The 60,948-nt window shown below is 52.0% G+C and overlaps 2 protein-coding genes and 1 long non-coding RNA gene across 3 annotated transcripts in view; all 3 read right to left on the bottom strand.

Moving 5' to 3' along the window:
- Positions 1-3,037: 3,037 nt before the first annotated feature.
- On the bottom strand, positions 3,038-10,400 carry LOC125626173 (interferon-inducible GTPase 5). The gene is given in 3 exon segments (XM_048828884.2): positions 3,038-7,316; positions 7,318-7,871; positions 9,989-10,400. Coding segments are annotated over 2 exon segments (915 nt in total). The 5' UTR covers positions 7,844-7,871; positions 9,989-10,400; the 3' UTR covers positions 3,038-6,927.
- Positions 10,401-40,534: 30,134 nt separating this feature from the next.
- LOC125626157 (interferon-inducible GTPase 5) lies at positions 40,535-42,613 on the bottom strand. Its single transcript, XM_048828854.2, has one exon. The coding sequence runs from the start codon at positions 42,611-42,613 to the stop codon at positions 41,411-41,413; it is 1,203 nt and encodes a 400-aa protein (XP_048684811.2). The 3' UTR covers positions 40,535-41,410.
- Positions 42,614-58,891: 16,278 nt separating this feature from the next.
- LOC142069979 (uncharacterized) overlaps positions 58,892-60,948 on the bottom strand; it is a 5,985-nt gene continuing 3,928 nt past the window's right edge. The window contains exon 3 of the long non-coding RNA XR_012665938.1: positions 58,892-60,948. This exon is cut by the window's right edge and continues 754 nt beyond it. This is a non-coding gene — a long non-coding RNA (uncharacterized LOC142069979).

The raw sequence follows: 60,948 nt of genomic DNA, 5'->3' as shown, positions 1-60,948 counted from the left end.
GAGTCCTGCACTTAGGACGGAAGAATCCCATGCACTGCTACAGACTAGGGACCGAATGGCTAGGCAGCAGTTCTGCAGAAAAGGACCTAGGGGTGACAGTGGACGAGAAGCTGGATAGGAGTCAGCAGTGTGCCCTTGTTGCCAAGAAGTCCAATGGCATTTTGGAATGTATAAGTAGGGGCATAGCGAGCAGATTGAGGGACGTGATCGTTCCCCTCCATTCGACATTGGTGAGGCCTCATCTGGAGAGTACTGTGTCCAGTTTTGGGCCCCACACTCCAAGAAGGATGTGGAAAAATTGGAGAGAATCCAGCAGAGGGCAGCAAAAAATGATTAGGGGACTGGAACACATGACTTATGAGGAGAGGCTGAGGGAACTGGGGATGTTTAGTCTGCGGAAGAGAAGAATGAGGGCGGATTTGATAGCTGCTTTCAACTACCTGAAAGGTGGTTCCAAAGAGGATGGCTCTAGACTATTCTCAGTGGTAGTGGATGACAGGACAAGGAGTAATGGTCTCAAGTTGCAGTGGGGGAGATTTAGGTTGGATATTAGGAAAAACTTTTTCACTAGGAGGGTGGTGAAACACTGGAATGCGTTACCTAGGGAGGTGGTAGAATCTCCTTCCTTAGAAGTTTTTAAGGTCAGGCTTGACAAAGCCCTGGCTGGGATGATTTAATTGGGGATCGGTCCTGCTTCGAGCAGGGGGTTGGACTAGAACCTCCTGAGGTCCCTTCCAACCCTGATCTTCTATGATTCTAGGTGTGGCCTCACCAGTGCCAAATAAAGGGGAAAAATCACTTCCGTTGATCTGCTGGCAACATTCCTATAAATACAGCCCAATATGCTGTTGCCCTTCTTGGCAACAAGGGCACACCTCTGACTCATATCCAGCTTCTCATCACTGTAATCCCCAGGTCCTTTTCTGCAGAACTGCTGCTTAGCCAGTCGGACCCCAGCCTTTAGTGGTGCATGGGATTTTTCCTTCCTAAGTGCAGGACTCTGCACTTGTCCTTGTTGAACCTCAACAGATGTCTTTTGGCCCAATCCTCCAATTTGTCTAAGTCACTCTGGACCCTATCCCTACCCTCCAGCCTATCTACCTCTCCCCCGAGCTTAGCTTGATCCGCGAACTTACTGAGGGTGCAATTCATCCCATCATCCAGATCATTAAGAAAGATGTTGAACAAAACCGGCCCCAGGACTGACCCCGGGTACCGGCTGCCAACTAGACACTACCCATTGAGCTGACGATCTAGCCAGCTTTCTATCCACCTTTGTAGTCCATTCATCCAGCCCATACTTCTTTAACTTGCTGGCAAGAATACTGTGGGAGACCGTATCAAAAGCTTTGCTAAAGTCAAGATATATCACGGCCACTGCTTTCACCATATCCACAGAGCCAGTTATCTCACCTTCCTCTCCTCCAAGCGCTTCAAAATGGATTCCTTGAGGGCCCACTCCATGATTTTGCCAGGGACTGAAGTGAGGCTGACCAGTCTGTAGTTCCCTGAGTTCTCTTTCTTCCCTTTTTTCTTCCAGACAGAGCTGTGTGCCAATGTGATCAACTTTGGCTGGTGTTGGGTTACAAATCATGTCAGTGCAGGGGTCATGAAATGTTGTTATCCTTATTGTGTGAGCAAAGGGCAGCAGATCTGTGCTTCGCCTGTCCGGACTGAGCGGGTCACCCTCAGCTGAACTGAACTCGCTAAGCAGCGGGTTGGGATGCCAGCGCCCAGTGCAGAGAGAGAGAGGGTGGGGAAGGTGGAGACAGGCGTATTGCCTGGTGCTGCGGGCTCTGCTGACGAGTCCCATGTGCTATTAACCTGCCCCTCTCCACCGTTTAAAGATAGAACTACTAAGCTCCATTGAAAGTCTTTTGTTCTGTTAAATGAGCAATCGTCAGGTCTAAGTGCTGCTTAGGTCTGCTGTGGAAGAGACTGCTCGCCTGTATGAGCAGGGAGGTTCCCCCTGTGATGGGTTGGATCACAGAAAGCCCCTTGGGGTCACCAATTGATGTGCCACGACTACTTCTGCCCCTGCTTTCCTGCCCTGCCAGCTTGGGACTCCAGAGCCCTGCCTGGTTTGAGTCAGACTCGCTAGCCTGCTGCAAACCCAGACCCAGGTCTGAACCATGTCCCCTAACAGCTGTAGGCTTACCTGGAAGAGGTTTAGGAAGTGTTCCTGTCTTTAACACTCAGATGCTCAACTTCCAATGGGGTCCAAACCCCAAATAAATGTGTTTTACCCTGTATAAAGCTTATACTGGGTAAAATCATAGATTGTTCACCCTCTATAACACTGATCGAGAGATATGCACAGCTATCCTCCCTCCCCCCGGTACTAATACATACTGCGGGTTAATTAATAAGTAAAAAGTGATTTTATTAAGTACAGAAAGTAGGATTTAAGTGGTTCCAAGTAGTAACAGACAGAACAAAGTGAATTACCAAGTAAAATAAAATAAAACACGCAAATCTACGTCTACTGCAGTAGTAAAACTGAATACAGGTAAAACTCACCCTCAGTGATGTTCCAGTGCTTCCTTTTACAGACTAGTCTCCCTCTAGTCTGGGTCCAGCAATCACTCCCTCCTCCCCTCCTCCCCCTGTAGTTACTGTCCTTTGTTCCAGTTTCTTTCAGGTATCCTTGGGGGTGGAGACGCTATCTCTTGAGCCAGCTGAAGACAAAATGAAGGGGTCTCCCAGGGATTTTTATAGACTTTCTCTTCTGGGTGGACACCCCTCCCTCCCCCTGTGTAGAATCCTGTTACAAAATGGAGTTTTGGAGCCACATGGGCAAGTCACATGTCCCTGCAAGACTCAATTCCTTACCAGCCAAGCCACATTCCTGGGAAAGCTCAGGTGTGGATTGGCGTCTCCAAATTCATTGTTGGCTCAAGTGGTTCTTGATTGGGCACTTACTGAGAATAGTCTTTTCTCAGAAAGCTGACCAAATACTTTTACTAAGGCTACTTAGAAATCAAGCAAGTATACAGCCAATATTCATAACTTTGAACACAAAAATGATACATGCATACAAATTGGAGGCATATATTCAGTAGATCATAAGCTTTACAGAGATATGTTACATGGCATATGTAGCATAAAACATATTCCAGTTATGTCATATATATACATTTGTAAGCACATTTCCCTAAAGCCTTATGGGGTCCACCGTCACACCCCCACTCACAGCTGAAGTCACTGACGCCTGGGTGGAACCTCAAGAGACTGAAGTGGCAGCAGAAGATGGTGGAGTGGCAACTGTGATCAGCAGTGAAAGTGTTGCTTGATGTTTCTCCCCTCTGAGTGGGAGGTGATCTCATGAGAATGCACCTCGGGACTCTGGGTCTCCACTGACCAAGGACTGCCCCTGTGAGGGGGAGGGAGAGGGGAGTAGCTGCTTTCCACCTTCAGATTCTCAACCAGTTCCTCCCTGTTTGTCAGAATCAAACCTAGAACAGCCTCTCCCCTAGTCACTTTCTCCACCTCCCGTAATAAAAAACTCGTCTCCAGCAGAGCAGGTCCCATGGGAACCTGAGCTTCTGTAACCAGTCACGTCTCACTTGCCCTTTCCTCTGCAGACACAGAGTCAGCTCAGCCCAGAGAAGTTGGGCTCTGCACGATGAAGCTCCTCCAGCAACGGCTCCCAGATGGGCCAAGACTCCCAAAGGGACAAAGCCCAGCCTTGTCCTCATTCACATCTCCTGTCCTTGGGGATCTTGTGAGGGCTGTAGGACAAGAACCCTGTTCCTGCTGGCTTTAGGAGAGAGGTGGCTGGAGGCATCTGGACATCAGGAAACCTGGAGGAAGAGCAGGGGCATATTCCCACCAGTCACTGCTGCTCCATGGGAAATACGCTCTGTGCATCCCCCCAACTAGCCACCAGGTGTCACTGCTGCTCCCATGGTTGGGTGGGGTTTAAAGTTTAAGGTCCAATGGACGTGTCCCCGCACACGTGCCCCCACTTCTGACAGCATCAGAGCAGGACGGGGGTTGAGCCCCAGGGACCCTGATTCTCCTGCAGCCACAGACTGTGAGCGAGGGGCTGGGAGGCAGAACAAACTGGATCAGCCGCTCAGGGGCCCATTGGTCGGGGCTGTGACAGATGCGCCCTGAGACAGTAGCTGGGGAAGGTGTTGAACTGTAAACGTCTGTCCCAGCTCACCCCGTCCTTCCTCTTCCCTCTGCCAGCAAAGTTCTTCTGTTTAACCCTCTGTTGACTGTGTTGGTGAGTGGTTGCCGCTTTGCCCAGCAAAGGTGCCCAGAGGGGATACAGGTTCCTAGGTTACTGGGTGGGGGCTCGAGTCACAGTGAAGAAACTGCAGAGAATCTCCCAAGGTAAAGACCTGACCCTTGTTGCTGGCGATGCTGCTGGTTCAGGGTTTCGCTTCTTCTCCTCACAAACACCCTACGGATGCATTCCTCACCCCTCGTTAAACCCCCAGTTAGTGACACTCGGAGGGAAGAGCTCCTTTCTAGTCAGAGCAATGCCCTTAAACCATGGGCCTTTAGCAACGGCAAAATTCAGAGACATGGGCTCTTAGTCCAGATTAAACGCAAGTCTATTATAATTGAAATATTAAATCATTTCTACAAGACAAGAGCGGCCTGCTCTGGGGGTGTGAAAGGGGAGCAGAACCGGACCGTGAATCATTATGAGAACAAAAGCAACAAATCAATGGGTCATTGAGGGAAGGCAGAGGCTGATGCACTGGCTATACAAGTGGCCAACCCAGCGGCAATGTATCGGAGTCTCCAGTTGCTCAAATGAATTGTTCAGTCATCGGCTCTTATAATAAACTACATAATCGTCTCACACTGAGAATAGCAAATCAAGGGTGTCCATAAACGCAGCATCAAACACAAAAGCCTCTCTCCTCACAAACTCCCCAGCCGTGAATGGGAGCACAGCACAGAGTATAAGTGACAGCTGCCACTCAGCTAGGTAATTATCAAGCATCCAACATGGGTTTATCAGCCAGACACATCTTGACCCTTCTCCATTTAAATCCAGGGCCATTCACAGGATTACTAGCACAGCCAGACCCAGGTGCTTCCCTGGACAAATCTACCTTTGCATAAGGGGCTGGTTAAATCTATGAGCATAGGGACAGAATTACAAGGATCAGTCTAAGCATTTCTTAATCTATTCTTGTCTCAAAGGAGAACCTAGGACCCCTGTCAGGAGATGGCCCTGTTGCGCTAGGTGCTGTACAGACAGAGAACAAAAGGATGGGCCCTGCCCCCGGGAGCTGACAATCTAAGACTAGACCCAGCAGGCGGTGCTCCTGGCTGACAGGGGAGCAGGGAGAGGGTTGGGATAATGCAATGGGCAGCGCTCCCAGAGCTCCAGCCGCGGGCCATTGTCGAGTTATCCGGAGGCTCCATGGCAGGGGTGACGCTGAAGGAAGCGTTTGCAGGAGGTCAGTCCAGGGGCTCTGTGGGAGGTTACAGAGTAACAGCAGTTAGTCTGTATTCGCAAAAAGAAAAGGAGGACTTGTGGCACCTTAGAAACTAACCAATTTACGGACACACACACACAAACTCACTCCGCGGACACACACACACAAACTCACTCTCCGAGAGTGAGTTTGTGTGTGTGTGTCCGTCCCCGGAAAAAAAAAAAAGGGGGGTGGGGTGGGGGGGGTGAGAAAGCCTGGATTTGTGCTGGACATGGCCCACCTTGATTATCATGCACATTGTAGGGAGAGTGGTCACTTTGGATGAGCTATTACCAGCAGGAGAGTGAGTTTGTGTGTGTGGTTTTTGGGAGGGGGGTGAGGGGGTGAGAGAACCTGGATTTGTGCTGGAAATGGCCCACCTTGATTATCATGCACATTGTGTAGAGAGTTGTCACTTTGGATGGGCTATTACCAGCAGGAGAGTGAGTTTGTGTGTGGGGGGGGTGGAGGGTGAGAAAACCTGGATTTGTGCTGGAAATGGCCCAACTTGATGATCACTTTAGATAAGGTATTACCAGCAGGTCAGTGGGGTGGGAGGAGGTATTGTTTTATGATCTCTGTGTGTATATAAAGTCTGCTGCAGTTTCCACGGTATGCATCCGATGAAGTGAGCTGTAGCTCACGAAAGCTCATGCTCAAATAAATTGGTTAGTCTCTAAGGTGCCACAAGTCCTCCTTTTCTTCTTTGTGGGAGGTTACAGGCAGCTCCTCCCCGGACAGGGGCAGCCTGGGGGAAAGTGTGAAAGCATCTGTGCTAAAAAGCCTGTTTCATTTGTCTTGGGCCCTGCAGTGACGAGGGAGGAGTTGGCACCGGGGGGTCAGCACCCAAGCCTTGGCTGGGATGATTTAATTGGGGATTAGTCCTGCTTTCAGCAGGGGGTTGGACGAGATGACCTCCTGAGGTCCCTTCCAACCCTGATATTCTATGATTCTGTCATTTCAAAATTTAGAGTTTTTACGATTGTCTCTGAGTGAATTTACCCACATGCCCAATGTGGCGCCTGCCAAGGCTGCAATTTCAGGGCAACGGGAACCAAGAAGTGGAAAATCTGTGGCTAGAACGAGTAATTGCTGGTGTCGCTCCCTGTCGTTTCCTCGTGAAGAGTTAGATGGGCTCTGCCCTGGCCCTGCTATCGGCTGGGGCCTGAAATAACCATTCCTTGAGCTCCCCTGCAGAGAGCGTAAGGCACTGGGGACCCTGGGGAGCTTTATCACAACTTGGCCTCATTCGCTGGTGAAATAAAGAAAACACAAAGAACAGTGTCAGTCAGGATCCCCCGCCCACCCCTTTTATGGCTGAATTAAATTCAATATGATGTCATTTTTAGGGTGGGTGGGGGAGCTCAGTGGAAATGGGGCTCAGAGCTCAGTTATGGTGAAGTTTCCTCCCGATGGAGAAAGGCAGCATTTTCATGAGACTTCCCAGAGCGTTGAGCTCCGAGCTCCGGCGGGGACAGGGTCTTTACTTGGATCCTTTCAGCCACGTCCTGACGTTTCTTCCTTTCAGGGGCTGCGGGTTTTTATCTGGGTTTGAAATGGCTCCCTCCGTAACCACCTCCAGCACTCGTAGAGCGTCAGCAGCAACATCCTCCAGGAAATTCTGCAGCATGAGGTATGTGGTAGGGAGCGAAACTGCTGCCGATACCACGGAACCTACCACAGGTATAAATTTTAAAAAAGTTTTTGAATATTGAACGGCCCCAGCTGCGCACTTGGTCAGTATCTTTATTACAAGATCTTGTGTTATTGCCTCACTCAGTGGGGACTGTATAACGGCCTTCAGCTCTGCAATGGGCTTGTTATTGTGTCTAGCGAGTGCAGCGAGAGACTTTTCATCAAGGCCGAAGTCCCTCGTCATACAGATGTTTCTCATTTGCCAAATCCTGGTCCACCTTGGAGCGCACAAAGTAAAATTTCTTCCCCTGTCTCTGGATCTCCTGGGTGAGGCTAATGTCGTGGTATTTGAAGCGGGGGCTGGAGATGATGATGAAAAAGTCGTAGCGGCTGAACTTCACCTGCTTGAGGTACGTGTCTGGTTTAAATGTTGGGGTATCGATCCCTGGCAGATCCCAGACTCTTACATTTGGGTATGTAGGATGTGGGTAAGCAGTGGGCTCCTTTGTCGTTTCAATGACCCCTGTCGCAGCAGCACCTTCATCTCTATCCCCCAGACCCCGGATGGCGTTGACAAAGGATGATTTTCCAGAGCCCGCCTCCCCCGTGACAGCGATGTCCAGAGTGATTTCATCAGCCATATCCAGAGTCTCTTTCGCTTTAACAGCTGCTTCGATGAGGTTTCCTGTCCCAAGAGCAGCCTTCAGTGCTTCCACATCCTCTTCAAGTATCTTGGGAAGCTCTTTAGCATCTAACCCAGCCATGGCAACTCCAGTGCACTGCTCAGTCTGCCTGCGAAAAGACAGGGAGATATTCCACGTACGGTTAGTTTAGACAGAAGACAGACGTCAGCTCACATGAGTGAGTCCAGTGGAAGTTTGGGCAGGAAATGGGAAAGGTGAAGTTAAGGTGACACTTTCCACTCAGCTCAAGCACATAACCTTAATTCTGCCCCCATAGGAATGCCAGGAGAGACACCCCCTCTGGTTTTCTGGGGATGGAAGAGCCCACACAACATGTGACACATGAAATCCCAGAAAAGGATTAGTATTTTCCCAACAGGAAGCCAAAGAATTTCCTTAGAGAAAGAAGAAGATTCCCATGAAGTGCTTGGAATGGGTAATGGCTCCCAATCAGCCTGCTGGGGCTTTCCCCACCCTGCAGAGCTCAGCGAGTCCACAGGGAAGGGAGGAAGAACTCCAGACCCCTCAAGCCTTCTGCTCACTACAGAATCGCTAGCCCTTCTTCCCACCTTTGATCTAGAGCAGGAATCTCTTCCTAGAGCTTCCAGGAGAGCCAGAGTGGGTGGGAGAGGGGACTGGGTGACTATCAGAGGCTTGGAAGAAGGCAGGGCCATTTTTCTCCCTTCCTGAGATCCTGTGTGCATGATGGGAGAACCCCCACGGGGCCTCAGGCTCATTAGTTCTAGCAGTGTGTACCCTGGAGCTTTGGTTGGCTGGATGTGAAATTTTTCACAGCCCTGAGCGATGTAATTAGGTCGACCTAACTCTGCAGTGTAGACCATCTCTTAGAGGAAGCAGAGGGACAGAGTTTCTTGGGCACAGAGCCCACTGGAGGGCAGGCACGGGGATTTTGGAGCGAGGAAACTGCCTGTGACTGTTTCTGCTATGTTCAGAAACCACAACTGTGTGTGCGCTCTGTGCAAATAAACAGGATCACACCAAGAACAGACCTGACTTGTGTCTTCGATTTCTCCTCCCAATGCAAATAGCCCTGCAAATAATGGTGAACCCCATGGCCCCAAGAGACAACAGTATTAAGTGGGACTTTCGTTTTCACAATCTCCCTCATTCATTCCCTGTCTTTTATGGAGAAACCCCTGCTTGCCAGTCTGTAGGATGGCGTCGGAGATGGTATGAATTGTCCTTTTGGGGGAAAGTGGGACAGTTAGTTTAGACGAGCTGGACCGGCTGCTGCTGTTGATGCTGTCACAGGCTGACCCTGCTTAGTTTTAGGCAAATCCCAATGCCCTGCTACTGACCCAACCTGCTCAATTCTGTACGGAAACGATGCAGACTGGAACCTCCAGGGGCCGTGGGCACCTCGTTCCTTTGATCAGCCTCCTGGGGGAATCAGACCCAGATCTCCTCAGATCACAATCACAGTTCTCCTAATCGGCTCCTGCTTATTCTTCCCTCATTCAGGAGAACTACAGTGACTGCAGCTGGAGTTCACACGGACAAGTCCCAGTGGCTATTGGCAGCACTGAGGGGTGGGGGCAGAGCTAAGATAAAGCATTTACCTTAACTCTGCATTTCATGGTCTTCAGACATATGAGTGAAGGGCCCAAGGTATCGCTGGGCACCTTTTCTCTGTGTTAATGAAGGTTTTTGCTGCTTAATCTATCCCTGCCCACCTCCCTGCACCACAGCGCCCCCTCCTGACCGTCCCAAACTTCTTCTGAGCCCTGCCCCCCTGCAGCATGGCACCCGTACTGAGCACCCCGCCCCACAGCAGGCACCCCAGACTGAGGCCCCCGCCCAGCTCCTTGCAGAACAGCGCCCCCTACTGAGGCCTCATCTCACTCCATGCAACATGATGCCCGTAACTGATGCCCACCACCCTTCTCCCTGCAGCTCAGCTCCCCTGATTAACATGCCAGCCGGCTACCTGCAGACCAGTGCTCCCAGCTGAGCCTCCTGCCACGTTCCCTGGGGCACTGCGCCCCCTGTGAGTCCACCAACCTCTCCTTGCAGCACAGCACCCCCTACTGAGACCCAACCCCACTCCCAGAAACACAGCACCGCCCAATTAGCCCCTGACCTGCTCCTTGCAGCACAGTGCCCCCTACTAAACTGTGGAAGGCATGTCACCCCCCACTACACCCTCCTCCCCTCCTGGTTGCACCTATGGATTAACAAGCCGCAACCCAGAAAAGAATCTCTCACCGTTAGTCCCGAAGCACTTCAGTTCTTCTGAGCTTTATTGAAGTAGAACAGATGGGCCAGTCTCCAGCTGTGATATCTTGGCACACAGACACACACACACACATCTCCTGCTTATATACTGAGCAGAGACATTGTTCTGATTAATATCGAAAGTGAAGGTAACAAGTCACAGATCGGCTGCAAAGCTCCTCCCTGGCCCCGCAAGACAGACTGCCTAAGCTGGCCTGTTTGCTTCCTCTTCAGAGACGGTAAACAGTGTAATTGCCACAGTTATGTTACCACACAGCTCTTTCTCAGCAGGCGCATTTATTCTTAAGCTAAATACAATACAGATAAACCATATTAAAAACAATAAAAATCCTACACACATGCCAATAAGCCCATCAGAGATCCTCCCAACTCCAACAAGAGCTGAGCTCTGGCTGGTGAGCAGCCCTTCAAACCCCACCCACGGGTTTTTCTGGGGTCACAAATTCATAACAGCTTTTGCTCAGAATAAGCACTGTGTCTTATGGGCCTCAGAAGGCCCAGTCCTTGCAGCCCTTCCCTAAGGATTGGGGAACCCTTGGCATGGAGGTCTTGTCCATTTGCTGGATCCGGAAGAAGGCCCAGAGTCAGATAAAACTCAGGTTATTTATTCCAAAATTCTTTCTTTGTCTTTTAGTCCCTGGAGAATCCACTTTGAGCCAATGAATGCCAACTTCTGCAGGTAGTGGTGCTGCTCTGGAGACGTTACAACCTGACTGGCTTTGCCAAAACATCCCCACTGTTCTCAGGCACTGTAGTTGTCACGGAGTGTGGGGGAGTCCGGTTAGTAAATGGGGACACACTCAGGAGGATCCAGAGTGCCGAGGAAGGCCGACGCCTGCCGAAAGAAACGCACCCGGTCCAGGCCCTTGTTCGGGGCATAGACGTTGACCAAGTTCAACGCCAGTTCCTCTACGTGATCCGGACGTGCAGCAGGCGGCCTGGCCTGAGCTTGGCGACCCCCAGCACCTCGGGTCGTAGCTCGGGGGAGAACAGGGTGGCCACCCCAGCCGAATGGGCTCTGAGGTGGCTGAAATAAACCCCGTCCCCTCGCTCCAGCCTCCAGCTAGCCTCGATGGCTGGGGCTGTGTGGGTCTCTTGCAGGAAGATCACAGAGTACCGCCCTTCCCAAAGGAAGGAGAGCACCTGGCTCCTGCGGAGACCCACCCTACAGCCCCGGGTGTTTAATGTAGCAAAGATGTTAAATTTCCTAGGGAGGGCTGGGGCGAATCCTCATGGGCAGGATGATCAACAGCCTCCAGCGGGCCCTGCAACAACCCGCTTTCGACCCCAAAGGTCAATAGGGAGTTGCGGAACTTGTGGGCCCGCTGGTAGGCCGCGATGTTCTGCCTCCCGGTCCCTCTCCCCTCCCGCAAAAGGGCCTTCACGGCCCGGAGGACGCGATGGAAGTCCCCCCAGCGCTGGAGGGCGAGCTGCACCTTGCCCTTCGAGCCACGGGTGTCTGTTAGGAAGCAGCGCAGCTCATCCCTCAGTGCAGAGGGGGACGTGGCAGCCACCCACTGCCGTCCTCCGGAGGGGCCCCTGAGAGAACCTCGTGGCCTGCAGAGACGGGCAAACAAGGGGCCAAGCCCCAGTGCGGCTGCTCCGTGCAGCCCGTCCCCATCCCCGGCAAGGGAGGGGTCGGCGGAGGGAATAGTGCAGCCCCCACAATGTCGGGAAGGAGAGACACGAAAACTGCCCCCTGAGGGTTGTCCGTGGGCAGTGGAAACGAGACAACCTCGGCGATGGCAGCAGCATGGGAAGTGGAGAGGAGAGGGGCTGTCAATGCATTGGGGGCAGGAGTGGGGCCAGCCGTGGGCAGCTTGGTCTGCGGCTTGGCTTGTGCCAATGTAGCCCACACACCTCCTGGGCGTGGTGCTCTGTTCCGTCTAGTGGCACCGAGACCACTTAGAGAGAGAGAGAGAAAATGAGCCCAGAGGTCCCAGGTTCAATCTCGCCTGCTGACAACTGGGGTCTGTCGGCGTTACACCAACTCTGACTTTCTCTCCTAACGGAAGCTTTAGAAGCAGAGAGCCAAGCAACGTCCACTCCTTCGCCCTGCCAGGACAGCAGACACGCTCCATTTCCAAGGGGCTGCCTCTCAGTTCCATTGCACGCTCCCTTCTCCTTGTACTGGGGATCCAGGTGGGGAACCGCTTTCACCCCCTCACCCGCGCTCTCTGCTTTGTTTCCCAGCCCCGCGATGCTCTCCCTGTTCTTCGGCACAGAGAGCGAAAGGGAGAGGCTAGTGCGCGCTGGCCAGCCCCTGCTGGACTCCCTGCAAGGATGCATCTCGGCCACCCACACGCTGCTCCGCATCCTCACCCAGCACCTTGACACCAGCGTGCCCCTCGACCCGGTGGGGGGCGACATCAGTGTGGGGGAGAACCTGGAGCACCTGCTGCGGGCGGCGCAGGAGATGCACGCCACGGCGGAGCAGACGGACAGACGTGCGGAAGAACACCAGCCGGGACCTGTACGCCCGCATGGCCTCCCCCCACACCTCGCTGCAGGAGAAGGGGGCCATCGTCCGGGGCTTCCACCAGGCCACCCTGGGGATCTTCGGCAGCGTGGGTGGCCCCGTGGTGGCCGTGCTGCTGCGGAACGCCGGCCTCCCCGAGCGGCTGGAGGCGGCTCTGCGGGAGGCGGAGGCCTCCCCGGTGCTGCGCCTGCCGATGGACGCCCTGCGCCGGAGCAGTGAGGAGATCGCCAGGAATGTGTCTGCTTGTGCCGCCCCTGGGGGCCCAGCTGGGGAAACGGCTGCAGGGCCCCCCGAGAACGGCCCCTTCTCCGGGACCGGCGTGATGCAGAGCCTGGGCGACTACCTGCCTGACGCCCTCACGGGGCACCGGGCTAGGAAGTCTTAGTCTGAGTCTCAGTGGTTTGTCCCGGCTGGCGTGCTGGCCCAACAGCCTTCGAACCAGACTCTCCTCCCGGCCCCTGGTGTAAATCAGGAGTGACTCGGGGGGAGGTCCCCTCTCTGATGTAAATCAGGAGTAACTCCATGGGTGTCAAGGGGCTGATTTCCCCCTCCCTCTGGTGTAAAGCAGGAATAACTCCCTTGGACTCAATGGGGCTGATTCCATCTCACTCACCCTGGTGTAAATCTGGAGTAACTCCAGGGAGTCAATAGGGCCAATTCCCCCTCTGTGATGTAAATCCAGAGTCACTCCGTGTGTGTCAAGATGCCATTCCTCCCCCCGGTGTAAATCAGGAGTAACTCCACTGGAGTCAATGGGCCCGATTCTCCCTCACTCACCCTGGTGTAAATCAGGAGTAATGCAAAAAATGCAATTTTCGAAAACGATTTTTGGGTTCAACTAAAACAAAAACATTCGAGGTTTGGGTTAGAAACAGGGAAGAAAGGCAGCGAATATTCTCCTGCCATGTTCAAAATACTGAACCCTGCTGGGTTTTAACCGGAAAACAAAAAGCTGAGTCACAAATGGTCCGGTTCCCGCTTTTCCTGCCTTTTTTTTTTGGGGGGGGGGGGGGGGGGAGAGGCATTGAAAAAAGAAAAAAACCAAAATTTTCCAAACCTGTTTTTGGGAATAGAAAAACCAGTGTGGAGGTTCCCTTTTTTGAAAACCGTCACCTGACTTTTCTTTTTTACATCGAAAAGGACCCCTTGGTCCCAGCTTTGGGTCCCGTTTTCTCCCAGGTTTTCCAAACCGCCTCGGTTCCCGTGCAAACGGGGAGCCTGGACGTCCGGACATCAGGGGCTTGGGCCCTCCAATGGGGGTTACACAGACCTCTCCCGCCCCCTGACTTGACCCACAATGACTCTTCCCCACCAACGCAGCCCCCAACCCTGCCGTGCGCTCCATGCGCTGGCAGCTCCCCCTGCTGGGCCCGTTCTGTGGTTTCAGCCCCAGGCCAGGCGTTTACATGGCATCCGCTTCAAGCAGCTCCTGGTTCGGGTGCCCATTGCCCTCGCTCCGGGCTCCAGCCTTCTGCCCCCACTTCTGCCAGCATTTCCTCCCCAAATCTCCCTCGCTGCCCACATCCCGCTCCCCAAATCTCCCGCGCTGCCCCCCGTCCCTCTCCCCAAATCTCCTCCTCTCCCCCATCCCGCTCCCCAAATCTCCCAGGCTGCCCCCCTCCCCACACACCCCGTCCTGCTCTCCTTCTGCATAGTGGGTCAACCCCCCCATCATTTTTGTGTTTGGCCAATGGCGGTGGGGGGCGGGGTGGGGGGGAAGGATAAAGAAGATCCTGGCCCACCCGCCATTTATTTAAGTTTTTGGAAACTAATATTTTTAATGGAACACCCACCATTTGAACCCAAAATGTCACCGTTGCCAAATGGTTGAAGCCATCATTTAAATATCTATGTATCTATCTATCCGCATACACTCCCTCCCTCCCTCTATCTATCTATCTATCTATCTATCTATCTAAAGTTTGACCCACAAGTGTTCTTGGTCCAGTTTTTCGCTCTGTGTGCCGGGGGGCGACCTGTGGCCTATTCTGGGACCTCCTACCCCCCAGGCTGGGCAGACTCAGGAGTCCAGCCCCACAGGGCAGCCAGGGGCTGTGTGAGTCTGAGCTCATTCCCCAGCGGGGGATGGTCAGGTCTGGACATTGACCCAGCCCGTGGCGCTTTGCCTGGGCTGGACCAGAACCCACCCGCCCTACAGCGGGCCAGCCCCCATTACGGTCTCACTGTGTCACCGGGGAAGCCACGCGGCTTCACCGTCTCCTGGGACCGAATCTCAGCACCTCCAGCCCCCTCCCTCCAGCAACTCCACTTGAGATGGGCACCTGAGGGAGATGTGTACCCCCAAAGGGGGCACTGCCCCCCCCAGCATCAGCTGGGGCTCTCAGCCGGCGGGGGAAGGGCAGGCGAGTTTCTCAGGTGGCTACACCCAGCATGGCCAGTCCTCGGTCAGCCCAGAGAGCCGGAAGCTACAGCCTGGGCCATGGGCAGCTCCGAGCCCCAGCCAAGCATGTCCGCCCTTGGCTCCCGCTCTTCCAGCTGGCTTCCTGCAAGGGGGGGTCACCCTGGGCGTTAGTTGCTAGGTCAGAAATGTCCCGGCAGGTTGGCTTTGCCATTGTCTTCATGGACTCGCCAGCGACACTGGCCCCAAGTCGAGACAGCCAGGGATCTGCCACCCCTGGGTGGCAGCCTGCCTGAGAGAAAACAGCCCCTAGGGGCCAGCGAAGCACATATGGGAAACTGAGGCACACATGGTCTTCATACAAAGTAGTGCAGACACTTTCCACTGCGCTACTCCATGCAGGTACAACCTAAGACTCACAGGAAATATGCGTGAGCAGAGCTCCCACGACTGCTGGCTAGCATGGACACAACCATGGGACTGAGTAACTCCCCCACCCCCATGTGTCTTGGGTGTGACGGAACACACACACACACACACACACACACACACAGAGCAACTCTATGTCCAAAGGGTTCCTATGTCACTGTGCATCAGATAAGCGCCTCCAACCCCAGAGATTCCCCTCATGTGACTGGGGTATGTGCCCCAGCCTGCCGGGTGAAGTGGTGTCCAATGAATCACAGACTATGAGGGTTGGAAGGGACCTCAGGAGGTCATCTAGTCCAACCCCCTGCTCAAGCAGGACCAATCCCCAACTAAATCATCCCAGCCAGGGCTTTGTCAAGCCTGACCTTAAAAACTTCTAAGGAAGGAGATTCCACCACCTCCCTAGGTAACGCATTCCAGTGTTTCACCACCCTCCTAGTGAAAAAGTTTTTCCTAATATTCAACCTAAACCTCCCCCACTGCAACTTGAGACCATTACTCCTTGTTCTGTCATCAGCTACCACTGAGAACAGTCTAGATCCATCCTCTTTGGAACCCCCTTTCAGGTAGTTGAAAGCAGCTATCAAATCCCCCCTCATTCTTCTCTTCTGCAGACTAAACAATCCGAGTTCCCTCAGCCTCTCCTCATAAGTCATGTGTTCCAGTCCCCTCATAATTTTTGTTGCCCTCCGCTGGACTCTTTCCAATTTTTCCACATCCTTCTTGGAGTGTGGGGCCAAAACTGGACACAGTACTCCAGATGAGGCCTCACCAATGTCGAATAGAGGGAAACGATCACGTCCCTCGATCTGCTGGCAATGCCCCTACTTACACACCCCAAAATGCCATTGGCCTTCTTGGCAACAAGGGCAAACTGTTGACTCATATCCAGCTTCTCGTCCACTGTAACCCCTAGGTCCTTTTCCGCAGAACTGCTGCCTAGCCATTCGGTCCCTAGTCTGTAGCGGTGCATTGGGTTGGGTTCTTCCGTCCTAAGTGCAGGACTCTGCACTTGTCCTTAGAATCATATAATATCAGGGTTGGAAGGGACCTCAGGAGGTCATCTAGTCCAACCCCCTGCTCAAAGCAGGACCAATTCCGAATTTTTGCCCCAGATCCCTAAATGGCCCCCTCAAGGATTGAATTCACAACCCTGGGTTTAGCAGACCAATGCTCAAACCCCTGAGCTATCCCTCCCTTGTTGAACCTCATCAGATTTTTTTTGGCCCAATCCTCTAATTTGTCTAGGGCCCTCTGTATCCTATCCAATGGTTACAGCAGGGGGGCTGGGAGCCAGGAAAACTGGGTTCTGTCCCGGCTCTGGGAGGAGAGGTGTCTTGTGGTTAGAATAGGAGACTAGGTGAGAGGTTTATCGCAGGAGTGGGTGGGTGAGATTCGGTGGCCTGCGTTGTGCAAGATGTCAGACTAGATGATCATAATGGCCCCTTCTGACCTTAATATCTATGAATCTATGAAACTCCTACTGACATGAATCGTCTCCCCCTGTTAGCCAGGGCACTGCACACTCATGGTGCGTTGATTCTTGAAAATCCAGTGATTTGTCCCATGTCACAAGAGGAGTCGGTGGTGGATTCGAACCCAGATCTCCTGGATCTCTAAACGCGAGGCTGGCTGTTATCAAGAGTCTGTAGCGCAACTAGGGATGTTATTGACTTACGTTCATGGGCAGTGCCAGGGCCGTCCTTAGGATTTATGGGGCCTTACGTAGAATTATTAAACTGGTGCCCCTATGCCCGATGGCAGCCTGGGCTCGCAGCCTGGGTGGGGGACAAGGCAGTAAAGGATACCGAGCCGCCCGGCCCGCCTCACGGCAGCAGAGAGTCACAGTTCCCTGCCGTTTCATCCGTTTCTCCCATCAGTTCCCATCCACCCCACAGCTCCTCGTCCACCCCTTTCCTGCCATATAGATGGATGAGTTTCCATTTGTTTACTTCTGACTATTTGATGAACTAGTTTTAAGAGAACCCTCTAGCAAAATCAGTACCTTCATAAGATATCAAATCCTTTGGTATGCCTAAAATCTTTGGAAACATATTTTTTAAAGTTGTTGAAATTTCATAAACATGTCTATTGTTCTGGAGATCACACAAAGTAAATTAGGGTTCCCTTTTTCTAAAAGCAATGAACGTTGTTATGAACACCTGAAACCTGAACTTGAGGGAACAACCAAGGGTTGCTGAACTTGAGGGAAAAGGACACCGGCCAACCCACTTGGGGGTGGGTCCTTTGCTCATGGTTTATGTGCATGAACTCTGTTTGTGGTGTTTTCCCAAATTAATGCCAAGTTACTTCCCTCCTTTTATTTAAAAGTTTCTTTGCTACACTCAGACTCTGTGCTTGCGAGTGGGGAAGTATTGCCTCTTAAAGGCGCCCAGGGGGTGGTGTGTAATTGTCCCAGGTCACTGGGTGGGGACTCGAGCCAGTTTTGTGTTGTATTGTTGAAAAGGAACCCCTCGATACTGAGCCCAGCCTTTTTTGCTGCCAACTCTGACTGGCAGGAGGGTTACATCTATCCACAGCAGCAGAGTGAATCATTCTGTCCTCAGCAATTGGAGGTCCTCTTCTCTTCTCCCCAGGGTAGCCTGGTAACCCCTTTCTCAGCCTTCTTCCAAGTAGAGCATAGACCTGAAACCCTGAACGCCCCCACCCCAGGTCCGGTGCTCAAAGAGAAACATGGGGAATTGGTCCCCTGGCAATCTATCTCCTGCTTTGGAAGACCTGAGGCAATCAGGCCCTGGGCTGATTCTCAGCCATAGAATCATAGAATCGTAGGACTGGAGGGACCTCAAGGGGTCATCTAGTCCAGTCCCCTGCACCCATGGCAGGACTAAGTATTATCTAGACCATCCCTGGCAGGGGTTTGTCTAATCTGATCTTGAAAACCTACAATGCTCCTCTGCCATGTACATTGGCCAGACCGGACAATCTCTAGGCAAAAGAATAAATGGACACAAATCTGACGTCAAGAATTATAACATTCAAAACCCAGTTGGAGAACACTTCAACCTCCCTGGACACTCAATAACAGACTTAAAAGTGGCAATTCTTCAACAAACAAACTTCAGAAACAGAATCCAACAAGAATGAACTGGAGTTCATTTGCAAACTGGACACCATGAAATTAGGCCTGAAAAAAGACTGGGAGTGGATCATAGAATATCAGGGTTGGAAGGGACCTCAGGAGGTCATCTAGACCAATCCCCTACTCAAAGCAGGACTAATTCCGAAATGGCCACCTCAAGGATTGAACTCACAACCCTGGGTTTAGTAAGCCAATGCACAAACCACTGAGTTATCCCTCCCCCTACTGGATGGGTCGCTACAAAAACTAAATTTCCCCATGCTAATTTCCCCCTACTGTTACTCACACCTTCTTGTCAACTGTTTGAAATGGGCCACCCTGAATACCACTACAAAAGTGATTTTTTCTCCTGTTGATAATATCCCACTTTAATTGAATTGTCTCGTTAGAACTGACCCCACACTTGGTAAGGCAACTCCCGTCTTTTCATGCACTATGTATATATATCTTCCTACTATATTTTCCACTCCATGCATCTGATGAAGTGGGTTTTAGCACACAAAAGCTTATGCCCAACTAAATTTCTTAGTCTCTAAGGTGCCACAAGTCCTTCTCGTTGTTTTTTCCAGTGCTGGAGATTCCACAGCCTCCCTGAGCAAATTATTCCAGTGATTAACCACCCTGACAGGAAGGGTTTCCTAATGTTCAGTCTAAACCGCCCTTGCTGCAATTTAAGCCCATTTCTCCTTGTTCTATCCTCAGAGGTTCAGAAGAACAATTTTTCTCCCTCCTCTTTGTAACAACCTTTTATGTACTTGAAAACTGTTATCATGTCCCCTCTCAGTCTTCTCTTCTCCAGACTGAACAATCCCAGTGTTTTCAATCTTCCCTCAGAGCTCATGTTTTCTTTTCTTGCTCTTCTCTGGACTTGCTCCAATTTCTCCACATCTTTCCTGAAATGTGGGGCCCAGAACTGGACACAATACTCTATTTGCGGCCTAATCAGTGCAGAGTAGAGCGGAAGAATTACTTCTCAGGTCTTGCTTACAACACGCCTGCTAACAGATCCCAGAATGACGTTTGCTTGTTTTGCAACACTGTTAACTCATCTTTAACTTGTGATCCACTAGAACCCCCAGATCCCTTTCCGCAGTACTCCTTCCTAGGCAGTCATTTCTCATTTTGTATGTGTGCAACTGATTGTTCTTTCCTAAGTGGAGCACTTTGCATTTGTCCTTATTGAATTTCATCCTGTTTACTTCAGACCGTTTCTCCAGTTTCTCCAGATCATTTTGAATTTTAATTCTATCCTCCAAAGCACTTGCAACCCCTCTCAACTTGGTATCACACAGAATACACAAACTGTATAAATGTACTCTCCATGCAATTATCTAAATCATTGTTGAAGATATTGAACAGAGGGAACAGAACCAGGTTGTGTCGTCATTTGCACCAGCACAAAAAGGGTCTGGAGCTGCTATTCTGGCTCAGTCGAGCTGTACGCTTTGCATTGGTGTGAATGAGTTTGCCATGTGCAGGCAATGGAGAATCTTTCCTCCTTCAGACAGTCCCATCTGATTGACAGGGAGCTTGTGACTGTCTCAGGAGCCAGTTTGGAGCCTGCATTTCCATCTGACTCTGATGGAAACAGAAAGCAAGAGGCTGAGCTTCCCCTTTCCCAGAAATGGGAGAAAGCCAGGAAATGGGCCTGGCTCTCAGTCAGTAAACAAAACTCTGGATGACCTTAATTCTTGCATAGAAACACAGGCGAGGGACTGGCATTTGAAGCTGTTTAGCTTGGCGTCCATCCAACAGCCGCGCGAAAGCTTCTCTCCCTCCGCAACAGAAGATGGTTCCCTACAAGATATTACGGTGATGAGGTCCCCGGTGTGCAACATGAAGTGTGGGGCTGCTGAGCCCCTATTTCCCACCAGCCTAGGCTGCCTCTCCCACTGTGACGCTGATGTCAAGCTATACACCTCTGATAGGCACTGCACTGTCACAGCCGTCCATAGGCAGGGAAATACCCAACCGAGTTCCATGAATGCTTCTCCCAGCCACTCATGAACCAACAATAGCGAGGTTCCAGCAGCTCCCCCACCCCCAGCTTCCCAGCCTTGCTCCTCACAGCTGTATGGTCTTGCCCTGGTCAGAAGCCTGGCAAGTGTGAGTTCATTACCCAGTTCACCACTTCTACAAAGGAAACTGGACGTGCACCACCCTTTGTAACCTGAGCAGATTTTCCAAGCATTTCAACCAAAACACACTGTTTTAGGTAAAATATAGAAGAGGTTTATTACCTACGCAAAGATAGATTTTAAATGATTATAAGTGGCAAGTGTAGAGATCGGAGGTGGTTACTTAAGCAACAAAAATAAACTTGCAGTTTACATTGGACAAACTAAACAGGATTTGAATCAAGCAGCGTCTCCCCCTGACAGATGGTACAAACAGGTCCTCAATACGTAGGCTGGGACTCTCCTCCAGCTTGGGACCACCCCCGCAGTTCAAAATCTTTGTCCACCAGACATGTTTCCAAGTGTTGAGTAGTGGGGGGAGTGAGGCCAAGTGATAATGTCTCTTCCCCTCTTTATAGTTTCTTGAAGCTTGTTGAAAAGATCTATGCTGCTACGTGGGGGTCAGTCAGTCCCCGTAGGTCAAGCAGTCTCCATTGCTTATGTGATCTCTTTGAGAAGTCTCTATTGCATACAATCGCTGGGATAGTGGATTCTTTCCTTGGTGGGTGTTGACAAGCCATGAACTGCTGTCCGGCAACATCATTGTTGTGCCTGAAAGGCTGATTCTGGGTGTTCCCAACCTCACAACATATTTCAGTAACACATCCAGCAATACTTAACAACTTCACATACAATGATAGCACATATCTGCAGAAAAGGACCTAGGGGTTACACTGGACGAGAAGCTGGATATGATTCAACAGTGTTCCGTTGTTGCCAAGAAGGCCAATGGCATTTTGGGATGTGTAAGTAGGGGCATTGCCAGCTGATGGAGGGATGTGATCGTTCCCCTCTATTCGACATTGGTGAGGCCTCATCTGGAGTACTGTGTCCAATTTTGGCCCCACACTACAAGAAGGATGTGGAAAAATTGGAAAGAGTCCAGCGGAGGGCAACAAAAATTATGAGGGGACTGGAACACATGACTTATGAGGAGAGGCTGAGGGAACTCGGATTGTTTAGTCTGCAGAAGAGAAGAATGAGGGGGGATTTGATAGCTGCTTTCAATTACCTGAAAGGGGGTTCCAAAGAGGATGGATCTAGACTGTTCTCAGTGGTAGCTGATGACAGAACAAGGAGTAATGGTCTCAAGTTGCAGTGGGGGAGGTTTAGGTTGGATATTAGGAAAAACTTTTTCACTAGGAGGGTGGTGAAACACTGGAATGCGTTACCTAGGGAGGTGGTGGAATCTCCTTCCTCAGAAGTATTTAAGGTCAGGATTAACAAAAGCTCTGGCTGGGATGATTTAGTTGAGGATCAGTCCTGCTTTGAGCAGGGGGTTGGACTAGATGACCTCCTGAGGTCCCTTCCAACCCTGCTATTCTATGATTCTATGATTCTATGACGCTGATCTATGTCAAGGGTCCCGTGCAGCAGCCGGCACAATGGGGGCCCCGATATGGGCAGGATCTGTGCAGAGCTCGGCACAATGGGGTCCCAGATCTTGGATGGGGACTGCACCGTGCCCCATACAATGGGAGTCCTGATTTCAGTCTGGGTCTTTCCCGCGCCTGGCACAATGGGACCCATATCTCAGTAGGTGCTGCCCTGGTGCAAATAATAATAAAAGTTGTACCCTGGGAGGGTTTGGAAGCATCTGGCTGTTAAACCCCAACTGGAGACTAAATTCTTAAATTGCTCCTGTCACATTTTTGTTTTATTCCTGAGCTGCAGTTTGAGCTACTGCTGCAGAGTTTATACACGGATTTGCCTGTTGAGGCTGAGCTTAGGACTGGCCAAGTGTCTGGGAATCACTGACACTGCTTAGACTAACCTGGGGCATGTGGACTGTAGTTGCATTGAGCTCTGACAGTGGTTGGTTCGTATGATGCTATAAACCACTTTTTTGCAACAGATTTACTGTGTTCTGCAATCAGTAACTGTAGTGAGGCCATATTGGAAATCCTGGGACTTCTAAAGGCCCCTCCCCCAGCCTAGCAGGAGGGACCACTGGACCCAGGAACCAAATGAAGATGGGGGACAGCTAAGGAATAAAAGGGACAGGAGTGAAGGTCATAGGTTCCAAACTAGGGGTACAGAGGGGTACACCGAGCAGAGAACCCCGGACAGTGCCCACTGCTCCTCAAAGTTGTCAAGGGAGCTAGCAGATGCCACTCAGAGGAACTCTGCCCAGATGTATGAGACCAGGGAGGAAAGGAAATAAGCCACACAGACACGGAGCACCCCCTCATCTAGCATCCTTCTGCTGATATTGTAGATGGTGCCTTTGGCCAGGGCCAGGAAGAGGTTCATAGAATCAAATCATAGAATATCAGGGTTGGAAGGGATCTCAGCAGGTCATCTAGTCCAACCCCCTGCTCAAAGCAGGGCCAATCCCCAGTTTTTGCACCAGATCCCTAAATAGCCCCCTCAAGGATTGAGCTCACAACCCAGGGTTTAGCAGGCCTATGCTCAAACCACTGAGCCGGAATAGGGGCTGCAACTTGACACATTCAAGATAGGCTTGCGCCAGGTTCTCCCTCACGACGCAGAAAGGGCAGGCCTTGGGTATGGGGATGAACCGCGCCAGGTGGACGCCCGTGCTTACGGCTCCATGAAGGTGGAATAAAGGCTGGCCCAGCGGGTCTCCTCACCCTCGACAGGTAGTAAATAGTCCCGCATATTGGGCGGGACCCGAGGGTGAGGAAATGCAGAGTGTGGAGCATGAGCATGTGCAGTTGGTCTCTGGGCACGGTCCGGAACCAAACCGGCTTCAGGGTGCGCAGCCGGCTTGGAGTGTGGGAGCGGGGAGGCCGGGGGTGGTGCTGGTCACGCAACGGGGGCTGAATAAAAAGGTCCAGAGGGCCCGGGGTAAGGGGTGGGCGGGGAACGCCCTCTCGTAGGGCCCGCTGCAGGAAGACGAGAGAAACGGTGACAAGGCAGCCCCCACCTCCTGGACTACGTGCAGCGGGGTCGGAAGGGTGGAGAGCCCCATATGGCGACCAAGCGCATGGGGATCCACCCAGTCCCCCCTGTTGTAGTCCAGGTGGTCTCCGACCCTGGTGGTTTCTGCCAGGACCAACCTCCGGCGCATCGGGGTAATTGAGAAATTGCAAAGTGACTGGCGCAGCCCCATCGTCTTGGTCCCTAAACCGGATGGGATGTCTGCTTCTGCATCGACTTTAGGAGGGTCAGTAATATTTCAAAATGTGAGGCCTACCCTATGCCGCAGATTGATGTACTACTAGACTGCCTGGGGGATGCACAGTACATCAGTACCCTGGACCTCACAAAGGGGTATTGGCAACTCCCCCTAAGTCTGAGCTCTCGGGAGAAGACTGCCTTTTCTACCTCCACCAGGTGGTATCAATTCACCCGAATGCCTTTAGGTCTTCATGGGGCACCAGCCACCTTCCAGAGGTTGATGGACGGGGTCCTACAGCTACACAAATCCTTTGCGGCTGTGTACCTTGACGACGTGATAATTTACAGCCACTGTTGGGAGGACCACCTCAACCAGGTCACCGCCGTCCTACGGGCCCTGTGGGATGCCAGGCTGATGGCCAACCCCAAGAAATGCAAAATTGGCTGGCAAGAGGCATGAACTGGTGCTCTTCAGCCCTGACTTTGACAGGGAGTTCCTGCTATAGTCGGAGGTGGGCCTGGGGGCAGTCCTTTCATAGGAGGTAAATGGGGAAGAACACCCTATATTATATATCAGCCGTAACCTGTTCCCCTGAGAGCGAAATTATGTGGTGGTTGAGAAAGAAGCACTGGCGGTCAAGTGGGCGTGGATGCCTTACTATATTATCATGTAGGCGGCCCCTTCATACTAGTAACTGACCACGCATCTCTGAAGTGGCTACAAACAGCAAAGGAGACAAACCCTCGGATTATGCGGTGGTACCTAACCCTGCAGCCTTATGCCTTCACCATTCAGCATTGACCATAGAATCATAGAAGATTAGGGATGGAAGAGACCTCAGGAGGTTATCTAGTTCAATCTCCTACTCAAAGCAGGATCAACACCAACTAAATCATCACAGCCAGGGCTTTGTCAAGACGGGCCTTAAAAACCTCTAAGGATGGAGATTCCACCACCTGCCTAGGTAACCCATTCCAGTGCTACACCACCCTTCTAGTGAAAAAGTTTTTCCTAATATCCAACCTAGACCTCCTCCACTGCAACTTGAGACCATTGCTCCTTGTCCTGTCATCTGCCACCACTGAGAACAGTCGAGCTCCATCCTCTTTGGAACCCCCTTTCAGGTAGTTGAAGGCTGCTATCAAATCCCCCCTCACTCTTCTCTTCTGCAGACTAAATAACCCCAGTACCTTCAGCCTCTCCTTCTAAGTCATGTGCCCCAGCCCCCTAATCATCTTTGTTGCCCTCTGCTGGACTCTCTCCAATTTATCCACGTCCCTTCTGCAGTGGGAGGGACCAAAACTGGGCCCAATACTCCAGGTGTGGCCTCACCAGTGCTAAATAGAGAGGGAAAATCACTTCCCTCGATCTGCTGGCAACATTCCTATAAATACAGCCCAATGTGTCGTTGGCCTTCTTGGCAAGAAGGGCACACTGTTGACTCATATCCAGCTTTTCATCACTGCAATCCCCAGGTCCTTTTCTGCAGAACGGCTGCTTAGCCAGTCGGTCCCCAGCTTGTAGCGGTGCATGGGATTTTTCCTTCCTAAGTGCAGGACTCTGCACTTGTCCTTGTTGAACCTCAACAGATGTCTTTTGGCCCAATCCTCCAATTTGTCTAAGTCACTCTGGACCCTATCCCTACCCTCCAGCGTATCTACCTCTTCTCCGAGCTTAGTGTGATCTGCAAACTTGCTGAGGGTGCAATTCATCCCATCACCCAGATCATTAATAAAGATGTTGAACAAAACCGGCCCCAGGACTGACCCCGGGTACCGGCTGCCAACTAGACACTACCCATTGAGCTGACGATCTAGCCAGCTTTCTATCCACCTTTATAGTCCATTCATCCAGCCCATACTTCTTTAACTTGCTGGCAAGAATACTGTGGGAGACCATATCAAAAGCTTTGCTAAAGTCAAGAAAGCCACTGCTTTCACCATATCCACAGAGCCAGTTATCTCACCTTCCTCTCCTCCAAGCGCTTCAAAATGGATTCCTTGAGGGCCCACTCCATGATTTTGCCAGGGACTGAAGTGAGGCTGACCGGTCTGTAGTTCCCCAGGTTCTCTTTCTTCCCTTTTTTCTTCCAGACAGAGCTGTGTGCCAATGTGATCAACTTTGGCTGGTGTTGGGTTACAAATCATGTCAGTGCAGGGGTCATGAAATGTTGTTATCCTTATTGTGTGAGCAAAGGGCAGCAGAACTGTGCTTTGCCTGACCTGATTGAGGGGGTCACCCTCAGCTGAACTGAACTCGCTAAGCAGCAGGTTGGGATGCCAGCGCCCAGTGCAGAGAGAGAGAGGGTGGGGAAGGTGGAGACAGGCGTATTGCCTGGTGGTGCGGGCTGTGCTGACGAGTCCCATGTGCTATTAACCTGCCCCTCTCCACCGTTCAAAGATAGAGCTAACTAAGCTCCATTGAAAGTCTTTTGTTTTGTTAAATAAGCAATCGTCAGGTCTAAGTGCTGCTTAGGTCTGCTGTGGAAGAGACTGCTCGCCTGTATTAGCAGGGAGGTTCCCCCTGTGATGGGTTGGATCACAGAAAGCCCCTTGGGGTCACCAATTGATGTGCCACGACTACTTCTGCCCCTGCTTTCCTGCCCTGCCAGCTTGGGACTCCAGAGCCCTGCCTGGTTTGAGTCAGACTCGCTAGCCTGCTGCAAACCCAGACCCAGGTCTGAACCACGTCCCTAACAGCTGTGGGCTTACCTGGAAGAGGTTTAGGAAGTGTTCCTGTCTTTAACACTCAGATGCTCATCTTCCAATGGGGTCCAAACCCCAAATTAATCTGTTTTACCCTGTATAAAGCTTATACAGGGTAAACGCATAGATTGTTCACCCTCTATAACACTGATAGAGAGATATGCACAGCTATCTCCCCTCCCCCCGGTACTGATACATACTGCGGGTTAATTAATAAGTAAAAAGTGATTTTATTAAGTACAGAAAGTAGGATTTAAGTGGTTCCAAGTAGTAACAGACAGAACAAAGTGAATTACCAAGTAAAATAAAATAAAACACGCAAATCTACGTCTACTACAGTAGTAAAACTGAATACAGGTAAAACCTCACCCTCAGTGATGTTCCAGTGCTTCCTTTTACAGACTAGTCTCCCTCTAGTCTGGGTCCAGCAATCACTTATTCCCCCCCCCCCCCCCCCCACCGTAGTTACTGTCCTTTTTTCCAGTTTCTTTCAGGTATCCTTGGGGGTGGAGAGGCTATCTCCTGAGCCAGCTGAAGACAAAATGGAGAGGTCTCCCAGGGATTTTTATAGACTTTCTCTTCTGGGTGGACATCCCTCCCTCCCTGGAATCAAGCAAGTATACAACCAATATTCATAACTTTGAACACAAAAATGATACATACATACAAATTGGAGGCATATATTCAGTAGATCATAACCTTTACAGAGATATGTTACATGGCATATGTAGCATAAAACATATTCCAGGTATGTCATATATATACATTTGTAAGCATATTTCCCTAAAGCCTTATGGGGTCCACCGTCACACCCCCACTCACAGCTCAAATCACTGACACGTGGGTGGAACCTCAAGAGTCTGAAGTGGCAGCAGAAGATGGTGGAGTGGTAACTGTGATCAGCAGTGAAAGTGTTGCTTGATGTTTCTCCCCCCTCCCCTCTGAGTGGGAGGTGATCTCATGAGAATGCACCTCGGGACTCTGGGTCTCCGCTGACCAAGGACTGCCCCTGTGAGGGGGAGGGAGAGGGGAGTAGCTGCTTTCCACCTTCAGATTCTCAACCAGTTCCTCCCTGTTTGTCAGAATCAAACCCAAAACAGCCTCTCCCCTAGTCACTTTCTCCACCTCCCCTAATAAAAAACTCATCTCCACCAGAGCAGGTAACTCTCCCATGGGAACCTGAGCTTCTGCAACCAATCACGTCTCACTCACCCTTTCCTCTGCAGACACAGAGTCAGCTCAGCCCAGAGAAGTTGGGCTCTGCACGATGAAGCTTTTCCAGCAACAGCTCCCAGATGGGCCAAGACTCCCAAAAGGACAAAGCCCTGCAGCCCCTTGTCCTCATTCGCATCTTCTGTCCTTGGGGATCTTGTGAGGGCTGTAGGACAAGAGCCCTGTTCCTGCTGGCTTTAGGAGAGAGGTGGCTGGAGGCATCTGGACATCAGGAAACCTGGAGGAAGAGCAGGGAGTCAGTCAAGAAAAAAACACCCTATCACCTGGGGGTGAACACTTTTCACAGCGTGATCACTCTGTATCTGACCTATCAATCAACTTCAAAGGAAATCTGCACAACGCTTTCAAAAGACGCTCTTGGGAGCATAAATTCATAACTCTGCTAAACACTAAAAATCATGAATTGAACAAAGGCACTGGATTTATGTCTTACTGCAACAATCAGTAACCCAGTGACCTCTTTTTGTCCTATAACTGCAGAGGTGTTAACAGGCCACTCCACCTTGAATGGGCTCTTAGGCTATGTCTACACTTACCATTTAAAGCTCAAAAAGTCCCTTTTTTGCGCTAAAATCACGGGAGCGTCTACACTTGTTAATGACTTTTGGCGGTGAAACTCGAAAGTTCTTACCGCTGTTCTTTTTCCGCTGTTGTGAAAGTGAAGACACGTTCAACCAGTGTAAACACCTTTTGGCCTCTGGAGGATATCCCACAGTTCCAAAAGTGACCACTCTGGCCATCATCTCCGCTGCTCTGACGCCAGGTAAACGGACGTCCGTCCCTCCCCCTGTAAGCCCTGAGAAGTTTGAAACTCCATTTCCCTTTGCTTGTAGATGTGGCGGGGAAAGCAGGCAGACAGCAGGGGAGTTAAAAAGAATGCCATGAAAGAAACAAGGAAGTAATGGGGCTGCTGGGACCTGAAGCAGGGCAGCACAGGGCACTGAGCAGGGACCCAGAATGCCTTCCGCTCACGTCCCCTTCCCACAAGACCTATCGAGAGAGCTGCACTGTGGGATAGCTGCCCCACAGCGCGGCTCGTGTAAACACTCTCTGATGCCTGAGGAATTAAGTGAGAACACAAACCAGCACTTTACTTTCACTGGTTCCCTGTCACTGGTGAAACTTACATTGCAAAAACTCTGCAAGTGTAGACAGACCCTTTGAATATGTATTAACTACTTATGCTAGACAATGTGTTCCACCTTGCATTTATCTGTGACACTGTGGCCTGGTCTGTACTATACATTTTTGGTAAATGCAAGTGTAGTTTGTCTGGAAGGTTGGTGGTGAGGGAAGCTTTCAGAAATGGTCACTTTCATTTTTTCATTAACAGTACCCTCCACAACTCACCTTTCAAGATCCATGGATCCTACACACGCCTATCACAACATATGCACCTCACCCAGTGCACTAAATGTCCCAATAACAACTATGTGGGTGAAGCCAGACAATCACTACTCTCTCAAATGAACTCACCCAGGCAAATGATAAAAGACAAAAACACCCTATCACCTGGGGGTGAGCACTTTTCACAACGTGATCACTCTGTATCTGACCTATCAGTCCTCAACCTCAAAGGAAACCTGCACAATGCTTTCAAAAGACGCTCTTGGAAGCATAGATTCATAACTCTGCTAAACACTAAAAATCATGAATTGAACAAAGGCACTGGATTTATGTCTTACTGCAACAATCAGTAACCCAGTGACTTCTTTTTGTCCTATAACTGCAGAGGTGTTAACAGGCCACTCCATCTTGAATGGGCTCTTAGGCTATGTCTACACTTACCATTTAAAGCTCAAAAGAGCAATTGGTGAAATGCTTTAGCTCCCCAGACTAAAGTCAGAGTTTCTCAGTGTGAGCCTAGCTACAAAGACAAAGGCCTTTCAGCCCTATCTGCCCCCACATGTGAAATTACTGCTCCTATTCCACATGCTGAAAATGATCTTTGAAAAAACCCCAAGGAAGTGAACTTCCCAAAACTTTATAAGTGTGGCAGTTTGGTGGCCCAGAGGTGCCCTTCCAGCATGTGGAGAGTGGCTAAATGTAAACCTCTGACAACCAGATTCCAGGCCCAGGGTGTGCTGGGAAGGCAGAGAGATGGGAGGCAAGGAGGGGGAAAGCCGGGCTGTGGGTCATGCAGGTGCTGGAAAATGCCTGGTGTAAGGCTTCATGAGCCACAGGAGTAAGGGGTAGGCTGGGTCTCCCAGGATCACCGTGGGCGTTTCCACATCCCCTATTGGAATCTTCTGTTCTGGAAAGAAAGTCCCTGCATGCAGCTTTCTATACAGGCCAGACTTCCTGAAGATGTGTGCATCATGCACCTTCCCTGACCACCCTGCACTGATGTCAGTGAAATGCACCCAGTGATCCACTAGCACCTGCGGAATCATAGAGAAGAGGCCATTTCTGTTGATGTGCTCCATCGCAAGATGGTCGGGGCCAAAACTGGGATACACCTGCCATCTATTGCCCCGCTGCAATTAGGGAATCCCATTGCCACAAAGCCTTCCACTATTTTCCCATGCATTACCCAGAGTCACAGTCCTTCATATCAGGAGGCAATTAATGGCCCTGCACACTTGCATCACCACAACCCCCACGATGGACTTCCCAATTCCAAACCGATTTGCAACTGACCAGTAGCAGTCTGGAATTGCCAGCTTCCACAAAGTGATCACCACTCACTTTTCCACCATGAGGGCAGCTTTCATTCTGGTGTCCTTGCACCACAGGGCAGGGACGAGCTCTGCACGCAATTCCAGGAAGGTGGCTTTGTGCATCTGAAAGTTCTGCAGCCACTGCTCATCATCCCATACCCACATCATGAGCTGATCCCACCACTCAGTGCCGTTTCCCGAGTCCAGTAGCAATGGTCTACCGTATGCAGCTGCTCCGTGAATGCCAACGTCAATCTTGAATTGTTTCTTTCCATGGCACACAGAGGGCAGGTGCCACAGTTTTACTTTCAGATTTTCAGTTCATGAAATACTGCAGGATCAGCCACGTTTTATTCAGAATGCTCATCACAAGACTGGTGAGCCGTGCAGGGTCCATACATTCAGGCAGAGATGGTGGGCGCACAGTTTACAAGGGCAGTTGAAAAATGTCGCAAAATGTAGTTGGAAACCCCTGGGAGGATGGGACAGAGTAAACTACATCATGAGATGGTGAGACTGTTAGACCCACAACAGGGGTCTCCCTATGGGATGGGGGAGCAGGCAGATACCAGACACAGTGTTGGTATGTAATACTCTAAGTGCTCTTTATTGCTTACAAAATGAATCTCACTCATTCCACATTCATACCCCAAACGACTACACCAGAGTCCGAAGATCAGAATGAAGTTCTGATGGCCTGTCGAGGTTCAGTTCAATGACATGGTGTGGGGAGCCAACATTACCCACCAATATCCAAACAGGACTCTGGATCGATGAAAGACTCCAAACACATCAAACATGCATTTATAATCCACTTCGTGACATCATTAGTCTTCTGTCTCTGTTGTCTGGGCCTTTCACCCACAACTCTAAGGAGACAGTCCACAGCAGGCTGCCATGATCCAAGGCATCCCATTTCTTCCAATCCTTATACATTTGAATAGCAGTCCAGCTGGTGTTATTTCCTTATCTGCTGATTCTTCTTTCCCAGGGACATGACAAAGTTGTTTTGCACAAACAATTCTTGACCGTTTGAAACCTTAAGTTCTCGGTTCAGTTGCCAACACGCAACGCAAATATTCATGTCAAGCACACTCCATCCACACTAGGCCTCAATGACCTATAACAAATTACATGGGTATATGGATTATATATATATATCTCCCAAGAAGCCCATCCCTATGATGCACTGCAATCCATTGCCAAAATGCTGAGAAACAGAAAGTGGCGATTTGCACTGTGGGATAGCTACCCCCAGTGCACTGCTCTCTTTGTCGATGCCAGCTGTGGACATGCTCCGCCAACATAAGGAGCATTGTGTGGACATGCACAAGTGATGTAATTACAGTAGTTTATGCTCGTCAATGGACCTTAAGTTGACTCCACGCTGTAGTGTAGACGTGGCCCAAGGCAGGAGACAACAGGTGGATCTCCAAGTCTTGAAAGCGGTCAGGAAAGAGCTGACACACACATGCATCCTTCTCCCATTTTTTTAAATGAGTTAACGGAGAGGATACGCAACATCACTAGAGATATAACCAGGACAAAACCTAAATCTCTAGCATACCAGTGCCAGGCCTTAGCCACCGATCCACACCCCGTCTGGCATTGGATGTGATAAATTTTAAATGCTGAATCTGATCAATTCCAGAATTTCTAGGCAACAGTGGTCAGAACTCTATTGATTTGGGGGATATTCAGAACATTGAAAGAGGGGGAAATGGGTGACATATGGAATCACTCTCATTTTAATAAAGAACAGGAGGACTTGTGGCACCTCAGAGACTAACACATTTATTTGAGCATAAGCTTTCGTGAGCTACAGCTCACTTCATCGGATGCTCTAGCTCACGAAAGCTCATGCTCAAATAAATTGGTTAGTCTCTAAGCTGCCACAAGTCCTCCTGTTCTTTTTGCGAATACAGACTAACACGGATGCTACTCGGAAACCTCTCATTTTAATAGCAGCCATTAGCACCTTGCAGCGTAACAATACCCCTGCTCATCCTTCCAATAGAGTAATGTGTCAACACCCTAAATGACAAACTATCCCTGTTGGGACCCAAAGGAGAGATATTCAGCCAGCAAGGGCAGCTGGAGAGAGAAGGCTTCATTCATCCAGGGCCATCCTTACCCATATGCAAACTATGCAGCTGTGTAGGGCACCAGGAAATTTGGGGCGTGCTGCTCCAGTGGCCAGCCCGATTCCCCAGCCGGCTGAGCCTGCCAGGAAAGCTGCCCCCGCCCCTGCTCCGCCCCCATCCCGCCTCTTCCCCAAAGCTCCTGCCCCAGCTGTGCCCCCGCGCCACCTCTTCCCACCCCTGCTCCGCCCCAGTCCCTCCCCCACTCCACCCCTTCCCCAAAGCCCCTGCCCCTGCTCCGCCCCCACGCCACTTCTTCCCACCCCTGCTCCACACAAGACCTGCCCCCACTCCACCCCTTCCCCTGAGCTATGTCCTGGGGGACTGCAGCAGGGGTCGGGCGGGAAGTGGAGTGACCCTGCCCCAGCCTGGTCCGCTCCTCCGGCTCCCAGCCACACCGCCGGTGAGTGCTGGGGGGCAGTTCTCCCCTACCCCCCAAGTCCCAAGGCTGAGAGCCAGGGGAGCAGAGCGAAGCAGGCTGGGGCCAGGTCACTCCACTTCCCGCTGCCCTGTGAGTGCAGGGTTGGGCCCTCCCTGCACTCACTGGGCAGCAGGAAGTAGAACGACCCAGCCCCAACCCGCTCCACCGGCTCGTGCTGGGGGGTGGTTTCTCCCCTGCCTCCGAAGCCCCAAGCCTGCTCCTGCCCCCCACAGAACTTGGGCGCAGGCCCCCGCGCGGATGCCTGGGGCCAACTCCCCCACCCCCCCACAGAGGGGCTGTGTAGGGCACCATGATGTCTAGGGACGGCCATACATTCATCCTTACCTCCTTCCTAAACTCCTGCCACCTCAAAGCCTGCTCAAGGCAAGGAAGAGAAAGCACCAGCTGTCTGCACCTCCCTTGCCTAATGGGGGGAAGGAAGGTACTTTGGAGCTGGGGAAGACACACACAGACCCAGGCACAGTATGGAGAATGGGTGGCCCTCTGGTATGGGTGGAGAATGGGGAACCCTGGCAAGAGGGGATGGGGGACACACAGTGCAAGGAGGAGATTGCAAGGCACTGCAGGGAGCCCAAGAAATAGAGGGGGATGGGAGGGTGGCACACAGGGAGTAGGTGGGGGGAATGGAGGGGTGCAATGAGCTCGGCCTGCAAAGTTACAAAATGTGTAACCCTTTAGAGTTATCTCTACACTACAAAGAAACAACCCTCCTCTCCCAGAGCCAGGGGTACAGGCCAGGTTTCCTAATCTCCAGTGCGGTACCTCTGACTAGAAGCAGCATGACATAGAAGCAGCATGTCTGGGGCTCTGACCCCAAGCGGGCGTTTGCCTCCTGGGTTTTTTGGTAGGCTTTCCTGAGCTCCTTAAGTTTCACGCAGCACTGCTGCGGGTCCCTGTTTCGCCTCTGTCCTTCATGCCCTTGGAGATTTTTTCAAATATTTTGGCATTTCATCTTTTGGAACAGAGTTCTGATAGCACGGATTCGTCTCCCCATACAGCGACCAGATCCAGTACCTCCCGTTCGGTCCATGCTGGAGCTCTTTTGCGCTTCTGGGACTCCATGGTCACCTCTGCTGATGAGATCTGCACGGTCACCTGTGCTGATCCGCTTGCCATGCTGGCCAAACAGAAAATTAAATTCAAAAGTTCGCGGGGCTTTTCCTGTCTACCTGGCCAGTGCATCCGAGTTCAGAGTGCTGTCCAGAGCAGTCACAATGGAGCACTGTGGGATAGCTCCCGGGGGCCAATACCATCGAATTGCGTCCACACTACCCCAAATTCGACCCAGCGATGTTGATTTCAGCGCTAATCCCCTCGTCGGAGAGGAGTACAGAAATCAATTTTAAGAGCCCATTAAGCCGACAAAAATGGCTTCATCATGTGGACGGGTGCAGGGTTAAATCGATCTAACGCTGCTAAATTCGACCTAAACTCGTAGTGTTGTTGCCGGCACCCAGTACCGAGAGGCAAAACAACAGCAGGGGTTTGTTACCCGGTATGTTTTACTTAATAATCACAATGGGGTGGAGAAGCAGAAAAGTTTATTTGCAGCTGCAAACAAGGTACAGGGAGAACAGAATTTTAAATCCTGCACACCAGAGCAGGTCATTATATATATTTTTTATATTTTTTAATGTTACTGCACTACACATTAGCCACTTAAAACTTTGCACAAATATTTTGCCTTTTTTATATGGGTTACAACAATGTTTATTTTCTGCAACCTCTAACAAGCATTCCTAGCAACTTTAAACAACCAGCACATCCTGTCTGGCCTTGTAACTGTCTCCTATTATTTTTAACTTGGTGTCAGCAAACCTTACACTATAAGGCATTATCTGCGGCTGCAACATTGTTTTAAGACCAAAAGAGCTTACTCAAACCAGCCAGGCCTGAATTCTATTAAGGGGGGTTAAGAAGAAGCCCTTTGGCCTTCAACAGGGAGACTTCCTCGACCCTTATGGCCTTTTATCCCCTCGACTTAACTAGTGGCCATGCCCTGGGGTCTCCAACAGTGTAGACCAGGGCTGAGTGTGTCTTGCCTAAAGTGCTTGGGGGAATCTGCTCAGGAACTAGAGCTGTTGCATGTCCTCTTCACATCGAGGGAGGGGCAGACTGGGTAATAAATTTACACTGGTCAGGCTTCTGACCAGAGCAGGATGGTACAGCCCTGGAGTCCTAGGGGGAGAGCTGGGGGAATTGGCTGGAGCCTCCCTATTGATGGTTCATGAGTGGCTGGGAGAAGCATTCAAGTAACTCAGGTGGGTGTGTCCCTGCCTGTGGATGGCTGTGTTAAGGACCTGGAGGGGTTTGCAGCTTGTCACAGCATCACAGTGTGAGAGGGAGCCCAGGTTGGTAAGACAGAGGGCTCAGCGGGACCCCAGTTCCAGGTTCCTGGGGAACTGGTCACATCTGTATTGTGCAGGCAATGGGCAATGTGGATTCAATTGCAATGTGTGCTCATTGGTTGTGGCTTTATCATCATTCAACTGCCCCCTCCCCCCATAGAAATGCTTTTAACCTTTAATAAATGCCCAAGGAATTTGATCTGGCACTTGGTGCATCTGAGGTTTATTGCAGTTAGGAAACACGGATTAAAGGGCATAAAATGGACCCAAGCATCAGCCTTGCTGGTTGAGTGTTTGGACTGGATCTTTGTATGTTGGAAAGGGAGTCGGTGTTTATAGGGATATCAGTGTAACCCTTCCACCAGTGCTGGCAGCCAAAAGGGGTTCAATTTCCGAGGGGTTCCTTCTGCAAACTTAAAATCGACTTGAGCCACACCCAGAAACCTATGGAAAGTATCTATACTGCCCTGTGTATACCGCTCTGGGCACCCGTGATAGTCAAGGCACCCCACTGAAGCATTGACTCCTGGCAGGTTCCATAGGCGCTGACTGCGTGGGTGCTCTGGGGCTGGTGCACCCATGGAAAAAATTGTGGGTGTTTAGCATCCACTGGCAGCCCCATGGATCAGCGCCTCCCCCTCCCTCCCAGCACCTCCCAGCTGCTGCAATCAGTTGTTCAATGGCGTTCAGGATATACAGGAGGAGGGGGAGACACGGGGATGAGAAGAGGCAGGGCAGGGGACGGGGCTTGGGGGAAGGGTTGGAGCGGGGGTGGGGCCCGGGGCGGAGTGGGGGTCGAGAACCCCTTGGGAACTGGGGAAGTCGGCACCTCTTGGGAGTTCAACAAAGAAAACTTTATTATTAGCGGGGACAACAGAATAAACCTGGGGATGCCAGCAATTAATACATCAACAGTATCTGGGATGTAAGACACACACCCCTGATCCAGACGGTCTTACCAACAGTCCCAAGCATAGTGCGCCTATCTCAGTGGTGGGGGGCAGGTGCATTCTCGCCTCTTCCCTCCTCCCCTGCTCCCCACTCACTGTGTGTTGTCCAAGGCTGGCCAGGTCGAAACATTCAGGAAGGTCTATCGGCTGCCTGGGCTGCTCCAGAATCTCTGCAGCCTGACCCAGCCGAAGTGAGCGCAGGTTTGATTTCTGGGTAGGGAGGTGTAAGGGACCAGGGCATAGGCAGGGCCGGATTAACTCTCCTGTGAGCCCAGGGCTATTAGAGTTGGTGGGGCTGCTGTATACAAGTCTTTTTCCTGGGAAGGAGTTTGGTGCAGGGCGGGGGGGGCAGGGGATTGGGGTGCAGGAGGGGCTGCAGAGTCTGGGAGGCAGTTTGGGTGCAGGACAGAGCTCTGGGCTGATGCAGAGTGTCAGGGTGCAGGAGAGGGTGAGGGTTGTGGGCTCTGGGAGGGAGTTTGGTGCAGGAGGGAACTCTGGGCTGGGGCAGGGGATTGGGGTGCGGAGAGGGTGTGAAGTTCCCCTCTGGTATTATCCGGACTGGTGATCTGCTAGGTCACTCCAATCCTTGATTCTGGGAGCCAGCCTTACCCTGCTCTGCTGTGAGAACCCCCACTCCTGGGCTGTTCACACAGAGCCTCTGGCATGTAAACTGCTCCCAGCTACTTGCAATCAAATGACACCTAGGGAGGTGGTAGAATCTCCTTCCTTAGAGGTTTTTAAGGTCAGGCTTGACAAAGCCCTGGCTGGGATGATTTAACTGGGATTTGGTCCTGCTTCGAGCAGGGGGTTGGACTAGATGACCTTCTGGGGTCCCTTCCAACCCTTATATTCTATGATCTATGATTCTATGATTCTATGACACTAGCCAATATCTCTGGTCCCAGACACAACCCTGGGAACCTCCGTCTTGCAGTGTCCAGTCATGGCCACTGGACGCTGCAAGCTTATATGAGTTTGTCAATTTAACAAAGAAATTGATATGTACCAGGCTTGTTATCCCAAGGGGAGTCTTTGACACGCTTCAAACCAAACACACTGCTTCAGGTAGAACAGACAACCAGATTTACTAAATATAAAGATAGATTTTTAAGTGATTATAAGTCAAAGCATAACAAGTCAGATTTGGTCAAATGAAATAAAAGCAAAACGCATACTAAGCTGATCTTAACACTTTCAATGTCCTTACAAACTTCGATGCTTCTCACCACAGGCTGGCTGGTTGCTCTTTAGCCAGGCTCTTCCCTTTGCTCAGTGCTTCAGTCGCGTGGTGTGGTGTCTGTAGATGTAGGTGGAAGAGAGAGGAAGAGCATGGCAAACGTCTCTCCCTTTTATCATATTCTTTCTTCCCTATTGGCTTTCCCCCCCACCCTTCAGAGTCAGGGGAGCATTACCTTATCGCAGATCCAAACTGACCAAAGGAAGGGGGGTGACTCCCTCAAGGGTCTAACAGATTCTGTTGTTGCTGCCTAGGCCAGTGTCCATTGTTCCTGTGAGGCTGGGCTGGGTTTGTCCCATGCCTGTCCTGATGAGGTGTGAACTGCCCCTCTGCTCTTGGAGAGTTTTTGTCTGGGCATGCTTTAATCCATGAGGATACATTTTCAGCCTTATAACTATATACATGAAATTATAATCTGTAACATCACTGTAACAACAATGCTCAGTACATCGTGAGCCTTCCAAAGACGCCCGACATGACAAACTTTGCATTGGATACCATACAATCATTTTACAGGGATGAACATGGGGGTGCTAGGTGTTACCTGAGGTACAGAGCATCATAGAGGGGTGTGGGCTCTGGGAGGGAGTTTGGTGCAGGAGGGAGCTCTGGGCTGGTGCAGGGTCTTGGGGTGCAAGAGAGAGTGAGGGGTGTGGGCTCTGGGAGGGAGTTTGGTGCAGGAGGGAGCAGAGTGTTGGGGTGCAGTAGAGGGTGCGAGGTGCAGGCTCTGGCCAGGAGGCGCTTACCATAGGTGGCTCCTGGCCGGTGGCACAGCAGGGCTCAGACAGGCTGCCTGCCTGCAATAGCCCCACGCCACTCCCGGAAGTGGCTGGCTGCTGGCACATCTCCGCTTGTGCCTGGGGGGAGGGGGACAGCGTGTCTCTGCGCTGACCGTGCCCGCAAGCACCACCCCCACAGCTCCCATTGGCCAATTCCCGAGATCGGGGCCCCATTATGCCAGGAGCTGCACAGCCCCTGGCTGAGATCAGGGCCTCCATTATCCTGAGCACTGCACAGCCCCACCGGTGAGAATTTTCACAAGATCTCAGCTCTCATGAACTCCTGGAAATGAGCGGGGAGATTTTCGAACCAGCCCAGCGCACTGCTGCTGACGGGGACAATATGTCATCTGTGAATAGGCAGAGCCATGCTCAGACCCAGCCTTCTCCCTTGGCTGCTCTCTACGTCAGAGGAGCCATGGGGAGCCCTGCAGCCACTCTCGCTCTCCCGAAAGGCCTGGCAGGAAGACGGGGAGCACACGGCTTTCTCGGACCCCATCCCAGCTGGGCGCAGAGGAACAGAGGACACCGGCATTGGGGCCCGGCTATTTCTACTGATGCCAAGGGAGAGTCTGAGGAACCAGAGCCGGGCCCAGTCTTTTCAGCCACAACTTTTGCAGGTGAAAAACGCAGATTCATCGATTGCAGAGCCGGAAGGGGACTGCCCTGGGGCCCATCTAATCCACCCAGAGCAGGTGGAGGCAGGTGGAGGGTCCACGGCAGCTCCACACAGCTCCCCACCTGGCCCTTTCTGTGGCCAGGCTGCGGCTCCGACCCCCTCCCACCCACAGCCTCCAGAGCCAGGCTGGGGAGAGCTGCGCTGGCAGCTGGGGGGAGCCTGGGTCCCTCCACTTACCCTGGGCGGGAAGCCTGAGCAGAGATGCCCAGGAAGCTGCAGGCAGCGGCGTGTGTTCAATGTACCTTTATTAAACCAGCGCGGTGACTGTGAACCCAAAGGCAACAAATACCGAGATTAGTGAATGAAGGTAAACGTGGATACGCGCTGCCTGGCGGGTATGGAATCTAACAACGTTATTAAGTTAAACATGATCTGTGGCAGGGAGTGAATGAGTCAATAAAGCATCACATGATCGCAAGATGCCGTGATTAGAATCGATATTGACTGTCAGCCTGTTTATATGGTGATGGCACATGGTACCGGGCCAATTATTGTGAGTTGTTTGTATTACGGTAGCAAATAGAAACCAGGGCCCCATTGTGCCAGGCACTGTATGAAGATATAACACAAAGACTGGCCCTCCCAGAAGAGCTTTCAATCTAAGTGTAAGACTATTGGCAATAGGTAGATTCAACAAACAGGCCAAGAAAAAGAGCAAGGAAACAACAAGACGATACTGGTCAGCATGGAAAACCACACACAGAGCAAACCCACTGCCCCAGCATTGCAGCTAAATGCAACTGACCAGATTCACAGGGCAGAATTCTAATGAGGCTTTTAGTCCTTGTCTTCAAAGGCCAGGTTTACCGGATCCACGGCTCTAACCCCCTACCCCGTGGATGCTCTTAGAATCATAGAATCATAGAATATCAGGGTTGGAAGGGACCTCAGGAGGTCATCTAGTCCAACCCCCTGCTCAAAGCAGGACCAATTCCCAATTTTTGCCCCAAATCCCTAAATGGCCCCCTCAAGGATTGAACTCACAACCCTGGGTTTAGCAGGCCAGTGCTCAAACCACTGAGCTATCCCTCCCCCCCCCAAGTGACATAAACGAAACATCTGATGAAGTGAGCTGTAGCTCACGAAAGCTCATGCTCAAATAAATTGGTTAGTCTCTAAGGTGCCACAAGTACTCCTTTTCTTTAAACGAAACTGTGACATTCTCCGGTTCAGCTTAAACCCCCTCCCAAGTGACATAAACGAAACTGAAAAAAGCTACTCTTCTGCCAGCGTGAGAGCGTCCACACACAAGGTTACACCAGGATCACTCTATTGGTTTAAATTCACACCTTAGGTTATGCCGAAAAACTTCCCCATGAGGACAAGGCCTTCAGCTTCTAAGCTGCAACGGAGCTACAGCTGATCGGCCCCAGCTGGGATCTGGCCCCACTGACTCCAATGGAGCTACGCCCCATTGACCCCAGCTGGGATCTTCCCCACTGACTCCAATGGAATGACAGCTGATCTGCCCCAGTGCGGGGATCCAGTCCATTCATGTTTGTAAGGTGTTCAGATACCGAAGGGATGGAGGAGCCCAGCGGGACCTAGGCTGATAGAACCGGATTCAGTATAATTTTATTTTTGTTGTATGAATGTGAAGAAGGAAGCTGCCTCATTCCTTGTGGGGTAAAACCTCAGGAGCACTGAGCTGTTACTGAGTCTGTCTCATTCATTATGGGCGCTTTGACTTGTGTGCAATGACGCCCAAGATGGTTTATGGTGGGCAATACACCGCGTTTATTGAGAGTACAATTTAAGTATTAAAATCAGCATGTGCTTCCATTCACACACACACACACACACACACAAAAGGTTCTGCAGCTGGATCTTACAGTTACCAGTCCTTAGTGTTGCTCGGTCAGTTCCAGTGGCCAGCTGAACCTGCACACGAGGGAGGGGAGCAGGGCTGTTGAATGCATTCGAAGCTCCAAGGTTGATGCAGAACGAACCCAAAGTCCCATGGCAATACACCCTTCTTTTATAGCGATACGTTCCCATACAAGTCTATGGACATACCTGTGTTACACCAGAGCTGTCAATCACGAGGTATACAAGGTTGCTCTTAATTAGCATTATTGTGAGTTGTTACCGGGAGGATCTGCAGCTGTTTCTTTCTCATCCCTTTGGCTCAACTCCTTATCTTGTCCTTGGGGCGTATGCCTTTGCTTTAGGGTCATAAATCTGCCATCCGGGTGATTGATCATAAAGTTGGTGCCTCTTGACTCCTCCACTCCCTTCTTGACCATCCGGCCCAGTTGTCCTGACTCAGTTAATTACCATACATTCTTCACTCACATCAAACAGTAAATAACGCAATTACAGTCATAAAACATCTGTCTTTCGAAGAACAAATGTTAACACAATCAGCAAAAAATAAACTCAGAATAATTTCTTCATACTAATTCAAAGCTAGCAAAATGGAGTATAAGGCAAAATAAGCAAAATTTTACTTAAGACAATTTCTTCTCGTTAGGCTTTTGGCCTACACATGCAACTCCTGGATGAAGAAGCAGGAATCTTTCCTGCTTGAAGTCCAAGACTGTGTCTTCTAGACAGCAGCAGGCTCATCCAATGCAACACCAAATCCTAGATGGTGTTTTCCCGTTCGGCCTCCAGAGCTTTGCTCAGAACCCGCTGGGTATCGTCAGCTACAGAGGCCAAACACTTCCGCAGCATGAAGTACGTGGTAACCAGCGCCACCCCTCCTGACACCATGGCACCAAATACGGGGAGGCGCTTCCACGAATATTCCGCTACCATCACGGCAGCCCCCACCGAATCCAACAACAGCTTCAGAGCCATCATGGGGGTCGTTCCCAAGGACGTCATCACAGCCGTCAGCTCCCGCACGGGCTCCCCAACCTGGTGGGCGAGAGCAGAGAGGGACCTGTCGTCCACGCCAAAGCTGCTGTAGTGTTGGAACAGGTGTTTCCGGAAGCCAAAGAAGGTGCACAAGAAAGCGATGCCTGGGACAGGAATGGCTGCGAGAAGACATAAGAAAAGGGCTGTTTTCCAAATCTCTCCCTTCAGGTCGGCTTTCTTCTGGTTGACAATGCGGGAGGCGACAGCAGGCAGGCTAAGCAGGAAGGCGTGTCTCTTCAGGCTCGGCAGCTCCGTCTGCAAAGTTTGTCGCAGGAGGGGAAAATCGTAGCAGTTGGGTTCCCTACTTGAAACGACAAAAACCTGTGGGTGGCCCACTCCCTCAGCTGCTACGCCTCTCCTGCAGTCCTCCCTGATCTGCTGCAGGATCCTCTCCTGGTTGTAGCTGGAGGAACGCTGCCTCCTGGAAGCATCCAGGTCCACGTCGGCTTTGGAGCGCACAAAGTAGAACCTCTTGCCCATTCTCTGGATCTCACGGACCAGCCTGGCGTGGTCGGAGCGGAAGCGCTGGGAGCCGACGATGATGAAGAACTCGTATTGGCTCAAATTGAGCCGCTCACAGTAGGTGTCTAGAGGGAAATAGAATGTCCCCACCCCTGGCAGGTCCCAGAGCGTGACGCCTGGAAGGATGGGATCTGGATAAACCATCGGCTCCCTCATGGCATCTAACATCCCAGTTTCAGCAGCGCCTTCATCACCAGCACATAGCCCCCGCATGGCGTTGATGAGGGAGGACTTTCCGGAGCCCGACTCCCCCGTGATGGCGATGCTGAGGGTGTGGCTGTTAAACGACTCCAGCGGTCTCTGCTGCACATTAGAAATCGCATCTGTCAGCCTCCCTTCATAGACTGCGGCTTTGAACTCATCGAGAGCCATGGCGCTCAGTCTGCGGCAGAGAAGAAGAAACATTAGAAGGACTGCTATTCGACATTGGTGAGGCCTCATCTGGAGTACTGTGTCCAGTTTTGGGCCCCACACTACAAGAAGGATGTGGAAAAATTGGAGAGAGTCCAGCGAAGGGCAACAAAAATGATTAGGGGACTGGAACACATGAGTTATGAGGAGAGGCTGAGGGAACTGGGATTGTTTACTCTGCGGAAGAGAAGAATGAGGGGGGATTTGATAGCTGCTTTCAACTACCTGAAAGGGGGTTCCAAAGAGGATGGATCCAGACTGTTCTCAGTGGTAGCAGATGACAGAACAAGGAGTAATGGTCACAAGTTGAAGTGGGGGAGGTTTAGGTTGGATATTAGGAAAAACTTTTTCACTAGGAGGGTGGTGAAACACTGGAATGCGTTACCTGAGGAGGTGGTGGAATCTCCTTCCTTACAAGTTTTTAAGGTCAGGCTTGACAAAGCCCTGGCTGGGACGATTTGATTGGGGATCGGTCCTGCGTTGAGCAGGGGGTTGGACTAGATGGCCTCCTGAGGTCCCTTTCAACCCTGATATTCTATGATTCTACGATTGAACATTTCAGCTCCTAGTTAAGGCTATGTCCAGAAAATCCTGCGCCAACAGCACAGTGTCAAGCCCTCAAAAGTTAGGAAAAGGCACATTTATGGTGGCCCATGCAACCTTAACTCTGCCCCTTACGTATCGGACCCGTGCACTGAATGAGGCAGGGGCTGTGTGGAAAAAACAGGAGTCGTTTGGTTTTAATCATTATTTATTATTTGTAGCATAGTAGTGCATAGGAACCCCGATCGAGATCAGGGACCCCATTGTGTGAGGTGCTGCACAGCCCCTGGCTGAGATCAGGGCCCCCATTATCTGAGCACTGTGCAGCCCCACAGGTGAGAATTTTCACAAGATCTCAGCTCCCATGAACTCCTGGAAATGAGTGGGGAGATTTTCGAGCCAGCCCAGAGCACTGCTGCTGACAGGGACAATATGTCATCTGTGAATAGGCAGAGCCATGCGCAGACCCAGCTTTCTCTCTTGGCTGCTCTCTAGGTCAGAGGAGCCGTGGGGAGCCCTGCAGCTGCTCTCGCTTACCCGAAAGGCCTGGCAGGAAGACGGGGAGCACACGGCTTTCTCGGACCCCATCCCAGCTCGGAGCACAGGGAACAGAGGACACCGGCATTGGGGCCCAGCTATTTCTACTGATGCCAAGTGAGAGTCTGAGGAACCAGAGCCGAGCACAGTCTTTTCAGCCACAGCTTTTGCAGGTGAAAAACACAGATTCATCGACTGCAGAGCCGGAAGGGGACTATCCTGGGGGCCACCTAATCCGACCCCCCGCAGGCCACAGGCTGGACACTGTCCCCAGCACGAGTTCCTCTGCAGGGCGGCTTAGCAGCTGCCCCAACACAGCCCCGAACTGCAGCCACACCGGGGGAGGCGCAAAGGGGGCCCAGGGGCCAGGTGTTCCCCAGGAACTCACAGGAAGTGGGGGAGAGGAATTTGAGGATGGGGAGGAAAATCCCTAGCAGGGGGAATCTCTTACCGTCCCCAAGGCTGGGCTGCGCTCAGGGGGGGTTGATGGTCTCCGGGAAGGGGCAGCAATCTGTGGGCACACGGCTCACCCCGTCCCGTCCGCAGTGTCTCAGCTGCTGTCACCGTCTGTGGGCTCCTCGCTCCCCCTCTTCCTGCCACCCCCTCTCTGTGCGGGGGCCTCCCCTGCCTGCCTTTGGCTGGGCCCCCGGCTCTCTCCTGCTGCCTTCCTCCAGTTCTGGTTCGCTCCTGATCAGGGAGTGGGGAAAGTGAAAGCAGCAGCTGGCTAGGAAGCAGGGCCAGGCCTCACCCCAGCCGGCTGGGGGGGGGGGGGGGTAATAGGGGTGGGGCAGAGTGGAGCCGAGATACCTGCCCCCCCTCAGCACGTTTCCAGGTGGACACACAGCCCTAAATGTCACAATGCAGTCAGGGGGTGACAGTGTGTACTTACAACACACACACACACACACACACCCCATACCCACAGAGCGAGTGAGCGAGCGAGAGAGAGCAGAACTCAGCCCCTCCAGCATGGGGCAGCATGGAAATATGCACATACACTAGGGTGACCAGTAGGGACAGACCCGATTTTTGGGTCTTTTTCTTTTATAGGCTCCTATTCCTCCCTACCCCCGTCCCGATTTTTCACACTTGCTGTCTGCTCACCCTAACATACACACCTACATGCACACACTGGTGCATGGCAGAGACACAGAGTGCAAACAACGCACACGCTCAGTGCAGGGCACAGAGACACAGTGCAGAGACCGGACACGCTCGGGGCCCCCTCAATCTGGACAGGCGAAGCACAGTTCTGCTGCCCTTTGCTCACACAATAAGGATAACAACATTTCATGACCCCTGCACTGACGTGATTTGTAACCCAACACCAGCCAAAGTTGATCACTTTGGCACACAGCTCTGTCTGGAAGAAAAAGGGGAAGAAAGAGAACCTGGGGAACTACAGACCGGTCAGCTTCACTTTAGTCCCTGGCAAAATCATGGAGTGGGCCCTCAAGGAATCCATTTTGAAGCGCTTGGAGGAGAGGAAGGTGAGATAACTGGCTCTGTGGATATGGTGAAAGCAGTGGCCGTGATATATCTTGACTTTAGCAAAGCTTTTGATACGGTCTCCCACAGTATTCTTGCGAGCAAGTTAAAGAAGTATGGGCTGGATGAATGGACTATAAAGGTGGATAGAAAGCTGGCTAGATCGTCGGCTCAATGGGTAGTGTCTAGTTGGTAGCCGGTACCCAGGGTCGGTCCTGGGGCCAGTTTCGTTCAACATCTTTATTAATGATCTGGGTGATGGGATGAATTGCACCCTCAGCAAGTTTGCAGATCACACTAAGCTCGGGGAAGAGGTAGATAGGCTGGAGGGTAGGGATAGGGTCCAGAGTGACTTAGACAAATTGGAGGATTGGGCCAAAAGACATCTGTTGAGGTTCAACAAGGACAAGTGCAGAGTCCTGCACTTAGGAAGGAAAAATCCCATGCACCGCTACAAGCTGGGGACCAACTGGCTAAGCAGCAGTTCTGCAGAAAAGGACCTGGGGATTGCAGTGATGAAAAGCTGGATAAGAGTCACCAGTGTGCCCTTGTTGTTGCCAAGAAGGCCAACGGCACATTGGGCTGTATTTATAGGAATGTTGCCAGCAGATCGAGGGAAGTGATTTTCCCTCTCTATTTAGCACTGGTGAGGCCACACCTGGAGTATTGGGTCCAGTTTTGGTCCCCCCACTGCAGAAGGGACGTGGATAAATTGGAGAGAGTCCAGTGGGCAACAAATTGGAGGGCAACAAAAATGATCAGGGGGCTGGGGCACATGACTTACAAGGAGAGGCTGAAGGTACTGGGGTTATTTAGTGTGCAGAAGAGAAGAGTGAGAGGGGATTTGATAGCAGCTTTCAACTACCTGGAGGGGGGTTCCAAAGAGGATGGAGCTCGGCTGTTCTCAGTGGTGGCAGATGACAGAACAAGGAGCAATGGTTGCAGTAGGGGAGGTCTAGGTTGGATATTAGGAAAAACTTTTTTACTAGGAGGGTGGTGAACGTCAGGCTTGACAAAGCCCTGGCTGGGATGATTTAGTTGGGGATTGGTCCTGCCTTGAGCAGGGGATTGGACTAGATACCTCCTGAGGACTCTTCCAACCCTAATCTTCTATGATTCTATGGTCAATGCTGAATGGTGAAGGCATAAGGCTGCAGGGTTAGGTACCACCACATAATCCGAGGGTTTGTCTTCTTTGCTGTTTGTAGCCACTTCAGAGATGCGTGGTCAGTTACTAGTACGAAGGGGCTGCCTACAAGATAATATAATAAGGTGTCCACGGCCCACTTGACGGCCAGTGCTTCCTTCTCAACCACCATATAATTTCGCTCTCAGGGGAACAGGTTACGGCTGATATATAATATAGGATGTTCTTCCCCATTTACCTCCTGTGAAAGGACTGCCCCCAGGCCCACCTCCGACTCATCAATCTGTAGCAGGAACTCCCTGTCAAAGTCAGGGCTGAAGAGCACCAGTTCATGCCTCTTGCCAGCCAATTTTGCATTTCTTGGGGTTGGCCATCAGCCCGGCATCCCGCAGGCCCCGTAGGACGGCGGTGTCCTGGTTGAGGTGGTCCTACCAACAGCGGCTGTAAATTATCACGTCGTCAAGGTACACAGCCGCAAAGGATTTGTGTAGCTGTAGGATCCCGTCCATCAACCTCTGGAAGGTGGCTGGTGCCCCATGAAGACCTAAAGGCATTCGGGTGAATTGATACCACCTGGTGGAGGTAGAAAAGGCAGTCTTCTCCCGAGAGCTCAGACTTAGGGGGAGTTGCCAATACCCCTTTGTGAGGTCCAGGGTACTGATGTACTGTGCATCCCCCAGGCAGTCTAGTAGTACATCAATCTGCGGCATAGGGTAGGCCTCACATTTTGAAATATTACTGACCCTCCTAAAGTCGATGCAGAAGCGGACCGTCCCATCCGGTTTAGGGACCAAGACGATGGGGCTGCGCCAGTCACTTTGCCATTTCTCAATTACCCTGATGCACCGGAGATTGGTCCTGGCAGAAACCACCAGGGTCGGAGACCTCCTGGACTACGACAGAGGGGACTGCGTGGATCCCCGTGTGCTCGGTCAGCTCATGGGGCTTTTCACCCTTCCGACCCCGCTGCACTTACACCAGGGGGATGCCTTGTCACGCGTTTCTCTCGTCTTCCTGCAGGGGGCCCTGCAAGAGGGTGTTCCCCACCCACCCCTTACCCCGGGCCCTCTGGACCTTTTTATTCAACCCCTGTTCCATGACCACCACCACCCCCGGCCTCCCGGCTCCCACACTCCAAGCCGGCTGCGCACCCTGCAGCCGGTTTGGTTCCGGACCGTGCCCAGAGACCAACTGCACATGCTCATGCTCCACACTCTGCATTTCCTCACCCTCGTGTCCCGCCCCGATACCAAATTGCGGGACTATTTACCACCTGTCGAGGGTGAGGAGCCCCGCTGGGCCAGCCTTTATTCCATCTTGGTCCCACGGCCTGCCAGGGCCATCTTCTATTCCACCTTCATGGAGCCATGAGCACGGGTGTCCACCTGGCGCGGTTCACCCCCATTCCCGAGGCCTGCCCCTTCTGCGTCGTGAGGGAGACCCTGGTGCAATCCTATCTTCAATGTGCCTGGTTGCAGCCCCTATTCCGGCTCCTCCTCGTCAACCTCTTCCTGGCCCTGGCTAAAGGCACCATCTACAATACCAGGAGGAGGATGCTAGACGAGGGGTGCTCTGTGACTGTGTGGCCTATTTCCATTCCTCCCTGGTCTCATACTTCTGGGCAGAGTTCCTCTGGGTGGCATCCGCTAGCTCCCTTGACAGCTTTGAGGAGCAGTGGGCGCTGTCCGCGGTTCTCTGCTCGGTGTACCCCTCTGTACCCCTAGTTTTGAACCTATGACCTTCACTCCTGTCCCAGTTATTCCTTAGCTGTCCCCCATCTTCATTTGGTTCCTGGGTCCAGTGGTCCCTCCTGCTAGGCTGGGGGAGGGGCCTTTAGAAGTCCCAGGATTTCCAATATGGCCTCACTACAGTTACTGATTGCAGAATACAGTAAATCTGTTGCAAAAAAGTGGTTTAAAGCATCATATGAACCAACCACTATCAGAGCTCAATGCAACTACAGTCCGCACGCCCCAGGCTAGTCTAAGCAGTGTCAGTGATTCCCAGACTCTTGGCCAACCCTAAGCTCAACCTCAACAAGCAAGTCAGTGTATAAACTCTGCAGCAGTAGCTCAAACTCCAGCTCAGGAATAAAACGAAAATCTGACAGGAGCAATTTACGAATTTAGTCTCCAGTTGGGGTTTAACAGCCAGACCCTTTTTGCACTGGTGCAAATGACGACACAACCTGGTTCTGTTCCCTGTGTTCAATATCTTCAACAATGATTTAGATAATTGCATAGAGAGTACATTTATACACTTTGTGTATTCTGTGTGATACCAAGCTGGGAGGGATTGCAAGTGCTTTGGAGGATAGAATTAAAATTCAAAATGATCTGGAGAAACTGGAGAAATGGTCTGAAGTAAACAGGATGAAATTCAATACGGACAAACGCAAAGTGCTCCACTTAGGAAGGAAGAATCCGTTGCACACACACAAAATGAGAAATGACTGCCTAGGAAGGAGTACTGCAGAAAGGGATCTGGGGGTTCTAGTGGATCACAAGTTAAAGATGAGTTAACAGTGTTGCAAAACACGCAGATGTCATTCTGGGATCTGTTAGCAGGCGTGTTGTAAGCAAGACCTGAGAAGTAATTCTTCCACTCTACTTTGCACTGATTAGGCCGCAAATGGAGTATTTTTCTAAGCTGATTTTATATTTTAAATGTACTCTTAAGCCTTCAGAACGTAATCATTCCCGATGACTACACATTTACCTCACTGAAACAAAGACATTATTTTAAATTAGTCAGTCACAGAGGTTTCAGGTGTTCATAACAACGTTCATTGTTTTTAGAAAAAGGGAACCCTAATTTACTTTGTGTGATCTGCAAAACAATAGACATGTTTATGAAATATCACCAACTTTAAAAAATATGACAGGTTTCAGAGTAGCAGCTGTCTGAAACCTGTCATGTACATTGGTCAAACTGGACAGTCTCTACGTAAAAGAATAAATGGACACAAATCAGATGTCAAGAATTATAACATTCATAAACCAGTCGGAGAACACTTCAATCTCTCTGGTCACTCGATCTCTGACCTAAAAGTCGCAATATTACAACAAAAAGACTTTAAAAACAGACTCCAACGAGAGACTGCTGAATTGGAATTAATTTGCAAACTGGATACAATTAACTTAGGCTTGAATAGAGACTGGGAGTGGATGAGTCATTACACAAAGTAAAACTATTTCCCCATGTTTATTCTCCCCCCCGCCCCGTTCCTCAGACGTTCTTCTCAACCGCTGGAAATGGCCCACCTTGATTATCACTATAAAAGGTTTTCTTCCCCCTTTCCCCCCCCCACTCCCGCTCTCCTGCTGGTAATAGCTCATCTTAAGTGATCACTCTCCTTACAGCGTGTATGATAACACCCATTTTTTCATGTTCTGTGTGTATATAAATCCCCCCACTGTATTTTCCACTGAATGCATCCGATGAAGTGAGCTGTAGCTCACGAAAGCTTATGCTCAAATAAATTGGTTAGTCTCTAAGGTGCCACAAGTCCTCCTGTTCTTTTTTTTAAAAATATGTTTCCAAAGATTTTAGGCATCACAAAGGGTTTGGTATCTCACGAAGGTTCTGATTTTGCTAGAGGGTTCTCTTAAAACTAGTTCATCAAATAGTCAGAAGTAAAGAAATGGAAACTCGTTGTCCATCTATCTGGCAGGAAAGGGGTGGACGAGGAGCCAGGGAGGGACGGGGGACGGGAGCTGATGGGAGAAACGGATGGAACGGCAGGGAGCTGTATCCTTTGCTGCCTCGTCTCCCACCCAGGCTGTGAGCCCAGGCTGCCATCGGGCATAGGGGCACCAGTTTAATAATTCTATGTAAGGCCCCATAAATCCTAAGGACAGCCCTGGAACTGCCCATGAATGTAAGTCAATAACATCCCTACTTGTGCTACAGACTCTTGATAACAGCCAGCCTCGCGTTTAGAGATCCAGGAGATCTGGGTTCGAATCCGCCACCGACTCCTCTTGTGACATGGGACAAATCACTGGATTTTCAAGAATCAACGCACTATGAGCGTGCAGTGCACTGGCTAACAGGGGGACACAATTCATGTGGGTAGGAGTTTCATAGATTCATAGATATTAAGGTCAGAAGGGGCCATTATGATCCTCTAGTCTACCTCTTGTACAACGCAGGCCACCGAATCTCACCCACCCACTCCTGCGATAAACCTGTCACCTCTGTCTGAGCTATTGAAGTCCTCAAATCATGGTTTAAAGACTTCAAGGTGCAGAGAATCCTCCAGCAAGTGATCCATGCCCCATGCTGCAGAGGAAGGTGGAAAACCCCCAGAGCCTCTGCCAATCTGCCCTGGAGGAAAATTCCTTCCTGACCCCAAATATGGTGATCAGCTGAACCCTGAGCATGTGGGCAAGATACACCAGCCAGACACCCAGGAAAGAATTCTCTGTAGTAACTCAGATCCCACCCCCTCTAACATCCCATCACAGGCCATTGGGCCTATTTACCATGAATAAAGATCAATTAATCGCCAAAATCATGTTATCCCATCATACCTTCTCCTCCACAAACTTATCGAGTTTTATCTTGAAGCCAGATAGGTCTTTTGCCCCCACTGCTTCCCTTGGAAGGCTGTTCCAGAACTTCATGCCTCTGATGGTTAGAAACCTTCATCTAATTTCAAGTCTAAACTTCCTGATGGACACTTTATATCAATTTGTTCTTGTGTCCACATTGGTACTGAGCTTAAATAATTCCTCTCCCTCTCTGGTATTTATCCCTCTGATATATTTATAGAGAGTAATCATATCTCCCCTCAGCCTTCTTTTGGATAGGCTAAACAAGCCAAGCTCCTTGAGTCTCCTTTCATAAGACAGGTTTTCCATTCCTCGGATCATCCCAGTAGCCCTTCTCTGTACCTGTTCCAGTTTGAATTTATCCTTCTTAAACATGGGAGACCAGAACTGCACCCAGTATTCCAGGTGAGGTCTCACCAGGGCCTTGTATAACGGTACTAACACCTCCTTATCTCTACTGGAAATACCTCCCCTGATGCATCCCAAGACCGCATTAGCTTTTTTCACGGCCATGTCACATTGGCGACTCATAGTCATTCTGTGGTAAACCAATACTCCAAGGTCCTTCTCCTCCTCTGTTACTTCTAATTGATGCGTCCCCAGCTTATAACTAAAATTCTTGTTATTAATCCCTAAATGCATGACCTTACACTTCTCACTATGAAATTTCATCCTATTACTATTACTCCAGTTTACAAGGTCATCCAGATCCTCCTGTAGGATATCCCTGTCCTTCTCTAAGTTGGCAATACCTCCCAGCTTTGTATCATCCACAAACTTGATTAGCACATTCCCACTTTTTGTGCTGAGGTCAGTAATAAAAAGATTAAATAAGATTGGTCCCAAAACCGATCCCTGAGGAACTCCACTAGTAACTTCCTTTCAGCCTGACAGTTCACCTTTCAGTAGGACCCGCTGTAGTCTCTCCTTTAACCATTTCCTTATCCACCTTTCAATTTTCATGTGAGGGGCTGTAGCCTGGAAAGCAGCAATTTGGGAAGGACCTGGAGATTCTGGTGGAACTGTCACGGTGTATGGGGGAGTCAGGGCCCTGTACCCCCACTTCCTGCGATTCACCATGACTCTCAGCCAGCCAGTAAAACAGAAGGTTTATTAGACGACAGGAACACAGTTCAAACAGAGCTTGTAGGTACAAACAGGACCCCTCAGGCAGGTCCCCAGACTGCTCCAAACTGAAACCCACTCCAGCTGTCTCACCCAGCCCTCCCCCAGGCTCCTCCTCCAGCCTTTGTCCAGTTTCCTGGAAAAGGTGTCAGCTGGCCCCAACCCCCCTCCTGGCTCAGGTTACAGGCTCAGGTATCATCCCCCAAGTAAAGTCATTTCCTGCTATCCCATCCCCAATGCAGACAGTCCCAGTAAAACTGCCCTGCAACATTCCCAGGTCCATCTGCCCCGCTCCCTAGTGCGTCACAGGAACCCACTGCACCGGAGTGAGAGGTCAAGCGCGGCCCTGGACGGGAGAAGCAGGGGATTAGAGAGTAGGAGCTGGGAGGTGGGGTCTCCTCTGGATACAGCATGGGGGAGACCCTGACTGGAGACTGTGCCTCGCTCTGGGGGGGGGAGCCACGCATCAAACAGGACATTGGATAAATTGGGGAGTGTTCTGAGAAGAGCTACAGAAATGATTTACCCCCAGGTGAGGGAGAGGGGAATTGGCTCCCATTGCATTACTCCTGATTTACTCCAGGGTGACTCCAATCAGCGCACGGAACACCTGGGGCCAGGCTGGGAAATCCCAAGACTTCAAGCTGTGGGTCCAGCGCAGGAGAATGGCAGGGAATGTGGGTGAGGGGCTGGGCCATGGCCCAGAGCCAACAAGCCAGGGGTGGACACATGGGCTTGGGTCCTGATCCTGGGCCTCAGATCTCCTCCCGTCTCCTCTCCAGCAACCATCATGTGCCTGGTGCCTCCTCATTGCCACACATTAGGGCGAGTGGGGCCGGGCAGGGACTGGAAGATGGGCCTGCAAACGTGTAATGACCCTGGCAGAACTGCCGAAAACCCTCTGGCTGCGGTGAGTCCTGGCACACAGTCTCCTACTCTAAGCACTAGACCCCACTCCCCTCTCCTCCCAGAGCTGGGACAGAACCCAGGTGTCCTGGCTCCCAGCCCCCCTGCTATAACCATTGGACACCACTTCACCCGGCAGGCTGGGACACATACCCCAGTCACATGAGGGGAATCTCTGGGGGTGGAGGTGCTTATCGGATGCACAGTGACATAGGAACCCTTTGGACATAGAGTTGCTCTGTGTGTGTGTGTGTGTGTGTGTTGGAGGAGACAAGCCCTGCTCTGTGTGTGTGTTCCCTCAAACTCAAGACACGTGGGGGCGGGGGAGTTACTCAGTCCCATGGTTGTGTCCATGCCAGCCGGCAGTCGTGGGAGCTCTGCTCACGCATGTTTCCTGTGAGTCTCAGGTTGCACCTGCATGGAGTAGCGCAGTGGAAAGTGTCTGCACTACTTTGTATGAAGACCGTGTGTGCCTCAGTTTCCCATATGTGCTGCGCTGGCTCCTAGGGGCTGGAAAAGGGCTGTTTTCTCTCGGGCAGGCTGCCACCCAGGGGTGCTGATCCCTGGCTGTCTCGACTTGGGGCCAGTGTCGCTGGCGAGTCCATGAAGACAATGGCAAAGCCAACCTGCCGGGACATTTCTGACCTAGCAACTAACGCCCAGGTTGACCCCCCCCCTTGCAGAAAGCCAGTTGGAAGAGCGGGAGCCAAGGGCGGCCACACTTGGCTGGGGCTCGGAGCTGCCCATGGCCCAGGCTGTAGCTTCTGGCTCTCTGGGCTGACCGAGGACTGGCCATGCTGGGTGCAGCCACCTAACAAACCCTCCTGCCCTTCCCCCGCCGGCTGAGAGCCCCAGCAGATGCTGGGGGGGGGGCAGTGCCCCCTTTGGGGGTACACGTCTCCCTCAGGTGCCCAACTAAGGTGGAGTCGCTGGAGGGAGGGGGCTGGAGGTGCTGAGGTTTGGTCCCAGGAGACGGTGAAGCCGCGTGGCTTCCCCGGTGACACAGTGAGACCGTAATGGGGGCTGGCCCGCTGTAGGGCGGGTGGGTTCTGGTCCAGCCCAGGCAAAGCGCCACGGGCCGGGTCAATGTCCAGACCTGACCATCCCCCGCTGGGGAATGAGCTCAGACTCACACAGCCCCTGGCTGCCCTGTGGGGCTGGACTCCTGAGTCTGCCCAGCCTGGGGGGTAGGAGGTCGCAGAATAGGCCACAGGTCGCCCCCCGGCACACAGAGCGAAAAACTGGACCAAGAACACTTGTGGGTCAAAATTTAGATAGATAGATGGGCTGTATGGGGATAGATAGATAGATAGATAGATAGATAGATAGATAGATAGATAGATAGAGTGTATGGGGATAGATAGATACATAGATATTTAAATGATGGCTTCAACCATTTGGCAACGGTGACGTTTTGGGTTCAAATGGTGGGTGTTCCATTAAAAATATTAGTTTCCAAAAACTTAAATAAATGGCGGGTGGGCCAGGATCTTCTGAATCCTTCCCCCCATCCCGCCCCCCACCGCCGTTGGCCAAACTCAAAAATGATGGGGGGGGTTGACCCAACAAGCGAAAGGAGAGCAGGACGGGGTGTGTGGGGAGGGGGGCAGCGCGGGAGATTTGGGGAGCGGGATGGGGGAGAGGAGGAGATTTGGGGAGAGGGACGGGGGGCAGCGCGGGAGATTTGGGGAGCGGGATGTGGGCAGCGAGGGAGATTTGGGGAGGAAATGCTGGCAGAAGTGGGGGCAGAAGGCTGGAGCCCGGAGCGAGGGCAATGGGCACCCGAACCAGAAGCTGCTTGAAGCGGATGCCATGTAAACGCCTGGCCTGGGGCTGAAACCACAGAACGGGCCCAGCAGGGGGAGCTGCCAGCGCATGGAGCGCACGGCAGGGTTGGGGGCTGCGTTGGTGGGGAAGAGTCGTTGTGGGTCAAGCCAAGGGGCGGGAGGGGTCTGTGTAACCCCCATTGGCGGGTCTGAGCCAGGCTTGGCCTGCGTTAGGCCCGTGCAGTGCTATGGTTACGGGGCAGGGGAGCCAGGAGTCCACCCTGCCCCCCGAGGAGGGAGAGTTGGGTTTGTTCAGAGGTGGGGGGCCAGGACCTGGGACCCGCTCTCGAGCCCCAGGACCCCCCACCTGACACGGGGAGCTGGGGTCTCTGGAGAGCCCATTGCGGGGGTTGGTTCAACGGGGCCGTTGGCAGGTCGTGTTTGTGCTTGGCAGGACGGGGACCAGGGAGTGTGAACAACGGGACACTTGTTTTGCGGGAGGGGAAGGTTTAGTTGCCTGGCTGACACCAAGCCCCTGATGTCCAGATGTCCGGGCCCCCCGTTTGCACGGGAACCGAGGCGGTTTGCAAAACCTGGGAGAAAACGGGACCCGAAACTGGGACCAAGGGGTCCTTTTCAACGTAAAAAAGAAAAATCAGGTGACGGTTTTCAAACTTTTTTCATTTGTTTAAAAAAAAGGGAAGTTTTAAAAAACACCAAATTTCAACCCACCCCCTCTCCCCTCCATACCTGTTTTTCTTTTACCAAAAACGGGTTTGGAAAATTTTGGTTTTTTGTTTTTTCATTGCCCCTCCCCCCACCAAAAAAAAAAAAAAGGCAGAAAAAGCAGGAACCGGAATATTTGTGGCTCAGGTTTTTGTTTTCCGGTTAAAACCCAGCAGGTTTCAGTATTTTAAACGTGGCAGGAGAATATTCGCTGCCTTTCTTCCCGATTTCTAACCAAAACCTCGAATGTTTTTGTTTTAGTTGAACCCAAAAATCGTTTTCGAAAATGGCATTTTTTGCATTACTCCTGATTTACACCAGGGTGAGTGGGGGGAATCGGGCCCATTGACTCCAGTGGAGTTACTCCTGATTTACACCAGGGTGAGTGAGGGGGAATCGGGCCCATTGACTCCAGTGGAGTTACTCCTGATTTACACCGGAGGGGGAAATGGCATCTTGACACCAACGGAGTTACTCTGGATTTACATCACGGGGGGGAATTGGCCCCATTGACCCCCTGGAGTTACTCTAGATTTACACCAGGGTGAGTGAGGTGGAATCAGCCCCATTGAGTCCAAGGGAGTTATTCCTGCTTTACACCAGAGGGAGGGGGAATCAGCCCCTTGACACTCATGGAGTTACTCCTGATTTACATCAGAGAGGAGACTTGCCCCGCACGAGTCACTCCTGATTTACACCAGGGGCCGGGAGGGGAGTCTGGTTCGAAGGCGGGTGGGCCAGCACGCCAGCCGGGACAAACCACTGAGACTCAGGCCCACAGTTTTGCTCGGGTCCCTTTATTTGCTGTGGTTCCCGGCTGCCAGCCCCACATGCTGGGCTGTGCCAGGCTCGTTAACCAGCGCAGAGCCCAGGGCAGAGCCTGCCGGTGCGTGTGCCATGGTGAGGGGGGCGCTGTCATGGCTTTGCCTGCTCAGCTCCATGGGCGACGCCGGGAGGATTCTGGCCCGGGCCCTCTCCCGTTCCCGGCTGCTGCTCTGCGATCAGGGCCATGTAGACCTCAGCTGCGGCAGCCGCCAACTGGAACGCCTTGTAGGTCGGTGCCAGAGCCCGGAGCGCCTCCTCCAGGTGCCCGGCGGCCGCGGCCAGGGCATTCCTAGCCCGGCGTCCCGTGAGGGCGTCAGGCAGGTAGTCGCCCAGGCTCTGCATCATGCCAGTCCCGGAGAAGGGGCCGTTCTCGGGGGGCCCTGCAGCCGTTTCCCCAGCTGGGCCCCCAGGGGCGGCACAAGCAGACACATTCCTGGCGATCTCCTCACTGCTCCGGCGCAGGGCGTCCATCGGCAGGCGCAGCACCGGGGAGGCCTCCGCCTCCCGCAGAGCCGCCTCCAGCCGCTCGGGGAGGCCGGCGTTCCGCAGCAGCACGGCCACCACGGGGCCACCCACGCTGCCGAAGATCCCCAGGGTGGCCTGGTGGAAGTCCCGGACGATGGCCCCCTTCTCCTGCAGCGAGGTGTGGGGGGAGGCCATGCGGGCGTACAGGTCCCGGCTGGTGTTCTTCTGCACGTGTCTGTCCGTCTGCTCCGCCGTGGCGTGCATCTCCTGCGCTGCCCGCAGCAGGCGCTCCAGGTTCTCCCCCACGTCGACGTCGCCCCCCACCGGTTCCAGGGACACGCTGGTGTCAAGGTGCTGGGTGAGGATGCGGAGCAGCGTGCGGGTGGCCGAGATGCATCCTTGCAGGGAGTCGAGCAGGTACCATCACTGTCAGAGGCAGGACACAGCGCAAAGGGCCTCTGGGCTGAGCCTGTCTGGCCAGTCCGATGGCCCTAGTTATACATTAAAAAATGTTTTCCCGCTGCTCTTCCTGATTTCAATGCACTGAAGGCGCCCAGCCAAAGCCAGGGCGGTCCCAGGCCTCATAAGAAAGCCGGCAGCTTTTGTGTCTCCAGCTCAGGCATGTTTTGAGCACGTTTCAGCGCAGAGAGGCAGAGAAAGGAAAGAACAAAGCACCACAGACTTGCCGCAGCGAGTTCTTTCCTGCCGCTCGAAAGCGCTGGAGGGTGACTCCCAAAGCACCCAGCAGCGTTGCCTTCACTACTGAAAAAAGGGCCCCGACCTTCAGAGGTATTTCAGCTCCTAACTCCCTTTGGAACTGACAGAAATCAGGAGCTGAAATCCCTTGAAGCTAGGGTGACCAGACAGCAAGTGTGAAAAATCAGGACAGGGGATGGGAGATAATAGGAGCCTATATAAGAAAAAACCCCAAATATCGGGACTGTCCCTATATAATCGGAACATCTGGTCACCCTACTTGAAGCTGACAGCCGCGCAGGGCGAGTTCGGTGCGGGGGAGCCGAGGGCGTCTCTTGTATCTTCATTGTGACAGTTCTGGCTTCCATCCCCGGCGCCCGGAGTCTCAGGAGGATGGGGGACTCCTGGCTACCCGGGCTTGTGGCCCCACCAGGGTGGAGAATCACAGGGCAGGGCAGGCCCTGGAGGCCCAGAAGCCAGGAAGCTACTAGACCTGGCCCCGCCTGGATTCTTTCTTAAAATCTCCGGGTTTTTAGCCGCTCTCATGATTTTTTCTTAACCTCAGGCAGCGAGGGGCTGCCCGGAGCCAGGGAAGGAGCTGGAGCAGGCCCCAGTATATCCAGGAGTCCAGTGGGTCCGGCACTGGGCTGGGAGTCAGAGAGGCCGGGTTCTCTTGCCAGTTCTGTCATACGGACGTTGGGGAAACCCCCTCCTTTCTCTGCTGACCCGCCCGGCCTTTGTCTGTCTTCTCTCTTTGCAGTGTGAGCTATTCAGGTCAGGACTGTCTCTCGCTGTGTCTCAGCCGTGCCCAGCACAACGGGGCCCTGATCTCAGCTGAGGCAGGGACTGTCTCTCACTGTTGATGAAGAATTGGGAATCTCAGAACTGCTTGGATGTAATTTTTTTTTTTTTTTTTAATAAAAGAGTGCAGTCAACTAAAGAATCCTGGCTGTCCCACAGTCCCTCATTCCCAGCTGCAGGGTCCCTCCTTCTCAGGGTGGCTCCCCCGCCCGGCAGAGGCCAGCGGTGGTGACGTACAGGGGCACTGCTGTGGTAGAGGGTGTGCAAAGTACACCAATGTGTCGAGGACTCGAACCCCAGACGGCACGGTTCGTTGTCTGACCGCAGAGAGACAGGCAACACCAGCAAGGTCCGAACACAAAGCTCTTTATTGAAGAGTGCACACAACAATAGAGAGCAGCCCGTCTCCAAAGAGAACCAGCAGCCACTAAGTAAAACGAATAGGTTTTTATAGACAGTCCCGTTGCGTCACAGATTTATTCATAAAGCAGCCCACCCCCCTCATGTTAGTTAAAATCCTCTTTCTCTATTATGCATGCACTTCTACCCCCTTATTGTAGATCACTTTTAGCAAATCGTAATGCTTCACTAACTGTCTTATCGGTATGGGTGTTAGCCAGGAGACGAGGAGTTAAAAACAGAGATAACACAAGAACAGGGAGTGTAAAACAGTGCCCCCCCCCCCCCCCCAGTACCTCACCAAACTGTTCCCAGAACATCTGGTACAAAAATGCAGGAATGCAGGCCTCCCTTTTTTTCTTACTCCCTGCAACGTAAACAAGCATTCTTTCATTCTACTTATCTCCTTCAGGGACTTTCCCAGCAACCTTTATTGGCCTGACTTTGGTTCGGTTGGCATAACGGCTTCATGTTTAATTTTTCTTACCTATCAAGTGTGTTACCCACTTGGCAGCTGCCGTGGGCTCCAAGAGAGCCATGATGCAAACCGGAGCAGTGCGCCATGGGGGCAATCCCGGCCCCCCACAGCCAGCTCAGACTGGGGACATCCGGGCCATGAATCAGAGAGGGGGTGGTAAAGGGAGATCTCATCTGCAGCGGTGTGTCTGCTGTCCTGGCAGGGCGAAGGAGTGGACGTTGCTTGGCTCTCTGCTTCTAAAGCTTCCGTTAGGAGAGAAAGTCAGAGTTGGTGTAACGCCGACAGACCCCAGTTGTCAGCAGGCGAGATTGAACCTGGGACCTCTGGGCTCATTTTCTCTCTCTCTCTCTCAGTGATCTCGGTGCCACCAAACGGGACAGAACACCACGCCCAGGAGGTGTGTGGGCTACATTGGCACAAGCCAAACTGCAGACCAAGCTGCCCACGGCTGGCATCACAGGGCTAAAAGGGGAAATTGTTCTGACCCTGTTACCCCAAGTCAGCTGCCTCCAGGGTCCACTGCGAGCTTCAGCAAGCCAAGAAACGGCTTCTTCTGATAATGCCCCATGGGAACGCTCCATACAGAGACCTGACACCAGCTATTGCTGCTGCTCTAGAGGAGCTGGTTGATTCTCTGCTCTAAGCACTAGCCCCCACTCCCCTCCCAGAGCTGGGGAGAGAACCCAGGAGTCCTGGTTCCCACCCCCCTCCAGCAGACCCCACTCCCTGCTACACCCTCAGCTGGGGATGAAACCCCGGGGCCCTGACTCTGACTCGCCGCCTTTCACCGCTCTCCCTGCACTGTCCGGTTCTGCAAGGGAAGAAGCCTGGAGCCTCCCTCCATGGAGGCTGGATGGACTCCGAGGGGCGCTGGTGGAAGCAATTGCCCTGGGCAAGGACAGCTGCAGGTGCTCGCAGGCAGGGCCCGGGGCCTGGCCGGGGCTTGCTGGATCTTTCTGTCCCACATGACTGAAGAGGAAACCAGGACTTGGAAACCAGCCAGACTTGATTTCCTGGAAACCACGTGGGGAACTAGAAGCAGGCCCTCAACCCCCCTCCGCCGGGTGTGGCCTCCCTTAGCGGTCTGCAGTGTTTTCATCTTCCAGCAGCCTCCTGCGAGCCGAGAGATCCTGCTCACCCCCTTCCCCCGAGGGCAGCGGGGACGGCTTTTGCAAGCGTGCGGCTTTTGTGAGCGTGCAGCGAACACGCTAGGGCCTCCTGGGGAGCAGGCTGGTGGTCCCAGGGGAGAGCAGCTGTTCCGAGCAGCCGCACACTGTACCTGTGTAACACTGACAGACCCTGGTCAGCCACAGGCAGGATCGAACCTGGGACCTCTGGAGCTGAGTGCATCAGCTTCTACTGCGTGAGCTAAAAGCTAACGGGCTCTTAGCTAAGGCTGTAGAGCAAACTCAATAATCTCTGTCTCTTTCCGTGGTCTTTGTGCTACTAGATGGGTCAGAACACCACACCCACAAGCTGTGTAGGTTACACCTGCACCTCTTCTGCCCACATGCCCTGCCCCACCAGTGGCTCCCTACAGTCTCTCTCCTCTTCTCCTTTTCACTCCACCTCCCTCTTCTCCGAAGTTAGGATCCCCTTTGGACCGTCCCCTTTTCCTCTCCTCCCTTCCCCAACAGGGATCAGCAGCGGACAAGGGCTCGGTCAGTTCCAGTGGCCAGCTGAACCTGCACATGAGGGAGGGGAGCTGGGCTGTTGAACGCATTCGAAGCTCCGAGGTCGATGCAGAACGAACCCAAAGTCCCATGGCAATACACCCTTCTTTTATAGCGATAAGTTCCCATACAAGTCTATGGGCCTTGCTGTGTCACACCGGAACCGTCAATCATGAGGTAGTCAAGGTTGCTCTTAAT

This window comes from Caretta caretta, chromosome 24 (genome assembly GCF_965140235.1).
Source record: "Caretta caretta isolate rCarCar2 chromosome 24, rCarCar1.hap1, whole genome shotgun sequence".
Lineage (NCBI taxonomy): Eukaryota > Metazoa > Chordata > Testudines > Cheloniidae > Caretta > Caretta caretta.
This window is presented reverse-complemented; position numbering and strand designations above follow the sequence as displayed.

Bases quoted from the DNA above. Each gene is read 5' to 3' on its own strand.
- LOC125626157 (XM_048828854.2), bottom strand. From the start codon at position 42,613: ATGTTTCTTCTTCTCTGCCGCAGACTGAGCGCCATGGCTCTCGATGAG.